This window comes from Passer domesticus, chromosome 1 (assembly GCF_036417665.1).
Source record: "Passer domesticus isolate bPasDom1 chromosome 1, bPasDom1.hap1, whole genome shotgun sequence".
Lineage (NCBI taxonomy): Eukaryota > Metazoa > Chordata > Aves > Passeriformes > Passeridae > Passer > Passer domesticus.
Genome location: NC_087474.1, coordinates 113165403 through 113237491, shown reverse-complemented (window position 1 = coordinate 113237491; position 72089 = coordinate 113165403). Strand labels below are relative to the sequence as shown.

The following is a 72089-nucleotide window of genomic DNA, read 5'->3' as shown; positions in this document are numbered from 1 at the left end:
TAGTAACTCCAGCAGAAAAAATCCTTTAGTCCAGTAGTAATTTGCTTTGTGAGAATTAACATACCCCACAAGACTGATCCTGAAGACAGTAATCCTGTTCATCTTGCCTTCCCCAGTGAATGCTATATTTAATATCTAAATACACATTTCTCCTTATGTTCTTACTGTTTCAACATTTAAATGGAGCTCTGCATATAAAATTGTCTCCCTGAAAATACTGAAAAAGTATATTAAAGTGAAATTTGATCTATCTTTATAATGTTGATTTGGCAAATGCCAAGTCCATGATTAAGAATAGCTTTCCAAAATAACAAACATTTGTTCAGATGTCAGGAGTTTGCTATAGTGAAGCTAGCTGGTTTTTGCCTTCTTTCAGGCCTGACAACTTTCTCTGTGGTGACTCATCTGATTTTTAATAGCTGTTGCATAACACTGGTTTTCATTGTGCTTGTTTTGTTTTCCACCATATGGAGTTTCAGGAAGAATATACTTTAGAAGAAGGCACTGATATAAATGCACTATTCCTTTATAATTCTTTGTTTTTTGGAAAGGTGGACAAGGACAGGTTATTATTCTTATGCAGAATGATTTAGAGGCTAAGAGCAATTGAACTGTCAGCCCTTAATTTTGTATGCTTTACTGTTGGAAATTTTGGTATATGTGAGTATTTCAAAGAACAGAAAATGCAGTTAATTTCAACTATCATTAGGCTAAAAATAGTGGGCAAGAAGTAAACTAAACAAATCTCTCTCTTATATCATGTATATAAATAAACGGAGCTCTGAGTATTGAGCATTGCTGAAAACAGAAACTGGGTGTCAGACTGGAAGAACAGACAACTGTATTTAGATGTACAATGGATGAGTTTTCTTTAATAGCAATTTGAAATGACACAATTTCTGTCTTGAGCATGTGTTTAAAACCAAAATCAACCAAAAGTCTGATGGAGAGGGAGGTGGTGCAGAGAGAAACAAGGATGAGTGCCAAATTTGCTCAAGTGAGGTGAGCTGTCTTTTAGTTTCTTCCAGGCCTGAAACAAGCTTGTGTGCCAAGCCACTCCTGCATTAGGAGGTCAGAGTACCTGCAGGGTACTGGGGATTTACTGAGCTGGGTCAGCATGCTTTCTTCCACCTCTACCTCTGCACAGCTCAGTGGCAGCTTGCCCCTCTCTCTCTTCTCATCCACTCCTAGTCCTTGCTCAGTGCTGTGATGTGCTTTAGCTTCAGCCTTCCTCAGATTCCTCTTTTGGTATTTGGCTTATGGGTAATCTCACTTGAAATCTTGAATTTTATCTCTAACTGGGTGACAGATGACCTTCTTTTGAAAGCTTTACATGTTTTCAAAATAAAGAAAACTTACTGCAAAAATTGGAAAAAAGCTGCCTGCTGTTGTATAGCTGTATTCTAGAGCTGAACCAATGAACTGACAAAAGCACAGAAATTTCAAACACTTTTTCTTACCTCATTCTCTCTCTAATTCAAACACCCCCTGAAATCTTTGAATTCTAAAGTCCTCTTGAAAAATGTGGATTCACAGCTCATGGAAATGATTATTAGAAAATGTGAATTTGTTTCCCAAGGTGTTTTGTAAATAAAGTCATTTTTATTAACATTTTAAAAATATTACTGTTAAATATTTGATTTACAGAAATCTTTAGCAAAATTGCAACTATGAAACCAGGATTTTTAAGATGAAACAAATGCAATTATACTTATGGACTAATTCATTAGATGATTCAGCTCTTTCAGCTTTGAAAGTACAGGACAATTAATTGAGATAATGAAAGAAAAACAAGACAATCATTCCGTTAAATAAAGGATTTTGCTTTACCTCAGGTGAAAAGAAAAAAAGTTATTTTAAAAGGTAATTAACAATATACTCAAAAGTTCTTATTCCATTCTAAGTATCTTGTGCAGAGTAGGTATAACCTGCTCATCAGCTCTATTAGAGTGCCATACTGTAAGGATGTTTACAAATTTATAATGTCATGATTAATTAACTAAATATTTTGCATTGGCTTTGCCTTTGGCATCTTAATATGAGTTTTCATAGCCCTTTATTCTCCTCAGTGTCATCTAACCTGAGCTTTCACTACCCATGAGAAAGACTGGGGAGCTGTGCTTAGCCCTTGCTACAGCAAAGCCCATTTAAAGACAAAGCTTGAGCTTGTTTTGTTATGAATTTTCTCTTGCTTTCCCCTGTGCTAAATGTAATAAACCTGAAAACAGGTGCACTGGCTCAGTTGGCATATTTTTTGCTTGCTCTCAGACAGTCCTTAGCAAAGATGCATGATATAATGGTGTACTACCTCTTATCCAACAGTGTGGTTTGAGTTTTCCAATATCCTGATAAAATTGCCAGCAGGTAGAATTCTAGCTCTTCAGAGCAAGCAACAATTGACTTCCCCATGCAAAGACAATTTCCTAGCTTTGCCCATGAGTAAGACTAAAGTGAGGGATGCAATATGAAGTTGGCATAAATCCACCAGAACCTCTGTACTTATTCTACTGTGCCATGAAAATCTCACCCTCCACTAACACAGACAGCAAAATTGCTGGTCAATGATGTCCTGTGTTTGCAACAACCATTCTTTGAAATGTTCAGCTAAAGCAGTATGCATGTGCAGCAATTCTGTCACACATCCAGGTTTATATTCTCAGCTTAGGAAAAAAGGGTTTAAAGAATCACAAAATTTCTGTTAATTCACATCATTACTTACATTCCACTGGTAAAGCCTCAGCAGTCCACAGGACAGGTTAAAATATATTTCCACTGAAAATGACAGGTTTAAACTTTTTTACTAGTAAAAATAAAAGTGGCTTTGTTCTTGTAATTAAATAATTTGATCTATTGAGACATTACCTATAAATAGTGTCCAACAATAAGTATGTCATTAGAGTAATATGACTTGGTGTGGTACAGTTTATGCATTTCTATTATGGGCAGCTGATATTTTCCATTTAAATTAACATAAAAACCAAAAAAATGGAAAATGGAAAAATAGAATAAAATAATAGCCACAACAAGAAGGAATTCTGACTACTCTTTCTAATTTTAATGAAGATGAATATTAACTCTTTGGAATAAAGACAGAATGTAATTTTTTATGATATTGTGGTCTTTCACTGACAAAGAAGTGGTTTTAAAAATTAGTTTTTCTGTGAGGTAGAGACCGTGTTCTGGTGGAATGTCAAAGTGGAATTCCAGAAGTTGATTGTAATATTCGAACACAGAAGTACAAACAACTCAATTAGAATAGAAAAGATTATTTAACTCTGTAGAAAATGCTCAACTGCCTCTGGAGCACTGGCTTGTTAAAACCTCTGTATTTTTTTAGAAGTGTGATGGGCTTTGGGACAGTATTTAGGAATCATGTGATGTCTGGAAAAGACATGCTAGTTAGAAAACCTGAGGAAACTCAAAGGGATTAGTACATTGAAAAGCAGGTTGGAGGCTTACATGATTATCCTTCTAATATTTACCTTGTAGAATGAACTTTTAATAACAGGCTTTTATTATGTCTAACAGAGAATCACATAATGAGAGCCAAATGGTAGAAAATATCTTCAGACAGAAATGTGAACAACTCCTAGTAAAGAGGGTAAGCAACACTGGATAGCAGTGTTTAAAGGCAATTAAGATTTTTGATGTGTTTCCCACTCAGTTTGGAAAGAAGCAACAGGCTTTCTCAGTGCTGTGTATGCTTTACCTTACAGTAATTCTTTATTTTGCCTTTGGATTTCAAAATGTCAGTATCAATGACAGAAAATACTCCCCTTCTTCCCCTTTTAAAGGTGTATGGAGCAGTCATTTTACCTTGAAAAAAATCTTGATTCTAAAAGAATCTATGAAAACTTATGAATTTTTCCATTAAAAACAAAGTAAACATCACAATGCACTTCTATACTGCATGTGCTGGTTACATAAGAGCAAAAAAACCCCTCCAACTCTGTAATACCCTGAAACTGTGATGACTGGGAAAATGCTTACATTTAAACCAAATGGATTGATTTGGTAGGAAGTGAATCACACAGACTTGGATGTCCCTCTGCTACCCTTCAACATTGTTTGATTATTTTGCTAATTCTAGAATACTGCATTCATTCGCAGCAGATGACTACTGAGCATCAATACAGATTTGTTTTCCTACCTGCTGGGTATGTGTTTTCCCAGTCTACTCCTTTTCAGAACTGTTAACACCTTTTGATCTTTATCTGTTTTCAGCTACTCTGACCCAAGAAGCTATAAATGAGTTTTCCAGCAGTGTCCAATACAGAGGATTAAATTTATAGGGGAAGATCCACTGTAACTTGTCATCACCACCCCTTTTGCAGCCTTTGTCAGCATCCAGCTGCAGCCAAGAAAGCTTAGCTCTTCCTGCCATGCAGAAGTTTGCTGAGGCAGACCCTGGTGAAGGTGCAGACTTCTTGCTCCAAATCCATACTCAGAACCTTTTCCCCCCACCTTTTCCAGAGCCCTCTTGTGAAAGGAGAGTCCTGGCTTCCCCCAAGATGGGGCTAAATGTCCTCAGACACAAGGCTCACTCACAGAGAGAAGTGCAGCAAGGTCTCGTCTCTTCATCACCTGGGTTAATTTCCTTGGACTTTACCAGAACAGACTGTGCCCTACACCCCTGCCAGAAACAACTGAAAGAACTACTGTTCACAGAAGGACAGCCTTCTCTTCCCCTAATCATATTTTTTCCCTTTTTATTACTTCCCATTGCCTTTGCTTTTGCTGTTTTCATTCTCCCTCAGCCAGAAGAATAATGTAACAATAAGAAATAACAATGTGGGAAAGGATAATTTTTTTTTTTTTTTTTAAGTATAAGAATACCTGTTTCCTTTTTATGCATATTACATATCACTTTGGGTCAGGATTTTCAATGTTCCATTTATTTCAGATGGAGAAAAGTTTAACGCTTCTCATCTCATGTCTTTTTTCCTGTCCTTCCTTCTACCCTGACAACCTGAGGGAGAGGAATCTATATGCCAAGTTGAGCCCAGAAGGGAAATTTCATGTTGGACAAATTAGACCATTTATCTTCCAACTAGGTACCCTTTTCTAGAAGGAAAAGACTGCACTGTGGTCTTTCAGAATTGTAGATTATTAGAATCTAAAGAGACCCTAATCTACATTTTTGATCTTTCCTAAAGGGGCTGAAAGTCAGCTTTAATACTTCAGAACCCAAATCTACTTAAAATAGATATTACTATTTCATATATATATATATATAACACATGTATAGTAATAGTAATATTCATATTACTATTTCAGTATAGTACATATTTCCTTATATGTCTATGTTACTATGTGCTATGCAGTGCAAATAGTATACTTGACTTATATCAAGATAAAACTTTTTAAAATTCAAATTCTAAATAGGAGATCCAGTCTGAATCCCTGACTTCAATCCATTTGGGTTAATACACTTTCTTCCTGTTCCAAACTGTAATTCACATCACAGCATCTAGAATTTTATGCTTTGTGAAAATTTTTCTATCAGTGGAACACAAGCAGGCTGAGCAACCACACAATTTTCCTGGGGAGGGCTACACTCTTTTTCAACCCAGGAAATTTCTACTATTGAAAGGTTTCATGCCAGAGCAAGCTGCACACATCGTTACCCTCATACAGTTAGAAAGCTGCTTGCTGAAATCCATTGCAAACCAAACCAGAGCCGACCTGGCATGTAATGAGCTCACCCAGGGGCAATGCAACACAGATCTGTATCTTGAAAGCAAAATCTATCCCGGTGCTAACATTTATGTTTCAATATAAAACTGTGACATTACATAGGTTTTAGACTCCCTTGATTTGTGTTTATAACACAACAGGGGATTATTCTCCTTTGATGGATTATGCCCTTTGGTATTCATAGGTATGCACACTGAACTTATTTTATGATAGCACAAGTAGTTTTTAGGGTGTTTTAATTTAAATGCCGTGCATTATATTTGAATTTTTTTTTTTCAGTTTCTGAATATTGACAAAATATCTACAAATTATATTTATTTTTAGGATCCCATCTGATACAAAACCATTTTGATCTGTATTTTAATTAAAGGAATTTTGTTATAAAGGACATTATAATTTAAAAAAAAGTGGCAGTACACTCACATCTGATTTTGCAAAGGTATAAATAATTGAGGGTTTTTTGCATATTCTTCTTTCCCTTCTGTCTAAAGGATATATATTCTTAAACAACAGTCTTCTCTGAACTGTCTTTTCCTATATCTTGTCTTGTGGAGATCTAAAGGGGAGAAGGAGGGAGAGTTTAAAAATATAAGAGGAAAAACACAATGCAGAATAATGTCAGTAGTTCTTCTAAGAGTCTGCTTTACCACTGACTGCGGCAGCCACTGCTGAGCTTCTTTTCTCTTTTCATTCTCTCATTCTACGCTATTTCACCTTCTCTTAAGATAGGCTTAAGTTTACAGAAGTTCCTTCACGTCCTAACAAGATATTGGGATCTGCTGAGGACTCGCTGAAAGCCATTTTGGAGCAATGGAAGAATCAACCCAAATTTCCTCTGATCTCTTTCAGTTTTATTGAGGCATAATCAGGCTAATAGGAATTTCACATGAAAAACTTTAGTTTAGGAAGTGAGAAATGCAATCTTACTGCAGCCCTTGTGGCTAAACTGCGTGCAAGACTTAGCAAAGAAAATGTTGGTTAAGTAAATCCCCATATCCGTGGCTTCAACTATGTCATCAAGCTACCTTGTTTCTGCATTCATCTAAGGTTCTATTTCAGTGATTGGTTTTTTTCCACGCTAACTTGCTTGTTAGCCTCAGTTTGTTGTGATTCAAGTGGTTCTTTAGTGAGAAGCCTGTGAACAAACCAGAGAAGAGTCTCGTATCAACAATGATACTTTCCAGGGAGGGTAACTAAAGAGACCGGGGTTTTGGGAACAAGGTAATTCCATACTGGAATATATATATAAGGAAATGTGATGGATGAGAAGGCAAGAATAGCCAGGGTGCAGGAGGAGGAGCTGAAGTCGAAGAATAGCTGTTAGTCTCACTGACTAGCATTCCAGGTTTCCAGGAAAAGCACGTCTTCCAGACTTCCATCTAACATGCAAGACATTGTCTCTTGCATGTTAGGTAAAGTTCTGACTGCCCATTGGATGAGAAGTGAGTTTTTTGTGTTTGTCTCTTGATTGGGAGACTAGTCCCCCACCTCATGGTAATCTGCAGTTGTGTGTTTTGGGTGCAAACACAAAAAAAGCCTTCCTGGGTAAATTCCTGTCAGCCTCTTTCCATTTATATATAGGGCACCTATGGAGACATTTCCAATATATTAGTGAATGAAGCTTTGATCTACAACTTAAGGCACATCCCTCTGCCTTTTCTGCTGTCTCTTCCATGCACATCTAGTCCCACATAACCTTTGGGGCTTACTGAGAAAGCAGCCAGCCATAACATTTTATCATGGATAATGATGATGTGAGTAATGGCCTTTTGTTTTCCAAGGATTTCAACCACAAATTTTTATCAAAGTAAATGTAATAAATAAATAAATGGAATTGGAATAAACATTTCACTTCTAGGTAATGGTGAAATAATCCTTTTTCTTCTTTCTGTTGGCAACTGGGAGTGGTTCATACACTGTGAGAGGAGGAATCACAAAAAGGTTTTATTCTTCTCCAAAACTACCCAGTGACATTTTAGCCTGAAGGTTTGCAAGATGCTTGGTAATGGTAATCAAAGCAGACTATCGAAGGTTAATATGATATTGACATTTCCATGGATAGTCTTGTCTACAGCCAACAAAACCCATGATGGATGTGCTAGGGAGGCACAGGCTTTTGTTACATGCTTGAATTTGCCTATATTTCAAAATTGATTATAGTTAGACATCTTATTGAATTAGAAATATAGTCAGTATATCAGGATGCAAGCCAGAATTTACACTGCAGTGTCTAACATAATAATTAGTTATGTGTACCTGTATTACATATATACAGCATATTTGGAAGATTTTCTTGCTGTGTCACAAAATTCTTTGTGCTATTTCTATGTATTGACTGATTCATTTGTGACAGGACTTATAAATATGCTTCCTGACAAGAAATCAAGCTTGTCCATTCTGGGTTGGAGAAACATCTGTTTGGTCCAACATCGTGATGGAGGCCAGGAATGAATATTTCAAAAGAAAATATAAGTACCAGACATTACCTAGACATGGGGTAATTTGTGCTGCAGTGTTAAGCTTTACCCTGAGTTTGACTAGAAATAGATATATGTAAATCACAAGGCAGGTGGTTTCATACCATTTTTGTAGTTAATAGAGTATAATAACCAGAAATTTTAAGGTAATTTGAAAGTCACATTCCCTCTTGAATCTGCGTAGGCTTGCCATGGCAGGTCCTGTCTGATTAGGCAATTGAAAACTATGAGAGAGCATTTGCATTCCCCAGTTTTGAACCTATTGCCTTTCAATGCCACTAAACAGCTCTTTGCTACCTTTCAATATCATGAAATAACCCTCTTATTTTATTTTTTCTCTTTCTTTTTCTTGTATTACGAAGTGGAGAACAGTAACGTTACATGGAAAGCAGCTTTCAATCTGTAGGTTGTTCCCCTGAGGAATACACCTTTCACAGCCTCAGCTTTTCAAGATGCTCTCTCATGTTGTGGATAATTGCTCTGGCTTATTGCAATAGATCCTCAGATGAGTCCTGGCTCCACCAGCTGCTGTGTGCAGTATTCCTAAACACCATGGTATATTTATCCAGCTTGTGAGGACAGACATTTCCTTCATGAGCCTGGGTATTGAAATGCATTTCTCCCACAGCTATTGTTTATACTTTCAGTGGGTGTCTATGTTGATGTGTCTTTCTAAAAATAGCTATTAAGATGCTGAATAATGTTCTTTAAAGCTGGTATGTATGGATGGCCAAAACATTCCAATCTGAAGGCAAATTTAGGAAGTTTGCTTATGGGTGTCTGTTCATAATCTCTTCATGAGAGTAATATTTCCTTAGAGTGGAATTTATGGGATTTAAAAAATAAAAACCAGTTAAGATTTTACTTTGAACTACAGTAGGAGAAATGATGAGACATATTACTTGGAGATTATTGTACTTGACCTTGTAGTGAAACTGAACATGTGACTATTTTTTGCATTGTATATTTTGGTTTTTTCATTGTTGATTTTTTTTTAATATTTGCACTTACAGGCATCAGCTGCAACCCAAGTCTATGACTATGCTTAGACAGAGGTGACATTTATACAAGGACTAATAACAGGCCAGTTTATTTTACTTTACACTGAGATCTGCTGGCAGATCTGGTTTATGTCTAAAAAAACACCTCAAATTGCAATCCAGAGGGCTGCATAAAGCCCATTGGGAATGGACCCTGGACCACACTGACTAGTAAATAATCTCTGAAATTTGTTTATGGAAACTACTACCTTAAAACAGAATGCATTTTTTGATTATTAAAAAAAATGTATCTATTGAAAGGGTTTGAGTAATTTCAATTAAGGACATTATATTGACAGTCAGATAAATAAACCATTGCCATTATGCTGGATTGTGGAAGATAAAGTTTCTCCAGATTGTATAATATCAGTCTTGACTTTGAATTCCTGATAAGAATATGAAATTAAAACATGGCCATTTAAATTAAAAACTGCTGCTCCTAAAACTGCTGCTGTACTACTTTATGAAATAGAGATGCATTTTGCAAATAGCAGCAATCTGTGCTTACTGCTAATGCAGTGACCTTGTTATGGTGGACATTAGGGCTGGAAGGGGTAATGATGGCTAAATACTTCCAGTGATGGAGAGATTCTAGTCTTCCCAAATACATATTGCAGCACCTAAATACAGTTCCATTGGGAAATATTTTCTTAAGTTTTTTTTGCATTACCTTAAGTCCTTAGTGATATTAAAAAAAAATTAAACCAAAATAGCCCTTCACTTAATCTGCTCATTTTAATTGCTTCTTTACTCCTGTATAATACATTACAATATTCATGCAATCAACCTACTAAGGCCACTGAGCTGCTATTTATTTTATAAAATTATTCCATCATTTTAATTCTTTGAAGAGCTTATATCCACTCCTCATTTGGGCAGGATTGCTTGAAAATGTAGTAAAAAAACCCCATGCTATTCTCTCTTTCAAGGCAGACATGATTGTGACATGGGATTATGCTCAGAAAAGACCCTCTAGAGATCCTTTCAACACAGCCTTCTAGTTATGTAATAATCCAGATTTGTTAACTGCTCTTTGAACACAATTTTGAAGCAACTAAGTGTGTAGTTAGGGCTAGAGTCCTCTAGAGCATATTTTCTTAATTTGACACTCAATCCTCAGCTTGTGTATCCAGAGCCCCTTGTAGCTGAGTCTAGGATCAGGATGTGCAGGACAGTAGCTATTGCTGGGAAAATTTCACAGTACCTGGAATGAGATGCAGCTGCAACATTGAGTAATTGTGCCAAATAATCTCACTTTTGATGATGGCAAATTTTATCCTGGTCTGAATGTTGTGGCTGGATATATGATACAGGAAATAGATTTCTCAGTGGAGAGAAGCTTTCCTCAAGAGGCATAGGTGGTAGCAGAAGTAAAGATACTGAGGAAAGAATATTTGAGAGAATAAGATGGCTAGGGAACCTTCAAGGAAAACTAGACTGGGAATGTGGCATCTCTGCAGTGCCAGGAAAGAGAAATTTCTACAGGTGATACTGAAGGTCTGAGGGGATGTGGAGAGGAAGATATCTCCACTAAAAGAAACTTAGAGAAGAAAGCTTTTCCACTCTCTCTCACAAAATCACCCCAAAAGCCTGAAAATGCCCTTCGAATTCCTTAATCCTGACCATTGCTTACAAACCTAGCCTTCCTTCTCCCATCAAAAAATTCATCCATCCAAAAGCAATTTTGACAATCCCTTTCCAATAGCTCTTCCCATTCTCGGTACCATCAAAATATTGAGTTGTACTGCCTTCTAGTTGAGCTGCTTTAGTCTCATGCCCCATAAAATATTTCAGTTTGTCTATACTTCTAACCTCCTTTTGAATAACCTGAATAGCTGGGGCTGCTTGGAAAATGAAGAATGTCTCTAGGTGTTCATGGGGAAAAAGAAGCAACCTGGCAGCAGGTGAACTGCAGAATGAGAGCTCTTCCTGAGAATGGTTTGAGCAGCAGGATAAAAGCAGCTATGTAGAGAAAACAGCAATGATACCCTGACTGCTCTTAAATTAATAATGTGAACAAATAGAGAAACAAGCTTTTCCCCTTTGCTTCAATTTAAACTTTTCCTTGTACCATTCTCAGTGGTACTGAGATAATCACATATCTATGCTGTAGAGACTTTGTGCATAATTGTAACATTTTCTTCCTTTAATCTTTTAATTCCAACCCGAAAAACTCTCCCTAAACTCTTTCAGTGTCTCCTCATAAATGTTTCTTTTAATACTAATAACTAGTCATATTTCAGACCAAATTAAGAATCCTCTTTTAAACTCCATGGGACCCTTTTCATTGCAAACATTCAAACTAGAAGGACATTATAATAGCAAAAAGAACACTTACATAAATTTTGCTCTATGGAAGAAATATGAAGGGAATAAACAATAAATGATGAAGTGTCTGTAAAGAGATCATAGAAAGCCTGCTGAGTTGGTGCCTTCTTTCCTTATTCCAGAATAAATGTAAAAAGTATTGCTGGTTTTAGAACACATACCACAGTTCTGGCATGAGAAGTGTTTTTTTTTCCTCCAGTGAAGGTTTATTATTTGTATCTTCATGTATTTATTGTTTACTTCATTCTGCCTGTGACTGACTCACAAACAGATGGACACAGTGAATTCCTGGAGAAATCCTGCAGTTTGATTCGATTGTTTATTTGCAGATTTTGGCTAAGCCTAGGGAAATAAAACAAGGAGAAAAGTCTGAGGTCAAAATTTAGATGCAGGTGTTTTCATAAGCTTTCAGCTCTAGTGCTGCATTTCCATATGGGTGTGCATTTGTTCCCATATTTGCGCACATGGCCCCAGTAATTTTATTTTTATTAGCAATAACCTTTCTTTCAACAGCTACAGTACACATGATTTTTTTTTTGTTTTTATTTGCGAAACAGTGTCCAACTCTTTTAAAAGGAAGGGATTCACCACAGTCATGCAGAATTATTATAAGACATAATCTCCATTGTCCCATGATAATAAGGCATATATCCTCAAAACTTGAAGTCTCTGCTTTATCAAATCACCCTAGGTTTGGGCTAGAACATGGCTGAAACATGACAGCATGTCAACCAACCAAACCATTCTGTATCTCTCATCAGTTTCCTTTTAGCCTGTGTACAAATTACTAAACCAGCTCATGATACACAGCCCTTCCTCCCCGACTTGTTGGGAGCTTAAGGAAGACTAAACAAAGTGTCTTTGTGCATAGTTAAGCAGTGGTTTTTGGCTGGTTCCTTTTCCATTGTGCAAATGTTTTTTACCTGAGGACAGTTGCTGTTACTCACACTGCACTGCTAATGGGTGAGCTTTATTGTTTTGGTTTCTCCCTTCCAAAGGGAGGGTTTTGGCATGTGGATTCATGCTGTGTATGAACTCGTTTTCTGAATCCCTCTTGTATCACTAGCCCAAACAAATGTTACTCCCATAGAGCTCTGCATGCAGCTGCCAACAAAATTATAGTGAGGAATCAGGTGGTTTTCCAGCTACTGGTTTCCCTAAGTAGAGGAAACACTGCATCTCACTACATTACATCACACTGAAAGATAGATTTTATATTTTTAATATTCTCTTGGGAGCAGGGGATATGAGTCCCTGGATTAAAGATATATCATGATTTACCTTGGCAATTTCCAAATCATGTCTTTGTTCTCTAGAATTTTCAACAGTCACTGAATAACACATTCAGTTGTACTGAAAGAATCCAGATTACAGTCTCTGTATATTAAAAGTTACTGCTGAGACGTATAATTTTTTCATGTATGTCCTTCTAAACATTGAGTTTTTATATTAAAAATTATCTAATTTTAGGTCCTAGATATTGCTGTGATAAGGAAGCAGTGGAATGGAATGGCATAAGAGATAATATGCAAGTGATCCTGCATGAAGACCAGGATTTGATTTATTTTCCTAAATTTAATCAGTCGTATAAAACTTACAAGTCAATATCATATTTCATCATAAAGAATTATTTTTCCATTAGTATCTATTATTTGTACTGTGATTTGGCCTTGAATTAAAAGTCTCCTGCATTCAAGCATACGGTCAAAAGACGGTTTCAATTCCAGTCAAGTAGGGTGAAAGTTTGAAGGAAGCCTTAGAAGGAAGCTTTAGTGCTGCTCTGTAGAGGAGACTGATGAGCTTGTCAGGAAGATAAAAGCATCAGGACAAATGGTAATTCTTTCTGCTATGGTTATCACTTCTACAGGACAGTTTTCTTTCCTGGGATTTTAAGAGGTTTTCTGGGTGCCAGTCCCCTAGGTCACTGTAAAAAGAGGAATAACAATTCTGTCAAATCTAAGTCCTGCAAAATTTTTCATGTGTGGCCTGTCAAGATCTCTTGATCTCAGGTTGTCTTAAAAATAGTGAATCTTTGCAATATAAAACAATATCTGTTCTAATCCAAGATTTTGAGCCTTCAAAGCAAATTTTCCCTTCCATCTGTAGGACTTGATTTTTATTTTTCATTTTTATCCCATGACACTGTGAGCTCAGAAAAAAATTAAATATTGTGACACAAAAGTGTGAGATAAAAACCCCCATAACAACATCATTCAGAAGATGTATGTTGCCTCTGTCCTATACCTTTCCAAGAATGTAAATTGGTATGTCATACCATCCAGAATAGGAGAAAAGTACATGGAATGCTACTGGACTAGGACTGCCATGTTGAGTTCATAAACACTCATTTAAAACTTCATCTATCACACCCAGCACTCTATAGCCGTGGAGGGAAAAATGGTCATCCTCCTGCTCCCAGCTCTTGTAGTTTCTGCCTAGGAGGGGGCAATGAGCCTGAACTGACTAGAGTCTGACTGATTGTCTTTGCTGGACCTCAATTCTGCCACCAAAGGTAGCTCAGGCTCCTGTCTGTCTGGTACAAATAAAAGAGTAGCATTATCTCAGTCTTGTGAGTTATATAATGGAAGACAAAATAGTTTAAGAGTTTTTACTAACAATTTACAGCAGTAAGTAATGTAACAAACATACAAAAATTTTTTATCTTGTCAAGATCTTGATACTAATATTATATTACTTTACATTTCCATGTCAAGATCTATAACAGACACTTGAGTCCTGGAAGGAAGGGTGCTTGCCAGAGATCATATAAATCACATTTAGAGCTTGTATGAAAGCTTGTATGGTATGTTTCTCATGAGTGATATACACTCTTCAGAGTAGATGCTGCGTGGTGTTTAAAGTGCCCAATGTGTGGTGATGCTAATTTTCCCTATTCAGCACACATGTAATACTGGTCTGAGGAGATATCTTTCAGGCTGCTAAAAGTTTAGCAGCACTCTGTGTATCTTGCTTGCATTCTGCTTTACACTTTTCAAAGGAAGTTTCAAGCCAGCAGTCAGGTAGACCAAGCAAAAGACGCATATGTATCCAACAACTTGTTCCTGGAAGATTCTAGCCTGGGATTTTTCAAGCATGGAGCCTCCTGCCCTGCTGGACTGGCATGTGCATCAGCAGCAGACCACTGTGAACACTTTAGAGGGCGAGCTAAGCAAACACAAGCCTGTGTCGGTGCAGATGTTCTTAACTTTTATGCCCTGTGGCTGTGTTCGCAAGATTAATGTCCCCAGAAGAGATTCACACAGTAGATAAAGATATCTAGCTGAATTTAGAGGTTGAAAGCTGATCTAAAGCATGCCAAGTTGTTATGTGTTTATCTGGATTTCTTGGTGTCAGGTTAAGGCCAGAGTAAGTCCATGTGAGAAACATTTCACTAGAGGGGAGTGCAGGAAGGAAAACCAGATGTGTTACAAAAGTGAATTAATTAACATGAAGCTTGTAATGATGATACCCTTCCGAGATAAGGGTGGGTGGAAGGTGGAGGAGGATTTCACCTAGCAGGAAAGAAACAAATAGTAGACTTGGCCAGTGGTCAAGGGCTCTATACAATCTAATGCTGACTCTTAACAAGGCTTCTTCTATAGACTGAGAAATACTAGAAACACTAACACCAGCACACACTGGGGGTGTGGGTTACACAGACCACTCTGTCCTATTGGTATCTACCTAAGGACAGCATACACGCTGGAGGACTGAGCATGCTGATACCAGACTTCATCAGGCATGGCTGTATCTTTGCAGATTTCCATCAGAAATTAATTGCTAGAGCTGAGGTCAGTGCCAGCTGTCCTTTTACTCCAGCTCTCCCTTTCAGATTGAAAAATATCACTATTTTTTTTTCTTTTTCAAACAGGAATAGAGTCTCTTTAGAAGAAACTGTTGCAGCCTTACCAATATGACCACTCATTTTCTGCGGTTTAGGGCAGTTCCTGGAGGAAAAATTTCTTCTTGTAGTGGACTTGGGATAGCAAAAGTTGAAAGAATAAAACAACTCATATGCTGATTCCCTCTCAGCCATACATTTGATGCTGTTTGTTGTATTTTCCACTATGTTTAATCCATCTGTGTTTTCAAGAGAGAATAGGAAGAAGGTGATTCTATTGATTTTTTATTTTTACACCTGACTGATAAACAGTTTAGCTATTTACCTCAGCTCAGTGAAATTTTTCATTATTTGATTATTGTAATAAAAAGGCTAAACAAAGAAGCAAATTCATTGAAATTGACACAATTTTTGTGTTTAAAAATACAGTTCTAATTTAGCTCTGTTTCAAACCACTGAACAACTGTATGTTATTTGAAGATTTTATGGATCTGACTTTATAAAAATCACAGAAAGATCAAAGCCAAATAGTTACAAAATTTCCTAAGGAAAGCAATGAAGGATGTTGTATTGGTACAGTTTGTAATATTAAAAAATAAGTACTAAGTTTTCAGGTCACAATAAAGAGATCTCAGGGAGAAAATGTTATATGCTGTCAATACAAAGAAGCCTTTCAAAAAATAGGCTTTATAAAAACAAATGAGAACAAGAGGTGAATGGTTTATAGGGCTGCATTCAGCAAAGAGGTATTACACAATGACAAAGAACAATGATAACTGCACTGCAGAAGCCCGAGACATTTCATTCCAGTTCTGGGAAAACACAATAGTTCAGGTTACAGCTCAGCCTCTATATGAACTTGAAACATTGGGTGAGAATTCTCATGGCAGGGGATTCAGTCATGATGGGGACAGTGCTTCCTGCCTGTGACCCTGCATAAGACATTGCTGTGGTGGGCTGGCCCTGGTTGGACACCAGGTGCCCACCAAAGCCACTTCATCACTCCCCTTGTCAGCTGGACAGGGGAACAAAAATACAGCAAAAAGATTGTGGGTGGAGATAAAGACATGGAGAGAGATTACTTACCAGTTACCAACATGGGTGAAACAGACTTGGCTTGGGGAAATTATTTTGGTTTGTTACCAATCAAATTCTTCCCCAGAATTGGAGAAGCTTCCAACAGCTTCTCACAGAAGCTATCCCTGCAGCCCCCCATTATCAAACCCTTTCCACACAAATGCAATGCAATTGTGGACCCTCTTACATTAGACAGGGACTGAGGCCATGAGATACATGTCAGAAAATGGGAAGATAAGAGAATTATTGATTATTTCTGCTGCATTTACAAGTGTGTTTTTTTAGTTAAACCATACCAACCAAGATATGTGTGGCAACATAGCAGCATAGGAATATTCTGGGGAGAAATCAGCTGTAATATTTAATAGTATGCATCTCTGTGAGGATATATATCTCTCTGCCACTTCAAATTTGACTGTGTATCTCATTTAAAAGTGAAATCATGAGCCAGAGTCTCACATTAAAGGTACACACTGTAGTGCTGGGAGCTGAGAGTGGGTATCCTATTAAGGCTGCTCCCACAGCAGCAGGCTCAGGCTGAGCGGTGCCAGCAAGGCTTGGCCTGTCAGCCACCAGGCTTTACTTCAGACATAAGAAAAGGGCAGCTCAGACCACAGAGCAAAGGTAGTCTCTTTTCCTTCAGATCACCCATCAATCACTGGGGGATGAGTCCATAGAGAAGACAGGGATGCCATATGCACATTTCTCAGTGTCCTTTTCTGAAAGCCATAAGACCAAAGACCACCATACCTCCTGGACTCGAGAGTCACTGAAATTTCTATCTTATTGGAATTCTCTGTGCCTAGTTTCAATGCACAGCAAGGACCAGCTGATTTACTGTTTTCCTGAGGAACCCATGCACTTTGCTACCCTGCCAAAAAGGATTTAAGCTCCTTTACTGAGCAGACAACCCAAGCACTGGGAACTATGAGTCAAAATGCACAGCAGCTGCAGGGATCTGAACAAGGTGGGAGTAGGTCTCTGCTGGAGGGAGATTGGACATTGTGGGACAAACTACCATGGAAGGAGGCAGGCTGAAGACAGCAGAAACACTAAAGAAGCTGATGGCCAAGGCAGCAGAAAAATCAGAGAAAAAGTTTTAGCATGACTTAAGTCTGAGTTGACTCAAAGTCTGAGCATGACTCAAACTGGTTGAGTTTGTGCAGTGAGAGTTGTCAGGGAAAAAGCACGGAGATGTTAGAATTCAGCAGCATGAGGGGCAAAGGGTTGGTCTCCAGTCTCCATTAAGAAACAGTCCTTGGCCAGAGGTAGCTGAGGTTCGAGATCCCTGGCAGTGCTGGTGACTGCTTAGGTGATTGATCACCTCAGGACTCAGTGAGTTGCAACGTGTCAGCCTAGAGAAGACCTTATATTTATGACATATCAGATCATCTGACTTGCTTTTATTGAAGCAGAGAGCGCTGAATAGTTATGCCAGCAGGACCACAAGTCAGTACCCCCAGCAAACAGTGCAGATAAACAGCTGGGAACAAGGCAGGGCTGGCAGTGTCTACACTTGGCTCTGCTGCAGTAAGATCAGGATGTGTGACCACAGCCTCAATATGGTGATCAGCCACTCAGGTCAGAAAGGGTAATTACCTTCGGAGATGCGTTGTTATTTTGGTGCCCATGTGCTAAATTGTGAGAAAGCAGCACAGCAGGTTTTTCTCCTTTACTTGATTCTTGAGAAAGAAGGGGACTCTTTATCATTTTTCTGTGATTACGATAAAAAATAAACTTAACTTCTTTTTATTAAGAAGATCCATCAGAAATTATTGAAACACTTCCTGCAGTTTTTCTAAATGAGCCTGCAGTTTGCTGAATGTCCATCATTATCATCACCTGCTAGAAGCTTTCACCTCCTTTTCAATGAAAGATTGTGCTCTCTGGTTACTCTTCTCCATGGTGGGGAAAGTGATGACCTCTCCATGTGAATGTTGTGCTCTCTCTGTCACACTCAGGGCTCTACACAGGGCTACTCTAGAGGCACCCAGGACAATTTTTTCTTTCCTCAACTTTCTGGGGGTGTCATGTTTTCATTTGGTGACCACACTTACTGTGTCCTTACCATTTTGGCTTCCCTTTTCTTTTGGCATTTGTGCATTTCCCCCAGCAGCCTCAGCTTATTCTGTTCACATCCTTTTCAGGATTATGTGGTGCTGAAACTGTGATGACTCAGAGAGTCACTCTGGGCAGCTGGAATTGCAGCAGAGCTGAGAACTACGGGGGGAGGACAGAGGGCTTAGGCAAGGTGTGATGCTGAGATCTGAAGTTGGGAGACTGCCTGGAAGCCTTACAGGCCACCAGGGCAGATCTGGGACTTCTGTCTATGTTTCTTTTGATTCTGGCTGAGCACTTTCTCCCAGTCAAGTTTTTTAACTTTCTTCTGCAGTCATCTGAGAAAAAAACTGAGATTTTTTTTTTTCCATTTGGGAAAAAAAAAACAAAAAACCAAAAGGAGGTAGATTCAGGCATATTTTCACCAAATTACATAATTCTTCAAAGAAGGTTCTAGGAAATTGGTATCTGTAATGATGAAATAATAGGAACAGAAAGACTTGTGGTGAGCTGATTTTGAACTCTTTGTTGGTTAGAGTGGTACCCTATAGATTTCAGATTGAGAGGAACTTTTCCCTCCCAGAGAGAAACAAGGGGAGTTCCAAAGAAGTTTTTTATTTTTTGGTACTTACTCCAAGTTACACTTGACGATACTCAGAAGGAACTGTATTGGCTGGTGGCCAAAAAAGGGTTCAGATACATAAAGCTAAAGTAATATACTTCAGATAGATAAAGATTCTGAAAAAGAAACTATCATTCTCATGGTTTTGTCAATGTAAAAAACCTTAGCTATATCAAAAAGTTTGATTTTCAAGCTTGTCTGACTTGTAATTTTAATCATAGCACTGCAATACTTTTTAATTTGGGTTTGTTTTAATAATAATAATAATGAGGCAGATATACTGAAAATGTGGCTCTTCTGTAGGAATGAGGCTGTTCGTCCCTTTTATTACAAAACTTCTGTTGGTCCCAGATTTATAGATCAGTTTTCCTTTCTTGTTTGGATTTACTTGCAGTCAAGCTACTTGTCTGAACTTCTTTTCCTATCAATGGAAGGTAATACAATTTGCTCAAGTATGAGTCATCTCGTCCTTCAGCAGATTTCTAAGGCAGGTCAGATGAATCATTTTTCTTGGTACCTACTTCTCCCTGCTGACAATAAAGGGAATCTAACAGAGCAGCTCTGATATATATCCCATGCATGTTGTAAGTGTCTAAAGCTACTTGAGATGAAACCCACTTCCAGTGTTTGTGGAGAATGTACACAATCTATCAACATGAATTGGCTTCTGGGTGAAATGGAAGCTATGGGTACCTGACCTTCCAGCAGAGGTCTGTCCTTCAGTGAGGGAGTCCATGTAATCAGGTTGCCTACAGTCGTGACTTCTGTCTCTTCAATAGGTTTGTTGTGTATCAACCAATGCCCCATGTAGAAAGGCTCCCTGCTATGTTTCAGGGCAAACAAAAAAGAGTATTTAGCCTGATGAATTTCATCAAGTGTATGGCACTTTTCCAGGAAAACCTCTCATGCCTATTTTATTTAATTGGAAAAATCCTGGTCTGTTTTATTTGGGGCATTTGCTAATATGTAGGAGCGGCAGCAGTAACATCTGACTTAGATGTCTGCCATAACTTTGAATAGCTGAACTTGGGGTACCTGCATGGTACCTAATCAATGCAAAGAATTATGTTGTGGGCTTAATTAAGCAGTAACAGACCATTCAGTAATGTTAGTGCACACACAGAGTCAAAAAGATTAATTAATCTGACCTGCAGCTTCCTCCATCATTTATTATTAAACATTTGAGAATACAGAAAAATGCATAATGGGCTAACCAGATACAGCCCTTTAAATGAAAATATTAACTATATGAACTGAACACCAAAACTGTAAGACTTGGAACATTCCGATTTGATTCTTAATCAACACTGGCTCCTAAATAAAATGTGATCTAACTGTCAAAAGAGTTAGAGATTTTCTGAAAGTTACGGTCTTAAGTATTCCTGCTAGCAATCAAGACATCCTGTTACTAATTCCATCCACAATTATCATTTTGCAGTCAGAATTGTTGCATTTTTCCCCCACATTATAACTTATAATACTTTTCATGGATTTGTTCTGCACTTAGACCTTCCTTAAGAAAATGGGGATATATTCAGTGGCTTGCATAACCCAAAGGTAATCATGAGAGGATTTGGAAGATGATCTTCCATGGGGTCTCTTAGGTTGGAATTGATCTCAGATAGGCATCTGCTCTAGCATCCTCCTCAGAGTTCATAGTGATTTCAGCATTTAGACCAGGTTGCTCAGGACTTTGTTGGGTCAGGTGTTTAAAACCTCCATGGCAAAAACCCCACAACACCTGGGCAGCCTGTCCCAGTGCTTTGCTGTCCTCACAGTGATCCTTGGACAATTTGTTCCAGAAGTTGGAACTTTTCCTCTTTTAGTGTGGGACTGTTGTTTCTCATTCATCTACAATGCTCCAACATAAGAGGAATTTGCATTCTTGCTAACGTCCCTGTGGGTATGGGCAGACTGCTGTAAGGTGTTCCCAAAGCCGTCTTGTCTTGGGTTGAACAACCTCTCTCTTGCAGCTTCTGCTCACAGGGCAGGTGTGCCAGCCCTGACCGTTCTGTTGGCCTTCACTCAACTCGCTCCAGCTGACCGACGTCTTGTACTGGGAACCAAAACTGGGAGTGTTCAAAATGTGACCTAATGAATATCAGATAAAGGTGAGTAATCACTTTCCTTTGCCAATTGGCTGCAGTTTTGTTAACACAGGCAGGTATGCCAGGACAGTGCTGATACATGCTTAGACACAAACATACACAGATGTAGTACCAGACTATTCTGCTGCACCTCAAGGATCTGCAGGCAAACACTGGTTGTGAGCCAAAAATTGTCTTTGTCTAGATAATCTTGGATTTTTTGTGACAAAATATGTCAAACCTACATGGCTGTCTGATTTCAACCCCAATAAATCACATGGTCTCACAGTAAGCAAATCTACTGTATAGCACATATGTCAAGTTTATGTTTAATATACAAGTATAAAATGACTTGGCCTTAATGGGTTGCAGCTGTGGGTAATTATGCTAAAGGATATAAAAGGGGTGGGTTGGTTGGTCAGGAAAAGCCTGGAGGAGGAGGACCTTGAAGAGGTGGGGGAGTGTCCTTTTTTTGAGAGTTCATAAAGCTTTTCTAAAGCATAGACTGTAAAATAAAAATGAAATATTAGTTTAATAACACTAGACCAACAGTTTAATGTGCTTATAATTTTCAAAGACCCTAAGCAGTAAGCATCAAGAGCTTATATTAAATTCTGTTCTCTTATTTTAAAATTACTTTACATCTCCCAATGGGGACTTTAGGGTTTGTTGTAGCATTCCATCTGAAGAGAATCATGGTTGATGGCACATATGAAAACATAAAAGTTTGTACAATCAGGAATATTACAAGCCCCAACACTTTGTTTTTCTTCAATTGGGTGCTAGACTTTCTAAGAATTATTTAGTTAATGCTTCCAGTAAGGTATAAGTCCTCAACCCCTCAAAAATCTCTCCATCACAGAATTCTTGAGATTTACGTTGTGGTGTTATGTTGAGGACTTTTAATCTTTCATGATGTCTTTGATGTGTCAATTGTAGTAAGAAGATGCAGATGTCTACTCCTTCAGCACCTGACTTGACCTGTGAGTACAGACTCAAAGCATCCCTACCACAACAATATTGCTTCAATGCAGCATCATTTTTTTACATAAATATAATTTAGATTCAGGGATTCAGGTCTGCCTTCAAGGATGTGCTTCCCAGGAACAAAGCAGGTCTTTCCAATTTATTTTAAGTCCAGACAAAGACCCCTAATAGAAAACAAAGGGGTCCTTTTGTGAATGAAGTAAACCTACAAGATAATAGATAGCTTCCAGGTATAGTTTCTGTTATATACATTGCTTTATTTTTGCCAAATATGTTTCTTATTAATTCAATTTTTTTTAGTGTAAACTTATGCCATTTTCATTGGCTGCACAAATAACTCCATATATTATCTGTAAAGTCACTAAATATGTACATGGAGAGGGACCAGCTTTCAAGGCTATGAGTATTTTCATAAAGTAAAAAAAGTATATTTTAATGGTACATCTTTTCTCTCATTTAGTTTTTTTTTTGCAGTAAGTAATATCTCTTTCTGCATCAATCTTTATTGATTCAGAGAGCACGGGTAGTATTTACAAGTTTTATATTGAAGGGCAGGACCTCATGGGTGTAACTCTGGAGATAGTTATTCTAAAATTTGGGATGCTCAGATTCCTACTGCTTTTCAGCCTCATTGATTTCCAAGGTTTCCTTTGCTTTTCCTCAACTTGCCAGTGAGATCTTACAGCTACCTGCCTTATAAAAGGCATTGTCAATTCTATTCCCAGGCTCATTGCCCTTTGCTTGATGTGAATGGCTTTCTGTTTTTAAGAATGTGCACTCTTTTCTAAGAAATAAAAACCAGAGAACAAGACAAAAACAGAGAGGAGGGTGAATTTGTCCTTTACTTTTGCTCTCTGGTGCTGTTTTCAGGAGAAGGAGTAAGACTTGAAGGGTTGTGTGAGGTCTAAAAGAGACTTCTTTCTAGGTATTATAATTCTGGTTAAGTGGTGGCTAGGACTGTCATGTTATCACACACAGAATATGTTTCATATTGGCATTTTAGACTTTTTAAAATTTTTGTTGGTTGTAAAGGTTTCTAAATTATATAATGTTATTATGTTATGCAAAATATAATGTGTGATACCTTATAGTGTGTTTAATATCCTCACTTGAATTTTTACTGCAGAATACTGCAATGAAAACTCTATCATGTACATTCAGGAAAAATTTTGCTTTCTGATCACTAAGAAAGTTAATGACAGTGTTTGGAATAAGCCTTTACACTATGAATAAGTACTGTAATTATTGTTCTCTATGTCAACCAAACAGTAAAGAGTACTGGGTATCCGTCTGGCTTTTATTTATTATGGATTATTTTGTTAGGCAGAAACTTCCCACGGGTGAGCTGGGTTAGAGGCCAAGCCTAGGTGAGAAACAGGATCTAGTTCTGATTCTTGCTGTCCACTCTCCATTTCCTTCTTTCCTAAACACACCTTGGATGAGTGCAGGGAGCAGACCGTGCATGCAATGAATTCTCCTGTTGCTGGCAACCACCCAGTTAATGGGTACTAGTAGCTTTTATTTTTCCAGGATTGTTTTGACATGTGTCGTGTTGATTGATACATTCCATCACCCAGCTGGACAGGTTTTCTCAGGAAACACAAGAGCCAAGTGAATGCTAACACTGACAATATAGAATCAATGCAGCTCACAGCTTACTTATAAAGAATTCCCAAGAAAGGTGGTTCTATAAAGTCTCACAATTCAGGCCGGGGCAGATTGCGAGTGGCTGAGAGAGCAATGGTAGATCCTCTGCTGTATGTAACAATATGTATATGTCATATGAAAATGTTGGGGGAAAATTTTGCTCAGGGCAAAATAGCCATATATATGGATCTGTTTGTTTGTGTGTGTTAGTTAAAGGGAAATTAATTTACATTCTTCTTTATTCCATTATGTGGAACTAGGAAAGCCCTTTTTTCTCCACAAAATACTTTCATGCTATGCTGAGGACATTCCTCATTTGCTGCATTTTCATTCACAAAAGATCATTTTACTAATTATTGGTGTGACTCACACTGCTCTCATCTGATTCTCAGCTTCTTAAATTCTGGTGGCATCACTCCAGTGCCCCTGGGCCACTGAGAAGCTGTGCAAAATGTGGTGTCTCAGGTTCTCAGAACCTCCATTAGCTACTCAGTAGGATTTCAATGTTTCTTGTAAGGACTCTTCACAAGATAAGGCAGTTGTAATGAAAAAAAATCCATCAAATCTTTACTTGTTGTAAGGACTGTCACTGCATTTATCATTAAGGGATGTTTGAAGTAGACAGGAAATGCAGGCTATCATTTTGCAAGAGCTTTATTCCCACACTACTTGTTTCTGTCATTTGCCTATTTAAGGGACTACATTTTTACATCTCCAACAGTAGTTGAGGGTATAAATGTCTTTTTGATCTAATGGAACATTTGATATTCTACCCTATCCTTTTTGTGGCAGTACTCTCATTTCCAGTCACAAAGCATTCCACTTCTGAGTAAGTAGCCTTCTAAAATATACTTCACCTTCAACATCCTATCTAATGACAAAATGGGTGGCAAACCAGAAAGACCAAAGTGATTCCACTTTTCCCTACTTCATGTTTTTACTTATCTCTCCTTTCTCTTTAGCCCGATAAAATAACTTATACTGTAATATACCTGTTTTCCTGGCAGGCTCTTGAGAGTCCTGTTTCTTTGAAACAGGTTTCCATTTCTTGATTTGCTCTCTAAAATGTTTATATGCTCCTAGGCATTGAAACTTTTCCCATCAATTAAAATATATATAAATGCTTCCAAGGTAGTTCTCAAATATTATGGAGAAGTATCTTTTGAAAATGCAAAAACCCTCTTCTTTTTATTTATTTTTTTTTTGGTACAGGTTCTGCCTCCCAAGAGATATAGACATAATCAGTGCTAGACAAAAAATATGCTACTTAGCTGTAGGATGAATCACTTGCCATGTCTCTTTCTCCTAGATCTTTCATTGTAAGTTTAATAGCCTTTCATACTTTTATATTTTCTTCCTGAGAATCTATATTTATCCCTTCATAAATCTTATGCCTTGTTAAAATCAATCCACTTATCCCAAACCTGGTGATTAAAGTGTACTGCTAAACTTTCCGAAAAGTTGGGCTATGCTCACAAAGTCTACTCTAAATTATAGTTGTTCTCAGCACAGATGGAAAGGGTAAGATCTGAGGTAAAACATTAGTTGCAAAGGCTCACTGGAATGGTTAGGAAGAGATAGATGTCTCAGACTTGGACTAACCATTAAGTTGGATCAGAAATGGATTTTTAGCTTGGTAGGATGAACTGGGAAATAAATTAGGCCAGAGCAGAAACTTTGGAGAGTTTCAATAAAAGTCTCTGTTGTACTGAAACTTCAATTTCTCCCTTTGAGACTAAACAAAAGAAATCTGTCAGTATTTACCTAAATACGTAATTGTGCCTTTTTAGCCCCTTAAAGATGTAATTTTAAAGCGAAAATGGAAATTTCATGAAGAAAATAATAATGAAGTGAAAATTTTAAATTAAAGCAGTAAATTAAAAATCAGTTAAAATGAAAAAAAACCCACTTCTACATTGCCCTGTGTTTTTTTCTTTTTTGTTTGTCTTTAATTGTCCATGACCACTTGATATTTTCTCAAGGTGTTGCTTTTATTGAATTTCTATTTTAATTTCATGTGCATGCTAATTTCATAGTTGCTGAAAAAAATCGTCCAGGTACCATTGGCCAGCATTCTGGATTAGATCTCTTGAAGCTAAACACTAGGATGCACTGAAGTCAGGATTGCACCTTAATTACTGTTTTGCTGCAGGACAGAGATGTCTTTGTGTGGATCTCAAGAAAAATAGGTCCTTCTTCTCAAGGTCCATTGTCTTGAAAGGTCTTCTGGATTGTGCTGCCTTTGCTCTTGCTTTTCAAACAAAATTGGAAGTCAGTAAGTCTTTCAAAGTGCTATCACACAAAGAGGAAATGATGGTATTCCTTCTGCTTTTAGTCCAGTGCCTGCTTAGTGGTTCACCTCTAAACGGAAGTGAGAGGAAAAGGAATGATCTCTTTGGTGTGATGGATAAAGACAGAAAGACAGATATATCAGAGTAGAAAGAAAGGCTAGTCAGCAAGGAGACCAGCCACCAAATCTCTGTGTGCTCTGGCATTTCTGAGAGCCAGGTTTTCAGACAATTACAAGGAAAATTATTATTATTATTTCAGAGAATTATGAGGTTTGATTTCTGGTGTCACTGGGCTGCTTAGAAATGCAAGGTCTTGGCCAAATGCATGATGATGCCTTTCAGAAACCTAGTGGACCAACACCATTAAGGTGGTGACTGAGCAGATGCAGGAGACATGTTCTTGCTAACAGACAAGAGATCCTACTTAAGATCCTACTGGGCAGGATCCTAAATAATAAGTCTAATGTCCTTGAAGGTAAAAATGTCCTTGAAAGTAAAATCCTCACTGTCCTTGAAGGTAAAATCCACTAGCTTATATTTTATATGGTAGACACCTGTAAGGTTTCCAGAGCATCTCATGAAACAAGCACAAAGTCCCTGTTTGCTTGCAAGAATGAAGGGAAGAATCTAGAAATTCATATTTGCAAAAAAAGCCGTGTTGAAATCTAGGAAGTCAGGCAAAAGCCAGTGAACTATCACAGCTGTTTCCATTTATCTCATGCTTTAGAGTGGCATGGCACTTATGAAAATCTTTTGTAGTGGGAAGGAAATTCCAGAGCTCACACTACTCAGACACTCAGTTTCAGGATGGACAATCAGGCCAGGAAGGATTCTCCTGGCTCTAATAGACACCTTGTCAATTTAAAGGTGGAAAGGGAGATTTTAGACATGGTCAAGAAATCTGACAAAAAAAAAGATGCTTTTACTGGAAGAGTGTCGGGTTTGTGGCTGTGGTATTCAAAACACACAAAATGCCAAAAGAGTTGAGGTCTTCTAGGGCTACTCAGGCTGAATTCTTCAGAAAACATAATTCAGGTTCTTACTTCAGGCATGGATTCATAAAGACTCTTCAGCCCATGCTGAAGTCAAAAATTTTTAAACAAGAATTTGCAATTAGAGCATATGTTTTATGGCTCTTGTTACTTGAGAAGCTTAGCCTTTTTCCTGATGAGCAGGCTGGCAAGTTATCTATTCAGTGAATGTAAATCATTAGCTCAGTTGGTTAGAGCATGGTGCTAATATCACTGAGCCTGTGTGTTTGAAAATGAAATATTACCTACTAAAAGCAGAATGTCTCGATAGTGCTTCCTGTCTGTGTATTTATTTTTTGGCCCCTTCTACTTAAAATCTCCTTCAGCTCCTTGTCACCAAAATAAATATTCTTCTGCTGCCTACAGCAGCTGAAAGACCAGGTATTACTCAAATTTATGCAGTATTTGCCACTTAAATCTTCACTTCTATCACATAACGTAGGGAGCATCAATGCTATTTTGCCTTGGAATTGTAGGGTATATTTCATTAGTAGTCCATTATTAAATTATTTTAAAATTATTTAAAAATATTTCAAAAATGGTTTAAAATTGTTATTCCAAAATTGTCCATATAATTAATAATTATTAAATAATTTTAAAAGTATTTGTCTATATAATTACAATAATTTCAACTAATCAAGCTGTGACGATTAAAATAATATTATAGAAATATTGTAGAATAATGTAAGTTGGTTTGTGCACATTTAATTTCCTTAAAGGAGTAGTAGTGTGAAAGCCTGGCATTAGAGAACAAATGCATCTTTTATGGTGGACTCAACTGTTGTTTTAGCAGTTGAAGGAAAACAGACTAGATGATTGATGTGTCATTTCTGTAACTAGACAAATGAATCACTCCAATTTGTAAAGTTCAATAGCTTATTACAATACATTAGTATATTTTGTTGTGCCTAAATGATTTTTACTTTCATTTGATTGATTTATCTGTGAAAAATTGTGGTTTGAGATTTTTAATTTACATGAAAGCAGTATCTGCTTTGCCTCTAAATGTTTCTGATCAGCAGGTAAAAAGGAATAACAAAATTTAAAGAGGGTTATTACGTTTAGAATCCCTTAAGTATTGACATAGACTTTTTTATTGGTTTAAAGCTGGTGGTCCACTGTTTCCAAAGTGGCATGTGGAAGTGAAATGTCTTTTGAAACATCAGAATTGCATTTATACCTGCCATCATACAGGATACATAAATGGAAATAGAACAGAAAATAAAATTAATGCTGCAGATTTTCATCAGGATTTTTCAGTCCATAATGAAACTTTCATGAATAGCATCTAATGAGGCAAGAACCTCTAATGAAACATATCAGTGGGTCTAAACACGTCTATCTTTGAAGTGTGTTGGAATGTCATTCCTGAGAAATTACAGCTTCTCTGAAAAAACACCCAATTGAAACAGGAGTTTGGTTGAAGAGAATATAGAATAACATAATAATCCTCAAAGTCTTCTTCAGAAACAATCCATGAGACATTTATAGTAAATAAGTTTCTCTGTATTTATTTCCTAGTTTTTTTCAAATCTAAGTTCCTATTTGAACTTTTTGGCTTTATGTAACCTTCTTCTGCAAAGGACTTCCAAAGTTCTGTTCCAGCACAGTAACCTTATGAAGTGTTAGTCATTTCTGATATTTAAAGCTTCTGGTAGAATGATAGCTTTCCTATAATTAGATCAACACTAAAGACTGAAAGGGACAATCTAGGAGAACTTGTTCTCAGTTTAAAAGTCAACCTTCTCTCTTCTTGCTGAATGATTTCAGATACACACCCAATAAATTATTGTAAAGTGAAGTTTATCATTATCACTCTATCATTATATTGCAGCAGCCCTTCACTTCCCACTGTACCAGACACTCTGCTGATGATCACCTCCATACAGCTTGAACCCTGAGCCGTTTATATAGGGAGGAGACAGGGAAGCAGAGGCATAAGTGGGCACGGTGATTTTCCTTCTAGATTAGACCTTTTTGAAAATGCAAGAGATAAATTACGTTTAACAGTGACTCAACTCAATGCAGAAGGTGCAAGCCCTGTGCTGGGATGAAAGTTTACATCATGTCATCAGCCCTCTCTGCTGTGTGTGTGCCATAACTCTGGCAACAGGGAACTTTCCAGCATGGTGACTCTTGGAAAGCAAGCAGGGAAAAATATCTCTTAGATGAAAAATCTGAGACCAAGTGATGCCACAAGACTTCTTCATGCTGTGGCATTCCTTGTATTTAAGGACTATCTTTGCTGAAAAAGAATTCCTGATTTCTTGAGTCCTAGATGAGCATCCAACACACTGTATTCAACTATATACATGTTGCCATCATATATATATTATTAGATATATATGTAATCTATATATGTAATTATTACATATATATATGTGTTTGTAGATATGCATATATAGATATAATAGTTCTGAAGTCTTCTCCGCTGTAGAAATGCTCTACTATAGAAAACATCCCAGGCTGAGTTGTTGGGTTTTATGCATCTTCTTGATAGTTGTGCTTAATAGTGTTCCCATTGTGTTTAATAGTGTTCCCATTAAAGACTGCAATAAAAATTATAAACTTCATTGTGGAAAGACCAATATTATCTCAGGCAATTGGAAACAAGAAGTTATCTTGTGATAGCTCAGATAATGGCCATACTTTTGGTTTGAGCAGGCTTTAACCATTATGCTCTTGTTTGTTGCTCTGTCTCCCAAAACATTCACTATTGAAGAGAAAAACATACCAATCTGCTTTTTTCCCTTACGTGTTTTTAATCCAGAAAACATAAAATTAAATTGCACAGGATGGTACAATCAATAGCAAGGAATATCTTGAGGTAATGTGATAAATGATAAATAATTGCTATGTTAAGCAATTCCGTTAAGGCAATCAAATAGTTTATGATGCCACCATAACTTGGAGCCAGCATTGATTTCAGCTAAGTATAACTATACAGAACTACAAATTTACTGTGCCGTGAGTTTCTTAATTCTGCTGGTTTGGAGCTGTGGAGGAGGACAGTATAAATGGGAGGAAGAGCACAGGAATTGTGCTGGAATCTGAAAAACCTTGCTCTGTGTTGCAGTGTGTTATGCTATAACTGTTCATTTAATTATCAGGTTCATGTAGTGTAAGTGTGGTAAGAATAGATGGTCCCCATTCATTTTGCTGCTTCCCATCCCTTTTCAGCCAACTGTTACACATCTCCACAGCTTATTGCCTGGGCCCTCTCTCCCACGTTCCCTTCTAACTCCTCTGAGTCACAATTAGATTTTCTACCCTTTAGCTGCAGCCTGTTGGCAGATGGTTTTGGCTGAATTTAGACAGGCACAGATGCCTTCATGCTTGCTGTCTTTGCAAACAGAAAAAAAAAAAAAAGAAAAAATAACCACAATCATACTCCATTTTCTTTTTCTTCACTCTTTTTGTGTATGAATTTCTCTGTGTGCTGTGTCTCCATGAGCATCTTACCTGCCCCACCTCAGAAAGGGATAGTGGCAAAGAAACCCATTGTACTTACAGGTAACAATGACTATATTTGTGGATTTATCTTCAGAAGGACTAGAAGATTATAGATCTCTTGTAGATACAACCCTCATTTAGTATGGAACATATTTAGAAACTGAATTAAAACTGGTAAATCCTTCCCATGAGTCTATCACGTCTGATGGTCCTCTGTAGACAAACTATGGCGCTTGCTTGCTTTGTCTAGAATTCTATTCCTCTTAATTCTTAATATTTAATACAATGAAAGGAGGGAAAGGTCGTTAGCATTTAGATAACATGGAGAGAAAAGAATTATCAGTTTTTGCAGCCTAAATTTTTGCGGGGAAAATATGTTCCTCATAATAGTTATACATACTTCTGCCATGAGTGCAGCTCTTAACTGTTCCTAAATTAAAGCAAATCTAAACACAAAATCAGAAATATTTTAATAAAATGCCTAATTTTCTGTAGAAAGAGTAAAAAACAGTTTAAAAATATTCCCTTATTGAAGACATTCTTAGAAAGGAGTAGAGAATATATAAATCAAAACAAAATCCTAGGGTTTGAATTTTTCCCTTTCTAACCTCCTACTTGGTTTCTATATATGCAGATCTGAAGAAAATAAATCCTCCTATTGCCTAGCTAGGATCTACAAAATTCACCTTAAAACTGAACTTGGTTACTCTTTTATTTGTAAATTTTTTGCATTTCTGCATTGCCACTTTACCATCTTGTAGAGTTTAGTATGAAAACTATGCCTTAAGGCATGCGTCTAAAATAGGGATAAAGAAACTTCAAGGGACACAAACAGTGGCCATCTTGACAACTTTTCCCCAGGCAATTAATCATTTTTTGAGAAGCAATGAAAGAGGCAGTAGTACTCTTCAACAAGTCTTTATAAATGTGAGAATCTACAAATCTTCAGATCCTGGATCTGCTATACCTGTGATTTATTTAGTGTTTTATCTATTATCTATAACTTAACAAATTTCCTCATAGTGTTTTTGTTCTTGTGTTTCTGTACCTACATAAGTGATAAGAGCTAAAACTGAAAGAGGAAAATGGTGTAATATGGATCATTAGAGGCAAACAGAAACCTACAAGGCAATTTATTCTGCTGGTTCATGTTCAATTTGCATTTGAATAAGGTTCATTTCACCGTAGCATCTAAATCCAATTCTAATTTAAATTCACATCTAAATCTAATTTTAGCAAGAGCCAAATAGTTTGGAAACTTGTTATTTCTGCTGATAATTTTACCCAAAACATGAAAAATTATAGTTACAGAAAGATTATTTTTATTATAGGATTTGTTCCTAGTTTAATAAAAGTAAATGCAGATCACTAAATAGAGTTTTTTGAACTAGTGGGAAACAACCAAAATTAATTTCCTGTAGAAGTGGTGTCAATACACCCCTCTGTCATAGATCCCTCTCCCAGAGATTTAGCACAGAAAATGGGGCAGCTTTTTTGTGAGAAGTCATTAAATTGAAACATGTTAGTTATAAATGTTGCAAAATAGACATAAACCTGCAACAATTGTGAAAAATAACACATGTAGATGACACACATGGGAAAAGCAACACTAGTGCATTTTTGGAAGTATGGCTACTTCAAAATATTTGTCATCTGCAGATTTGCCACAATAATATCTGAGTGCTTTCCAAGAGAAGCAGACAATGATGAGGAGATGCAGGAGAGATTCAGTGAGCTTCTGGCCTTCCCTCCCTGTTCATGCAGAAAGTTTCTTTATTCCTTAGAGCTAGACTATGGCAATACTTGGAAGAAGAGATCTTTCATTGTGACTCTAAGTGAAGTAAGATTCTACTACCACCATGGGATCCAGCATCTCGCAGTTAAAAGGAGGAGAAAACTAAGGAAGGAAAAACCAGCATCAACAACAAACAAACCTGCAAGGTTTGAGCATTGCCTGAGTGCATTTTTTTTGCTATGTTAAACTATTAGGAGAGCTATCTTGTGCAGACAAGTAGAAAAAGAGGTTGGAGAACTGATGATTCAAGACAGCACTTCAGTATTTCATATTTTTTGATGTGTTTTCCATTAAACAACACTTGCCTAGCTGCAAGAACTGCATCAACTGCATTAACATCAACTGGAGCTGGATGCTTGACATAGCTGAGGCTACATAAAATTCTGAGTGCTCCTGTCTCTGTTGGAGCTTGTGTTTCCTTGCTCCCACGTGTATTCCCAAAGGATTCAAGTTCACTTTTCTTCAAAAAGATTTCACTGTGCTTAAGGCACCAGGGCTGCCTACAGACACAGCACCTGTATGATGCATGAGAACCCACCTGTGTGGCAATTGCATTATTTGCTCCTTCTCTATGGCAAGCAGGAAAACATAAGACTCATTCTTCAGGCATTTTAGTGGTTATATGCCTGCACTTGGGGTTTCAGCACAAAGTAAGAGACAACTCATCTTCATTTTAGCTTGACACTCTGAACAACACCTGTTTTTATAAAGCAGCACCACTCAAAGATGTTTCTGTACCTCTCTGTAAGCACAGAATGTTTCTGTACCTCCCTGTAAGCACAGAATTTCCCTGCTTGGGAATAATGGCTACTAAGCTATTCTCCTCTGCTCATCCAGTTGTACAGCTCTGTACATTTCCCTGAACTTGATGCACTCTGTTTTTTATTTCTCCTCTTTCATATTGTCCCAGAAAGCTTTTGCAGCTCTTCTTGGGAAGTGTTTTTTGGTGACCACTTGTTGGCAAAAAAATCAGCATTTTGTCTCTGGTGGGTGTTAAAAAATGCATATAGATTTTATGAAGTATTTTTAAAATACTTTGGTTTATGATTATTTATGAATAAGACATGCAGCTTGACAGAAGTATCCTCCTGAAAGGAGAGAGCACAGAGATGCTAAGGGAAGGGAGGGAAAAAGAGACCCTAGTTAAGTAGTCAGAAAATAAACAGTAACTTAAAAAAAAAAAAAAAAGAAAAGTTAATACATATTTTGATGTTATTTCTGCCTTTAAATTTCAAATTTAAAGTTCCCTCCTTATGGCTTCATTCAACTCTATATTATTTTAGAGCATCTGATGGCCATTAAATGCAGAAGCGATCCCAAAGTTTAGTTTAATTTAGTCCTAAAGTTTTAGTTTTTGCACAACTGGAATTGCCCAGTGCTCACTATTTGCTGCTGTAGTTACATGTGTGAAGCCTGATCCTGACTCACAGGGTTTTGGAGTCTGCATTTACAGACTTCCACGATGATTTGTCTGTCCAGTGTCCTACCAAATGTCTGTGTAAGAATTGAGCTATTGAGAATTTGAGACTTTTTTGCTGAATTTTAAGCAGTAGAATTACTTACTTCATTATTTTCTGTGCTTTTGAGGTTCCCAGCTGACTCAATTAACAAATTAAACTAAAACCTACATCAGATAGTGAAATATACATTTACAAGCTGGCATGTTTTTCAATATGTGGAGACTCCTGCATGTGGATATAAACACAGAAACTGTCTTTACAGCATAAGGCTTTTGTTCCTACCCCCGAAAAACATAAATTTTTTTCCTCCATTAAACACATTCCTTAGTACATCAAAGATTTTTTTTTTATGAGGGTCAGTAATTGAATAACATTTTGGCTTTTATGCAACAGTTTTTCAAGAAGAAACAGACATATAAGGTGCTCATGCACCAAAGTTCCTAGGAGGATATATCAAACATGAGGGGTTTTTTTTCCCTATGAAATGTTCTAAGCATAAGAAATACCTGGCCAGGTGAGTTCACTTGCTCAAGGTTAGTGTTTTGTTGATGCTCAGTCCCCTTTTCTCCATCAAACATATATTTCTGCAAAAAGACAAAAAACAAGTATAATACTGGAATTTCAGCTCACTTAATGCTTATGCTTTCTGTTCCTATCACTTTGTCTTGATTATAAGCAAAACTTGTGAGAGCTTATGTTGGGAAGGAAGAATCTGGTGCCAGTGTGCAGTATATAGGTTGCTGGGACTTCCCAGCAAGGAACATACTTTGTCCTCTAGATGATTTATCTTTTAGAGTCAGCCTGTGCTCCCCTGTAGGATGCATAACCCAACTACTCTTACTTCATTTATCTGCTTTTCCTCATCTTCCATTATATTTTTTAAAATTAAATATATTGTTGCAAATAAAAAAATAAATTTAAAAGCACAATAGATAAGTGTGGAAATTCATGGAAACTCTGTGACCAGCCTTCAACCAAATCACTGGGAGTCAAATACTTCCTGGTACTTTAAATTGAATTGAATTTCTGTCTCATTATTCAGTTGTCCTTATAATTGTTATTACTACAGCCAGAATTCAAGAAATATCATAGAAAGAGACTTTCTTGAGAGTGGATGTGTAGCTGGTGAAAATATTGTATTCCAGCTTACTCTGGACAATAATCAAATAGCCCTGCTTCTTTTGCCCCATTATTTTAAGAGAGTGAAATAGTTTTGAGAAAATACATTTTTAAAAATGTTTTAAAGGTTTAAAGGGCATGAATATTAGTACTTTTGCCTCTTTGTCAGTAAATAAAATCAGTTGGTAAGAATTTTACAAAGAAAAGGCTTTCATGTTTCCATTTGCCACTCTGCAACTCTTGAAAACCATCTGACTTCTGAAGTAAATCCAACAGTCCTGTAAATAAAGGAAGTAATGTAAATCTTTATCCTGCCACTCAGTGACATTTTTTAACTATTAAAAAAGTTTTGAAAACTGGCAAATTGATCAAAACAATAAAGGAAAAAAAAGAAAGCTTATGAACAACACTCTAGATACCATTCATTTTATTTTAGCTGGACACAAAAGGTAAGTAAGAGAATACTATCAGCATTTTTGAGAATTTTATTCCATTTTTTCAACCAGATGTAACTGTAAATCTCAGAAGATTTCAAGCAAGGTGCTTAAAATTAAATTATAATTGGAGTAGAATGCATAAGAGCAATTAGTGATTTTAAAAACTGTTTTGTATAGTCCTATTTGTAATTCTGAAGAGATGGAAATTTATGCAGATAAAATCAAGACTATTTCTGATTATTATCCTAGTATTCCTCTGAAATGAATCCATTGCATTTTGGTAATTTTTATCCAACTTCCTGATTAGGTTATCAGTAGTTTTAATTGCTCTTGAGCTCCTGAGTTGCCCATTTTGCATAGCAGTTCAGTGACATTGACTACTGAAAGTGTCTAGGAAGCACTGCAACTATTGGACTACCCCACATAGTGAAGTACTATGAGTTTGATACAGTGGAAAAATTTAAGAAGTATTTTATATCTCTTTACCTCAATACCCACAGTACTGCTGAGAGGAGGACATTTTTATCATTAACATGAAGTTTAACATTTTTGGGAGGGAAACATGAGCTAAGGATACTAATCAAATTTCAAAAAACAAGCACTAATAAGACAAGAAATGTTGAAATTAAACCAACCTACCTAATCTTAATTTAGCCCTACACTCTGAAGACCGAAGCACATTTAAATCTTTCCATAGTTGCCCTGCCTCATTTAGTAGCTGTCAACAGTGATGCTCAGATCAGAATGATTTATTCAAAAACCTTTATTTTCCACTAGTCTTCAATATTCTCTTCCTCCTCACATCTAATGTACCAAATGCTATTTGTGCATTGGTGTATAGACAGAATTGCTCCTTTCCTTACATGCTTCTCAATGGCATTTGTCACTGTATTGTCCCAGTAACTAATCCATGTATCTTGTAACATATTAATAATTTATGTCCTAATTTTCACAACTCCTGTGAGGTATTATCTCATCTTTTATTGCTTGGGAGCCAAGGAAATGAGTATAAAACCTACTCACTTCCCTTGGACATCTAATTTCAAACTTTCCAGAGGAAACCCTCACTTTAGACATTGAGTGCATTCCCAGCTAACACATCTGTCCGTGCTCTTCAGAACGTCAGGCACCAGGACCCCAAACTGGTTCCCTCAGATAATGAGCTTCTTAAAGTACCTTTCCTTAGTATCATATCTGAGGCAATGAAAAGAGCTGATTCTTAGGAGCAGGGTGCAGTTGATATGCAAGGAAACTGTCTGCTCTCCACAAGCTGTCTCCTGACGTGTTTCTCCCTTGCCTCCTTGATTTTGCATGCAAAAGGCAGGATCCTGCAGCTGGCATTTTCCCTCTCAGCCCCCAGTGATGCCCTGCCTGGTGCAATAAGTGAAGCAGGGGAGAAGCAGGGTGTGATCAGGCAGTACAATGTGACAATGCCAACCCAGAGACTTGGGCAGAAGGGGATGGATTCCATGTACCTACCCCAAGCTAGTGCAAACATGATCCAGAGTGGGGAAATGTCCTACTTAGCCCAGAACAAGTGGTTTTCATGGAGTGAATAGAAGAAACAACTTAGAATGTTTCTCTGCTACACGTGTGAGACAAGGTTTTTTTCCAAAAAATAAGTCATACTCAGCTAGGACTTTGCAGAAGTTAAAAGCAATATATTTAGCATGAAAGATACCGCTTTGTTATGTATTAAGTGCAAACTCCAAAGTGTAAAGGTGTATTCTTTTCAAGGTAAGATTTTCAGCATGCTTTATGCTGGGAAAAAAAAAAAAAAGGTAGTTTTCTGTCACAGTCCCACTTTTTTTCCCTGAAAGAAATAAAATATTCAGCTGTAATAGTAGCTGGGTGTGTCTGAAAGCTGTGTGTGAAGGTATGTGTGAAAAACTATTTTGAAATATATTCCTATGCTTCAAAATTTCAGTTCAGACTTTTCAAGAATTGTAGAGTTATCTGCAAATGAAAAGAAGCTCTGGCACAGAGAAAATGAAATGTACCTTTATGAATGCAAACTTGTCAGCCTGTTTATGGAAGTGCTACAAAGCTAATATCCTCTTTTAATTTTGAGGACAAATAAAATCCTGATAAGAATGAATACAATAATTTACAATGATTCAAGCACTTTATCCTGACATATTTCTTGCTAATTAAGCTGTGAAAATAATTGATTTTTCTGTGAAAAAATGTGGAGAGAAGCGGGTTAGTGACAGTGTAATTACTGCAACATAAATACTTGAAAAAATGTAATTTTGTTTGTCATAATGAATGGAAAAATGTAATTTTGTTTGTCATAATGAGCCTTTTGATGTCAAGAGTAACTTTGATTTCCTGGTACATGTACAACATCAAAATAGTAGTAGCAATATAACCTCAGATAGATAAATGCATAGGTGTCTTCAAGACCAAAATCAGTGCTGTGCAATAATGATTAATGAACTGAACATATGGAGCACACCAGTTTTGTCTCAAATGTACCAGGAGAAAGCATCCCACCCTGCCCTGGGTGTGTGTCCTGACCCCTCACTGCTCAAGAGAAGGTGGACAACACGCCACCAGCACAGTCAATCCGCACCACTGTCCCCTTTCAAATTATTTCCCAAATGCTAACTGCATCTGATCATAACTTCTGTGTAATTTAAGGGGAGATGAAACCTAATTTTCAACTTATTATTCTCAAATTAAATTATTCTCCTCTTGTTCCCATGTTCTCTTCAAGTAAAGCTACCTTGCACGTAGCCTTTAATGAAATAGTACCTCTCAATCAATGCTTGATGGTTGAGCTTTCTTTCCTGTCTTCTTTTGGGAGATCTTTCCTATTTCTGTTTCACACCTTTGGTCTTTCACACCTTTTATCACTTCACACCTTTGGAATTTTTTATGTTCTTTTGCCTCTATATTTCTTTACTTTATCAGTTCCTTGTACCCAGCAATGTGGAAAAAAAACTGACTAAAAAAGCAGAAAGCCTGTGGTATTCAGCATCTTCTATTGTTTGAGCTGTAAAGGCTTTTTGGGCTTCTTTCTGTAAAACCTGCTGTTGTCAGTTGGATTATTTTTTGGGTTTGTTGTAACTGTACTTCTGTATTTCTGCTTTTGTCATGTGGAATGAATGGATACATTTGTCTGGATGAGCCTTTACCAATATCAGTGTTAAGGAAGGGATGACAAGTACAATGCCTGTATGAAATTTTTATTAATTTTCTTGTAACTCGCCCCATCTGTCGAAGTTCCCCTCAGATAGAGCAATGCCTAATTGTTCATTATAGATTTCTTCATGGAAAGGCCCTCCTCTCATGTTTTTGACAGTAGTCCAAGATTAAAAGAGGAAAGTCAGGTCTTAGTGACTAAATTAATTGCTTCATATCACATTGCACATATTTAAGAAAGTGATTTCTTGACACAAAACAATGCAGACTTTGAAAGGTAAGAAGCCCATCATTAGATTATAAAAACAAACAGCACAATCTGAATTTATAATCTTATTTTGAAAAATATTCTTAAAATAATACCTTTTAGTGAATTATAAATGAAGCAGGCTCCCATTCAGAATGCAGAGCGTGGCATATCATAATTTGTATATCCCACAGCCCAACTCTGAGTGACAATTCCAGTTTCCTAAGGCCTGAGCAATTAATGGTACTGGGAAAACTAGGCAGATAGCAGATAGGAAGAGGTTTCTAGAAGCACCATGGCAACAAGATGTACCCAGAAGTTACAAGCCAGCTTTTTAATTTCTTGTTTTATTTGCACATCACATGCATTTGGCCCTCGTTACTGCACTTCTTTTCAAAAGTGTTATTTCTCCTGCAGTTGCACTGTTTACTCCCTGAAAAATAAAATACAACTGTAAAACTTCAAAGTAATGTTCTGTCATGAGTCAGCTACACCTCAAGGCACCCTGCAGGGACTATTTCCACAACCATTACCATGATTTATGATAAGGTGGAGTGTAAGGCGGATAAATATTCCACCCTGAGCAACTCATGAAGGGACTAAGATTCTTCATGCACTTAGAAAAAGTAGAGCAACCTTAGAGCCAATATGTCTGGATGCCCTGAAAGAGTGGGTAATTAATGCAAAGTGTAAAACCACACAGTTAGGACTATTACAGCATCTTCTTAGATTTTTTAAAATTTCCCCACAATGTCCATACCTCATTTTGAAAGCAAACCCTGGGTTGTTGGTAGCACAAGCCAAAGCTGGGACTGTGGCTCTCTAAATTTGTGTACAAGTGTTTCCAATAACCCAGCAGTGAATCTGTGGCAGGCTAAGGCTTCACACCTGGCTTAGACTGCAAGACACAGGAAAAAAGCAAAATGTTATTATTCTGCTTCCTAGTTTGGCACAGCTGAAGTGCTAGAAATCTGGAGTTTCTGTCTGACATCTGCTCACAGGGGAGTTTCTGGTTTGGCAAAAGGATGTGAGGCCACAGTTATAATTGAAAGGATCTTGTGGGAACTGATTGCCATCACCATCTTCTTACACATTGAGTAAGATATAGATACAGAACAGCAGAGTTGTCTTAGGTCTGTACTGCACATCTTCTGCCCTGTACTTGTCCCTGGGTCTTGATCTCACATGAGTCATTTCATATGGAATCTGTGCCAGCATGGGGCATTTGAAGGACAATTTGTATGTTGCAACGTTCCACCAAATTGCTAAGTGACACTGGAACTGACTGAATGGCCCTTAATAAAAATGAGTTCTAGTTTTTACAATTTTTCAGGAAGTTCTCTGACAGCTATCTTTGTTATGAAAATTTTTAAAGATGAACAAGGCAAACTATCTAAATGCTGTGAAAGTCTCTGTCTGGACACTTGATTTCTATAGGTTTATGTGCATATATGTTTGTATAAGTCAGTAGACTAAAATTTTAGACTAGAATAGGTTTGCAAAACTCAGTAGTCTAAAATTTATAATAAAAAACATCTATTTAAAATTTTGTAGTATAAGGTCATAGACAATTACTGCAAAGTTTTGTTAAAATTATTTTGCATACTGAATGAATTTTAAGTGAAAGAGTGAACTTAACATTTTCTATTTATGAACTGCTGTTTTCTTCTTTGTTTAAAAAAATGATGGCATGCCTAAATTCTCTTGTGGACCCATCATAGCTGCAGGATAAAAGTCCATTTGAAAGTGAGAGGATGAATTGTCGGGCACTTTTTGGTAAGCCTGTAAGATCAGAAGTGCAATTTCAGAACCACATGAGCCTCATGCACTGCTGCTTGTGTGTGCTTGTCTGTTCTAGCACAGCTTAAGGGATTTACTGGGGTCTGTCTGCTTTGACACTGCAGTCCTATTCTAGAATTTCTAATATGTTGTGTTAAAGCTCTGTCTCCTGACAATAGTCATTACAGCCTTTTGCCTCACCTAGGGATCATGAGAACTGATGATCCAAGTAGAAAAGAAAAATGAAAAGGAACATGGGTTTTCCTCAGTGTATTTTCTAGTTTGGTTATTAAGAATGGGAATATTTTCAGTTTTCTACATTGCCTGCCAGCTGGTTTGTCTCTCAAGCTGCTAGAGTATTTTTTAATCTTTGGTTTGGCTTTTCTGAAACTTTGTCAGAAAGACTCAGTTCTTTAAGTGCCACTCTCACTTGTTCCTGTTACCTCTCTAGAGACCAACCCTGTAAATCTGGGGTAAGAAAAAAACAGAAACTAATATTTTTCCCTTTTGAAGCCACTCAGACAAGGAAAATACATTGTCTAGATAGCCTTCATAGATCATACAGATTTAAAGGAGACAAACAAAAGAATATACTGATTTACAGTAATTGTCTGAAGATGCCAAACACAGTGCAATAGCACAAGTGCAAGATAAACAGTTCAAATTAAGACAGTAATAACCCTGCTACTAAGCAACAGGTATTATGGTTGACACCAGTAGCAGGCACTTTTATCCTCTGTTTTATGTCCTTATCATTATACTAAATCAGCTTTAGGAGGTTAATTTGAAATTTTCAGAGACTCAAAGGATCACAGAAAGGCTAAGGCTGAAGGGGTTCTCTGGATGTCATGTGGTCCAAACACCTGCACAGGCAGGGCCACTTGAAGCAAGGTGCTCAGCACTGCATACCAATGGATTTTGAATATATCCAAGGAGGGAGAATTTACAGCCTCCCTGGACAACTTGGGCCAATGCTTGCTCACCCTCACGGTAAAAAAAAAAAAAAAAAAAAATGCTTCCTGATATTAAGAGGGTACATGCTTTGTTTTAGTCAGTGCCTTTTGTTCTGTCACTGGGTACCGCTGGAAAGAGCCTGGCTCTATCTCCTCTGCACCCTCCCTTCAGCTGCTCCTATGCATTATTTATTTCTCCCTGAGCCTTCTCTCCTCCAGGCTGTTAAGCCCCAGCTCTCAGCCTTTCCTCATGGGACAAATGGTCCAGTCTCTTCATCATCCTTGTGGCCTTTGCTGGACACTCTTCAGTATGTCCTTGTCTTTCATGTACTGGGAAGACCAGAACTGGACCAAGTACTCCAAACGTGGCCTCTCCAGTGCTGAACAGAGGGGAAGACAGCTCACTTGACCTGCTGTTAATGCTCTTCAATAATGAAGGGTCTGACTGGGACTAGATCCCAGGGATACACTGCTAGCCACTGGCCTCTGACATACCACAGATTTCATGCCACTGACCACCACTCTCTGGGGTCACATGTTCTGCCATTTGTCACCTCACTGTCTGCTCCTCCAGCATAAACTGTAAGGATCTTATGGGGGACAGTGTCACAAACCTTACCGAAGTCTGCTCATTCTGTCTGCTGATCCCAATTTTTTGACCAGTTCCTAGTATTTATTGCTCCCTTCCCTTTTGATACTAGCAACAGGCCTATGAAGACATTTTATTTGACAGACAAAAATAGTTATGTGCTCTGCAGCAAGCTGAGTTTTGAATCTGTATTTTCTCTTGCATTTTCAGCTCAGTTGCAAATCAATGAGAATGGAAATTTCTACTATTTAAAATTTACAAATAATAGCATAGCACAATGTTTCCTATGTTTGGAATTTTCATATTACATTCAATTTACCCTTCATTGTATTTTAAAAGTCTGTAATAATAAAGTTAACTTCTCATGAGCTGCTGGAGGAAGTAGAAAGGAGAAAGTTTTGGCAACAGAGATAGGGGCACTTTATCAGTTATCAAGTGTGGGAAGCTTTTAATGGAATCAGCACATGAATTGCATATGTCTTGCTAAACCTGCCATTACTGACATTAGAGAAGTCTGACATTAATTAATCATCAGTGGGTGCAAAAACTGGAATTTACAATTGTTTATGTTATGGTTTGAGGCATATTGCTAACTTTATTTTTTAATTTTAATTTTTTTAGAAGATGATAACCTTCTACAAGGAGAAAACTTGTTAAATTCCACAGTTTTGCAAGAGTGAACAGAACCCTGCCTATAACAAAATATAAAAGTATGTAGCATTTTCCTTGGGAAGATTTCATAACCTGTAGGAAATTCAGGAAAGAAGGCACTTTTTAGGCAATTTTTCTTCTGGCAGGGAAATACATACATTTTAACTTACTAATTCTCATACCTAAGAATCATGAGGAGAATTAAGATAAATATCAAATCAGTGGATTACAAAGAATTAAGAGAGAAGGTAAGATCTACATTAAAACCAGAAAATAAAATTATCTTAATCACAAACACTTTTCAGAAAGTCTTCTTTTCAAGTTGTAAATAAGAACTATCCAAACTATCCAAAATGAAGAAGTCTGGATCCAACCATTACATGTCTTTCATTTCCACAAACAGTATTTTCTGTATGTGTCTACAAAAGATATATATAGATTTAATTTAGTAGTGCTGAAAATGCCTTATAATATGTAATTTATTCTGAAACTTCATCTAGTCTGTATGTCCTGCATTTCATCATCATCCATAGGTGTTAAAACTTAGCAAACTTACCTAAATGGTTATTTATACAAGCAAAGGAAAGTCAAAATGTTGCAGGTGAACTCTAAAGTCTCATTTTGGCTGTATTATATGTCAGGTAACAGTCTTGTTACAGAAGTAATTGAAATCAATATGACTGGAATAAAAGTGCTTTGCGCACTGTATCTCCTTCATGGAACTGAAGAGTTTTTATTCTTCTGATTTTATAACAACATTTATATGAATGGTGCTGAAAAAGTCATGAGTCTCAATCCAATAAAGACAGGAATGGTGCTGTAAAGTCAATGTTAGCAATGTAATATAAGCAACAATAGCTTTCAGAAAAGGGAGCAAAGAGAAGGTGTATTGACACCACTGCTCATTTTATTAACCATTATGTAGGTGGCAAAGTAATTTCAATATATCCAAGAAACATAAGTATAGTCCTTGTCCTCAAGAGCTCACAATCCGACATTCTCACTCTGCTGGACTGCTACAGTTCTGTGCAGGATACTCTGCTTTGGGAAAATCGTGGTTGCTTGTAGCCTTTGAGGAAAGGGAAGAAGGGGATACAAAACCTGGAGCCATAGAAACCTGCATTGGATGGTCACCTGTGTCATCAAAACCTGGCAGACGGTCACCTCTGTCATGAAATAACCTCTCTGAGAAAGAGGGAAAGAAAACAGCAAAGCAAAACTGATGCCGTGGAGGAGTAAGGACATAAAGGGAGATGGAAAGGCAGAACCTGGACATCAGAAGCAGTGTACAAAAAAATACCCATCACTGAGCAAACTGTTGCACAGGCATGCATAAATATCCTTACACATCTACATTTCTGGAGAAACTGATTGGATTGTTTCTTACTAAGTTGGCTTGTCTAATTAGAAATAATAGGCCAGATTGATTAGCCTTTCCAAAAACAAGGCAAAAACAAGGATCATTTTTCCTCATTAAAATCCTGTGTATTTGCTTTTGAGAAGCAGGAGACCTTCCGTGCTCTCTTTGCAAGATATTTGTTAGTCTTGTACACTTTGCCATTCTATTAAAAATCTGTTCATCTTTTAAAAAGTTTGAAAAAATCTGTAAGTCATTTTTCATTTTCATCCCCCAACTCATAATGATTAGAGCCAGGACTGGGAGGTTTTTTTGGACAGTCTAGGGCTTTTCCATTGGTACCCAGGATTTAGGCAGCAAAAAGATGTCCCCACAGCAGGACAAGGTAGAAAAGAAGAAAACTAACAATTCTAGGCTTGGGGGAGGCAGATGTTGGGGGAGGAGAAGTTTCTAATAACCTGTTGTAAAGGATTTGGAGGGGAAAGGTACACAAGACCTACCGATATAGGGATTTTGAGAAAGCCACAAAGAGCTAAAGATTGAAAGGTTTGCTAGGACACTGAGCACTGTGACTTTGGGGCAGGGAAGACTTATAGGCTGAGCAGATCAGCCAAAGAGAGGGACTCGGGGGCTGCCTTTCTACATGGTGGAAGTGGCTATGAAGCCATATTAATGGGCTAGAAAATTAGGATGAAGGGAGAAGACAGAGGCTGCCAGTTCTTGAGCAGACAGCCTAGGATGAACAGCTTAGATGGTTTCTTACAGTTTCTGAGTCCAAAATGGGCTTGGGATAAAAGAGAATAAAATTGTAGCTGTGGGGATTGGAGGAGACTGAGTGTGAAAGACACAGAAATAAATACCTGAGAGAAGCTGTGGTCAAAAAGGGAGTCACAAATAGATTTTAGCTTGCTTCGGTATTTGATTTAAGCCCTTAACTGCCAGTCTTGCTTTTGTCACTTTCATCCTTTATTAGAATTCATACTTATTTCAGTATCCATTCCATGTCTCTCCTTTCTTCCCCTCAAAATTGTGTCGTGCTCCTTGATTTTTCCCCTGATTTTGCAACATCTGTGAGGTTACTTTTGGCATATTTTGGTCCTTTGCACTGGGCCTCATTTCCTCCCAGACCATTTTTTTGTAGTCACTAAATGTCCCAATTTTCTGGGTATGGATGGATATCACTATATTGATACCGTTCTTGTAACAGAGGTGAACGCATTGTTTCCTGAAATAAATAGCTTGGCTTATTTCTTGTCTTTTGCACAAATGGAAATCTCCTTTCAGTGTAAGCAAACTTTGGGGGTTTTTCTTTGAATTGGAATGATGCTGTAAGCAACATCATCTCCCTAACTGCTGTGTGAAGAAAATAGTCACTTAACATATGTATTAAGAGATTTACATATTTTTATTTGTTTTTGTGTTTTTGTTTTTTTTTTTTTTTTTTTTTGTTGTTGCTTTTTTAAATCCATTTAATAATGGTCACTTCTATTTTGAGTGTGAAGGTACTTCAGGAGAAGAAACCTTGTGGTTGTAAGACAGTGGGACTGAAGCCCTTGCTTAGATGGTTAACATGTGAGACAGGTACAACCACAGTTACACCTGTTTGGCAATATTAGCACCAAATTTAACTGAGGAGGGTGAACCACTCCTTGTGGTTCTGTGCACATGCAGTAGGAGAATTAGTTTCTGCTTATGGTTTGCCTTTATTTTTATATCATATTTTTTTTCTTTCTCCAGGAGTGAGCCAACTTAAGCAAGACTTCTTAATCTTATAAAGTATAGCAGGAATGATAAACACACAAAATCTCCCAAATCCCAATGATAATCACGGATGTAAGACCTCTATGGGTGTTGGTCTGACAGGTCTCTTTGAAGTCACAGAGATCTGTCCCCAGAATTTGGGTCTACGTCTCTTATAAGGGATTGATATGCCGACTGTACAGAAAGAAATATCCAGGCAAACTTATAACGAAGAGAAGAAAACCTAGCAGTGCCTCTTAAGTCTCGCTTTGTGTTGGTACGCGTGTAGGTGAAAGCCAGGGGCGGAATTCCGCAGCTTTTCCCGCTTTCCGGGCGCCAGCCCCAGCCCTCTAGCGGTGCGAGCGGGCGGAGCCGGCCCGGGAGCGCTCCCAAGTCACCGGAGCAGCTGATGGAGCGCGGCAGGAGCCTGCCAGGAGCAGGCACACAAGGCAAACAGCTCCGGACTCGATCGCAGGCTGCTGGCGGCTACAGATGGAGGGAGATACCTTTTCCAGAGCAGCCTTCTCCTCTTCTCCTTCAGCGCTCGGCGCGTCCTGGTCTGGCGGCCGCGGCGCATCCTCTGCCCCCGGCTCAGCCTTTCCTTCCAAACCCAGCCGTGCCGCAGCCGCCCGGCTCTTCCCCTCCGGAGGGCACTCAGCTGGAGAGGGTGGGATGGGAGCTGCTGCTCCAGAGGTCCCTGGTCCTCGCTGAGCCATGGCTTGCACAAGACCTACAGCCTCTAAGAGACACACACGGGATGCTGAGGGGCCTCCTTGGCAAGCAGAGAAAGGAAAAGGGAAAAATATGGGGTTCGTAACCTGAAGTGGGCCATTTGGCTTCTCCCAAACCTCTATGACTTCTGGAGGAATTCTGTCAATTTTTGGAATTCTGTAAATTCTGTAAATTTTGTAAATTCCAACCTTTTCCCACTGGATATCTTTTTCCCCTTAATTAGCAACACCTGTGACCTTCTCCTAGTATCTTATTGTAACCATTTAAAGGCATGACTTTTTTTCTAAATATGTTCATTGAAGGAGTGGTGCAAAAAATGTGAGAACATCTATTTACATAAACATGGGTGGCAACACTGTTCTGTGATGATCTGAAAACACTGCTGCAAGTCAGGGAGTCTCGAGCAGAAGGACAGCCATGTGATTTTGAGGATCAGACCCATCACACAGATAGTAAATTGTGAATAAAAATAATAAGAAGAATAATAAAACATAGAACAAGTCTTGCCTGTGCAAATTACGGGCTGGTGTGTTTACAGAAACCACATATGGAGGAATTTTAAAAAGCAGTGAATTTGGGAAAATTTGGGCTCAGGGAAAGATGTTCATGGATATAAAATTGTCTTGTTTTTCTTTGTCCTGGCTGTAGTTAATTTGTTCAGCTTTATTAAATAAAGCTTCTATGTGGAAGGCTGGTGGGAAGCCTAGCTGCATCCTATTTTAAAGGCACCCTGGAAAATTCTGAGAAACATTTCTGAGAGCGTTGAAATGTCCATCATAATAAATTGTCCTTGCCACAGCAGGCATAGGGACTGATGGCTCTCTTACACCAGGGGAAATCAGAAATAACTCCTCCTAGAGAGGGGAATGACAGTGGTGTCTAATCTGTGAGGGAGGAAAATAAGGACAAGAGAGTTCAGGTCCCAGCAGGGGGCTGAGGTTGCCAGCATCCCTTTGATGCCCCCACGGCCTCACTCTCCAGGTGACATTGCTGCAAGCCTGGCTCTGCTCCGTGGTTCTGGCTGAGCCAGGGCGTCACAGAGTGCACAGTGAGGGGATTAAACCCCAGCAGGTATCCCAGGTGGGATCTCCAAATGACAGGTCAAACAGTCTCCCTAGCTGCAAAAAACATGGGGTGTTTCTAGATTTTTCTGTGGACATGATTGAGTTTAAATAGGCTCACCTGCACCTGATTCAAAAAGCAAACAAAACAAAAGCCTTGGTTATGGCAGCATAGAAAGAAGGCTGTAGTTTAAAAAAAAGTGTGCTGTGATAATCTATATGAAAATGAACAGGCCTGTTCTTGTAACTGGGCTGAACACATTGTTTCCTGAAATAATAAACTTGGCTTATTTCTTCTGTCTTGCAAAAGTGTAAATCTCCTTTCAGTGTAAACAAACTTCAGGGTTTTTTTGGTTTTTATTGAGTTTAGAGTTATCTTTAATTTTAACTGCTAAGATTATGGATTTGCCATGCTTATTATTTTGAATATATTTAGCCTGGTTTCCCCCCATTTATTTAATGAAAACTAATTAATATCCAATATCTGTCTACAAAGTCTCTGTCATTAAACCAGGAAAAAGTACTGTATAAGATCCACATAAAGACAATTGTTATCACATGAAAATCAATGGAATGCAAAGAGGCAATTTGTACAGGAGGAGGAAATCTCTATGTAAGTATATCATATTAGCAGGAAAATGCTGTGTTAGAAAGCTGTTAGAAATTAAGGGATGTAATAAATAACATCAGAAAATTTTAATGTTTCCCTTTCAAAATTTCAATGTTTTTTGTTTAACCAGCATCAACAAGATACATTTAGAATATGTTTTGTTGAAGAATATCCTTCTTGGAGGTATGTATGTGTGAGTGTGTGTGTTACAGTTTCATTTCAATTTCTCGCGTGAGGACATAAGGCTAGTCTGGATACATTCCAAGTTTGCAAACTATAGCTTTATAATGAACTCCAGTGTAGCTGTGCTGTATTCAACTTCATGATCTGGTTAAACACTGCCTCGTTACAGTGGTCATGAGTGGTTCATGTCATTGAATTTCCTCCCTTTTCCTCCTATAAGACTAAGCAAACAGAAACTGAATATATGAAGCAGGTGGTTTGAAAAGAGACAAACACTTCAATTTAGAAGTGATTTTGAGCCTTCAAGGTCCCATTTTTTAGTTGTTTTCATGGCAAGGAATTCATCTAACAGCAACATTGCATTATTTGCCAAATAAAGAAGTTAAATAACATGGTAGCGTAACTACTATCTGCTGTGTTGGGTTGTCTCATCCTAAAAGGTCCCCAGGCAAACAGCAGCAACGTCCCATGCATCAGAAGCATGAACTGCTACTGGGCAGTGGAGAGTGACTGAGGGAAAAATGGAAATACCTGAGTATCCTGATCTGTCACTGCTTTTCACTGTGGCTTTGAAAATTCCAGCTGACAGCAAGAGGTCAGATTCCCAGGAATGGCTTTTTTTGGCTCTTGGCCTTTTTGGAGTTGTAAAGCCAAACACTAGACGTGAAGTGCCTTTGCTTGTGTTGAAGGTCCCCCCCAGGGTCGTTCACCCAAGAGGCACAGCCTTGGCTGCAGTGCCCAAGCTCATCTGTCACACGCTCCCTCCACCTGTGCCCCACATAGCAAATTCTCTAGTGGAAAGCATTTTTTTTGTTAAACAGAGCTGGAAGTCATGGTTCCCTTTGGATGGGAGACTACCCTACTGTGCTCTGGTAGGATCCCTGTCTGCTGTGTAAAGTTCCCTCATGGATCAGGATGCTGTGCCCACACTGGCTATGCAATTATTCTGCTTGTTTATCCCACTGGACAATATAGATGCCAAAATGGCCTTGCCTCATACATTAGTGATGGCAACCAGCTTTCTTCAACAGTAGAAAAACAAAACACACATTTCATAGCAGAGTGATTAGGGCAGTGTTTTGGGGTGGAAAGAGATTTGGACTTCAGTTATCTTATGTAAAGGGAAATGTTGTATTGTTTTTACCTTTTCCTCAGCTACAGCAGTCAGCCAGCACGCTGCTCCTTGGGTGTTCAGCTGCATTTGGCTGTCTAGGTTTGCAGCCAAGTTCCAGGTCAGTTCAGTTTGTAGAACCTACTCCAAGAGGGCACCTTCCTGCATATGAGGAACACACAAGTGTGCTCTGTGGATATCCTTCAGCCTGCTCTCATCTAAGACATAATTTACTACATAGAAGTGAAAGGTAAAATAAGTGCACAAACCACTCTGTTTTGCCAGCCATGTCAGAGCAAACAACTTTGCTTTGAGTAAAGAGATATAATTAGGCAAATCAATACAGAGGTGCTATGTAATTGTTTTCTTGGCATGTGCTGTTATTCACTGTCAAGCTGTATAAGCACACCAAGAACAAAAGGAGTTAAATTTTGAAAAAAACCCTATGTTATTTCATTTTTTTTATTGCATGGAGAGAAAATGAAATCTTAAGGAAGTGGGTGTCTTGAAAAAGGAGGAGGAATATAAAAATCTGTGTGTCTGCCTCTGAATCATAGAAATAATTTTTGAATTAGATTTATTTTCTGCCATTCAGGAGTAGAGATGGAGGAAAAGATTAGATTATTTAATTGTGCTTTAGTGCAGATATTTCAGAAGTCATGTGATGGGGTTTCAATAGATAGGAAGAAAACATCCAGGAAAAAGATCCCAATATTGACTCACTTGCAGCCTTCACCAGCATATACCAGTGATATTCAAAGTGTGGTGACCCTCATTATAGCAGGGAGAGTTTTTCTGGAAATTAACAAGACCTGAAGAACCCTAGTACATAAATTAGGCTGTGTTGCTAATTGTTGTAAGTGTGGGAGATGCAGTAAGGAAAGGGAGTTGTGAAATACCCAAAGACTTTGTGGAAGACCTAAAGTTGAGGTATCCCAAAAACTACTTTCAAGAGTACTATTATAGTTTGAAACCTGAAAAATAGAATTAACCTCATGAAAGCACAACCTAAGAAAAAGTTTCAGTACATTTAAAATTTATGTTGTTTTTTTGTTTTGTTTTTTTTTTCTGGTGTTGTCTCTTCCTCAGTGAAATAGTGTTTAGAAAACATTTCTCAAGAGTGAAACATTCTTCCACAAATTTCTGTAATTCTTGCAGCAAAGTGTAGCAAAAGGGCTTCTGTTTTCTTCTCTGAATCTTTTCATGTTGGATATTGCTTCACTTATACTGGAAATTCCAGTGTGATTCCATGACCATGGAATTGAAATATTTATCTCAGTGGCCAATCTAAGTAGCTTGGTCTGAGACTATAATTTCATGGCTAAAAGGAAAGAAAATTGTCTCCTCATCTCTGCCTCCCTCCCTTTCTCCTTATTCCTTTCTTTCCCCTTCCTCCTCTCACTTGCCCCTCCCTTTCTCTCCCTTCACCTTTTTTGGTTTCTTATGTCTTAAGACAAACCCAAATTGTTCAAAGCAAAGGGAAGAAGCAAAGGTCAGACCTGTCAGCCTCCCCATCCCTTTCAGCTCACTTTGGAGTGTGGTTGCCACAGCTCACACTAAATGCACCCAGTCCATCCCATCTTCCCTGTAGCTCCAAGCAGTTTTTATTCCTCTTCTGATGCTCTGCCAAACATAACACAGGCTGATATGTGCCAGGCTTGGGCACATTTTCCAAAGCTTGGAAAAATACCTCTCTGGGGAAGAAAAGAACTATAAATAAGTGTTCCTGGGGATCTAATATCAAATGGCAAGGTTCCATTTGTTATTTTCAAATCTGACAATTGGAGGACTTTGCGGAGGGATGGGGAATGGCAGGAGAAAATGAATAGCCTGTCAAGTAGTCTGAGCTGTAAAGCAATGTGCTGCTTCACCATTGATTTCATCACTTGCTTTGGGTCCACACACTTCATTCAAACAGGAGAGGCATACTGGGAGCCAGCCACCAGGAGAACATGGCATTTATTAATTTATTCTTTGATACTTTAATTTTAGCAGGCATGATGTAGTTTCATTGACTTGGATCAGGCTGCTCTGTGCCAAAATTTAAGCACATCTGTGGGACTAAGATTTCATCAGAATATTAATCCAGAAACACCCTTGAAACCTCAAATCACTCTCCAGAGCATATGATTTGTGGAAACCAGCCTTCTATGATTTTGAAAGCAAAAAATTTCAGAAAAAGAAAAAAGTGAAATTAGCCTTTCTCATTTACAACTTGATTTTTTGTGTACAATCCTTAACAGCAGATTCCAGCCTTTCAAAGAACTATATAATTAGCTTTTTTTCCTCAATTAGGAGATTGTAAGTTTGCCAAAGAAAACATATTTTGAATGTATCTTTTATCACTTGATCAAAGATCACATATATCTTTGTCTATAATGAGAAGCTCATGTGCTAATGTTCTGTAGTGGTCCAAAACTTACAACTGCAAAAACCTTTGATGTATCACTAATTGGTTTTAGCACCATAGATTAGGTGCTGAAATCAGTAGGCAAGAAATTGTGTGTAGTAGGTGGAGAAGGGATAATTCCGATTCTCACCATATGCTTTGAGAAATTTAAATCATTACAGCATAAGTAGAAAAATAAGGCATAACTTGTTGCTTTTTTTATTTTTAAAAGAGTCTCATAGATTAGCTGTATGATCCAAAAATATGCTTTGTTCTAAATCATTAGAAAATCTCCATTTCACAGTTTTTATTCTTGTAGAAACAACATCCATCTCGCCTGCAATGTGCTGTGCATTCTAACACCTAATGTGTGGTGAAGAATGTAGTAACAGGGGAAATATATCTGCATAACACATGAAAAGTGCCAAACCTTTAATTAATTTCAGACACTATGTCGCAAAATAGCAAACTCTATCTATAGACTTCATCTATACCACACAGAAACAGGAAAAGGAGGCAAGTGATGTTGTACGTGCTCTCATGATGGTGGTGCATGTTACATCTTTGATGGCTTCTTGATTATAAGCACTTGCTGTTTCATCAGTAATGAAAATAATAAGTGGCATGGCCTAAGGATCATTGGCAAGCTGGGAAGAGAGAGCTCTCTTCTGGATTGAAAGCTACATGGCTGCTCTACACAAAGGAAGCTGCAGAAGCACACTGCAGCAGACATCATCTTTAGATTTAGAATATCCTCAGGTGTTCAGTGGCTGGGATTTTTTTAATGAAAATTGAGTGATTTGTATACTTCTACACAAGCATGTACACACTCTTTTCCCGTGGGCCTTGTTACCCATTTATCACCAAAACTCAAGGTTTCATGCTCACGGCAAAGGTAAGGTAAATATTTTATCTCCATACTTCTTATTTTGAAAAACAACCAGACAAACAAACAAAACAAAACTTCCAAAACTTCCAAACCCCACCAAAATGTAACCCTGAAAAAATAGTAACAATTCAGGAGCATTTCTGCTCCACACTGCCAAAGTGTCTTTATTTAAATGATCAATATTACTTGAACTTTTAGTATTTAGCTTAACTTTGAAGTTAATCTCCCATATTTCCAAGGCTGGCTTTGGGGTCTTTTTTTGTGTGCACATGTGGAAGTTGAGACTCAGAGGTTTTTAATGTTGTTTATTATAACTGGGATTTTTTCAATGGCATGTTCAATTCAAGAACTACTCATTGTTGGAAGCTTATTTTAAGTAGATTAGGACCCCTACCATTCATTCCAAGGAGTTTTTCCCTACGGAAAGCAGAGGATGAAAGTGATTGCAAACGTACATTAAACCAAGGTGTCAATCCCTTTGTGTTGCTAGAGCGTTAGGAAATGCTCAAGAGTAAATAAGAATTTGGTCCACTATTTACAATTAACAATCCTATTCAAAGTGTCACTCAGGACTTCCAGCTTCATTCTTTATAATAAGTATTATTTTTAATGTTACTGTAAAGGAACAAAAAAGTAACAAAATGCACAACATTGTTGTGTGTTTCCCTTGAAAGTGAACCACAGGGTGTCCTCTTTTGATGGCAGGGTGAAAGCTGAAGGCGACAGGGATATGGATCCTTTTGGTCTTGATTTAAATCCTCCCTACTGACTTTGATAGTGTCCTGAAAGTGCTGTTTCTGTACTTTGGTGTAGTTCACTAATTTAATGTAAGACCTTCATACATTTTTCACATACATTTTTACCCAGATGATCATCTTACTTTTATCTCAGTGGCAGAGCACCACACTCTCACATCAAACAAATCTTGGAAGTAACTTCTCATCATCATTAGTCTCCTTACATGTATTCATTTAAAAAGGTTTGCCTTCTCGCTGCCCCCACTTTCTTAAATACACACTTTACAGATAAAATTATTTGTGATCTTTTGTGAGACAATGTCAGTATTGCTAGAACACAGGCAATTTTTTTTTTACACAGTGATGGTTGCAGCATCTTACTTGTAAAGTGTTAAGTTTCTCATGATATTTTGCTACATTAATAGAACTACCCACCCATGTGTGTTGTCCTACCACAAAGAGAAGGGGAGGAGGTGGTGGAACACACTACTGTTTCCCACAAAGATTTTATGTATTCCTATAGAAAAGCTGGGAGGTGGGGGGTAGGTTTTTTCAATTGTTTTTTTTGAGTCTTTGTTGCTGTTTTTCTTTTAGTTTGTTGGGTTTTTAAAAAATAAATGCCGTATAAAGAGTGACGGTTTAAACCTAGAATAACAATGTCATTGTGATTGGTGAGTGAAGGCAACACGGCAGAGAAAAATTGTTTTGAAAAATGGATTTGATTTCCCCCACAGTTTTACATCTACTTCAGGCTGATTCATTCAGTTTTGCTCTGTTCCTGTTACAGCGATGGTGCCTGAGTGGAGCTTGGCACTGACTGCTTTCCTCTGGCTGACTTTCACCTGGTTGTGCTGATGTGCTGGATACTGACGACGTGCCAGTGTTGATGCTCATTAGCAGGGCAGCATCTGGCTGAACAGGGACACTACAAACAAACATCTGCCAGGACACTTTCCTTATAGCTGGGGAGGCTGGTGCACAGGTCAGCAAGCTTTCTTGGCAACTCCTCCCCTTGCTTATCATAAAAAGGTCTGCTCAAAAGTAGTGAATCCTTACTTGCAGCAGATTTCCTTGGTTTCCACATTCCTTTAAAATTAGCTTTAAATGTGGCTGTTGACTGTTGTTCTCTTTCCCCAATCACCAAGGATCAAGTATCCATGGTAATGGCCTCCGTCTATTAGTCTGGATCATAGAGGGACGACCTCAGAGGTCAGAATCTTTTTTCATCTCAAGGTTGTAAGAGAGAAATGTGTCTATTATATTAGGCTTTACAGTGAAATTGTAAAGAATAGAGGAAATAAAATTATCACTGAAGGCACAACTCCTGTTGAATCTTTGCATGCACCTTGTTGTTTTTGAGATCTGCTTTAAAATAAAGCCCTTAAGATGCTCTCGAAACATAGTGTTTGCAGTTGAAAATTAATGCTTCTAAGATTTCTGTAATTTATGGATCCAGTCTGGTTGTAAATTAAATGACTATGCATAGGTTGTACTGCAACAGAAATTGCATTAATTCTTAAATACACCAGTTAATATAGGTAGGGAAGTTATTAAATATGAGCTTGCTAATTGAGCAAGTTCCTTGTAAAGGAGACTTGCGTTTGCTTCTGACAAAATACCAGTGTGATGAAAATTGCCATTCCACAGCCACTGACTATCACAGTGATGAAAATTGCACTACTGTGCCTGCAGATTTAAAAATAAACCTAGTGTGAGCATGGAGGGAGGGAAAGGACAGATTTCCTAAAATAGGTTGTGCAAAATGTTTCCATTTTCTCTTTTTGAGGTGTTGTCAATTATGTTGGTATCAAAAAGATTTCAGCCTTCTCAAGTTACTCATGTTGCTTTCCTCCAGAATTGCTGTGCTTACAGATTGACTTACCCTCAGCTGCCTATGGACATATTCTTGTGCTATAAATCAAAGCAGGGCTTGTATAAAAAAAGCGCCTGGTAGCCTCTATTATTGAAAATCATCATAATACAATGGAACAGTGAAAACAAAAGAAAGAGTGGCTTTTTACCTTATATATAGCAGGACAAAGCCCCTGTTAGAGTGAGACACAGAAAATAACCGTTTTTCTTGAAAACTGAGGTGAAAAAAAAGAGCACCTTCAGCCTTCAATGGTAAACAGAGCATTTTCAGTGACAGATCACCTAAATGGGTGGTCTTCCCTCACCTGTGATTTGCAGCTCATTATTAAATGTCAGTCTCAGACTGTTGCCTTCAGCATCTCCCCAGACATGAGCTCAGCAAGTGTCACCACTCACTGGGAAACCTTCATTCAAGCACGAGCTGCATGAGCCAACAACCACTTATGACTCAGAAAATGATGGATCAGCTAGCTGGGCTGTACCTGCAGTAGATCAAACACAAGAGGGATGCTGGATGCTAAATCTCATTCATCAGCCATGTGTGACACCTTGTAAAGCTAGAAAGATTTTACTTTGTCCTTCCACCTTGGATCCAATAAGGCTTAGAGGGTAGCAGTGTGCATCTTAAAATAGAAACAGAATTGGTTTGCTCCAGGAAATGCTTTTACTATGGGAAATGCTGCAACACCCAACAGCAAGAAGTGGGTCATCAACATTTAGGCAATGCCCATTCTTGGACCCTACCCAATTTAAATCTTCTGGGGGATGTGCAGGGGCATGATCTGATCATTCCATTTCTATGGGGCTATGGAAAAAAGCACTTGCTGACAGTTTTATGGAGGGTTTTTCTCCTATTGACAAAGCACGTTTCTTGCTGGGGTTTTCCAGCAGATATTGCAACGAGTGCAAGGTTCACCACTGATAAACAACCTACCCTCTGAATGGCACATTCCACTGCACAGGGCATGGTAAACTCATCAGGAGAGCCTGTAATTGAAAATATAAGATTGCAGTGCTCTCTAGTCAGATCTGTCTTAAAATTCCTGCTAGAGGTGTTTTGGGTTTTTCCTCCAGTAGTTCACAGAATCACAGACTCAGTTAGGTGGGAAAAGGCCTCTGCCATTGTTGAGTCCAACCTTTGACTGAACACCACCATGTCAACCAGACCAGGGCACAGCGTGCTATGTCCAGTCTTTCCTTAAATACCTCCAGGGATGGTGGCTCAGCCACCTCCCCGGGCAGCCCATTCCAATGATTAACAACCCTTTCTGTGAAGAAATTCCACCTAAGGTCCAACCTAAACCTCCCCTGGCGCAGCTTGAGACTGTGTCCTCTCACCCTGTCTCTAGTTATTATTTTCTGGATTGAATAAGCAATTGTTGTCTCATAATTGATCTCATTGCTTTTTTATTTATTGACCTTGAAAGAACAACTAAAATTCTGAAATCAAGAAAAAAGAGCTTTACATCAAAATTAAGATGTAAATTACAATAATATGTGATGAGTAGCATGAAAAAAAATATTTTAGAAAGCAACAGAATAAAAGTAGAAATTATATTTTTAGGTTTTGAAAAGCAGGATGTCTATTCTGTGAGTGTTTTAGAACTTCATCTACAGTTTCACTATTTCCTTTCCCTCATTTTTCCTGTGATAAGTAGGAGAAAACAAGGGAAAATAAAATCCTCTCATTTTTATGAGTTCTTGACTGAAGAAAAGTTGAAAAAAAGAATGCTTCTGAACAGAACACATAAAATATATAGATTATTGCCATAATTATTGGAAAGTTATTGTTATTGAAAAATAGAGTTTCGGGTTTTATTACTAAGAAAGTGTTAGGCATTGCCACAATATATTTTTTATGCATAGTGCTGCTGAACATGCTTTTGAAATTATTTTCATAACACTACATTACTGTAGAGAGAGCTATCAGAGAGGACTACATGTCTGTCTAATGGTGTCTTGAAACCACTCAGCATTGTAAAAATATGCAATATATGAGATAGGTGCATACAATTTAAATGTCAGAAATGTTACACTCATTCTGAAAGTGAGTACCCTTCTGTCTACTTTAAGGAAAAAAAGACAGCATTGAGACTAACATTCTGTGATTTTCACAAAACCTCCAGGTGTCTTTGCTGGACTAGCCTAAGTGCTCTTAACTTCAACTGCAGCCAAGAAGAGCTTAAGACCCCTGGTTTTGCAATCCCAATAATCTTTTATAAACCCAATAAAGACTGATGGCATCATTATTCTGAGTGTCCATTGGTAAATGTGAAAGTCGAATTACATAAATGTAGTATGTTTCTTCTTAAAACACAGAGTTCAAATTCTGTGTTCAAATATTTGGCCCATATTAGTGGGAGGATAGGGTGTAAGAACTGTTTCTCCTCATAGACTTAAAAATGTTGAAGAAATTTTTAAAAAAACCCTTTAATCTACAAAAAATATTGCAGGTGGTTTAGCAAGAAATTCTGGAAACCACAATGCTAATGTGCTAGTCTGGCACAGTATTTTCAAGAGGTTTTAAAAACTGATGATGGCTAATCTAAAGATGTTCTCAATATCTCACCAAAAATACAACAGTGCTCCTGTGGGCAATGGTATGATAAATTAGAAATCAAAAAGTCGCTATATCCTAACACAGTTTGATTCACTGATTTATTTTGTGGCCTTGGGCAGGCAGTTATAACACTGTATTCCTCTCCCAGCTTACCTAAGGAATGTACTAAACATCATAACTATGCTGAAGAAAACCTCAGGTACTAAACTGGCCTCTTTTTTATTTTTTAAACAGAATTTGAAGTAGCAAAAGAAGATCCCTCATCCTAAATGTATTTTCAGCCTAAATTCAGAGTCCATTATTTTCCTCATTTTCAGCTGATGCCATAGAAGAACAAAACTGCTACTTTTTATCAATATAGAACATGACTTGTGGGGGCACTTTAAGAAAAAAATATCAGCTACCACAGAAATTACAGATTTCAGTGTACTTTCCACAGTATTTCCATTGATACTTTTCACTTCTCTTCATATTAGTTTTTAAGAACTAAATTTGGATATGTCTTAATACTTGCCTGTGTCCACAGGCAAGATAATTCTTTGCTGACCTGTCCAAATAGCTGTAAATCTGCCCTCCTGAGTGCCCTCTCTGGAAGGAGGCTGACAGGCATGCCATGACAGCATCCTGGCTCTCCGGGTGATGCTCACTGTCGTTCCAAACTTGTTACACCTGCAGCATGAATATCCATTCTCTTTTTCAGCAGTATGAGTGACATAGGGAAATAATTTTTATGTCATCAACATATTTTACAAGTAAACAGGATTCACTGCCTACTTGAATGGCACCCATGAAACACACTTCGCTGGGAAGGGCATTAATCTAGGGATCTATATCCCACTCTGTGACATTCCTTGTTATCTGAGAAAAAGCATGTAGTCTCTCCATGTCTCAATCCTGCATCTACCAGGAGAATAGGAGGTATTTCCTGACCTCACATGGGTTTTGTCAAGATAAATATATTACAGTACTGAGATTGTGCCAAGGATGTCTCTAATCTACTCCCCTAGGAAACTAAAGCTCAGAAAAGGATGTGAGTGGAAGGATGGGGTTGCAGTCAAATGAGAAGGGAAAGCTACACACCTTGTACTTTGGGGTTTCTGGGTTTTTCCCCCATTTAGTCTGACTTCAGTTTTTAATTGAAAAGTTTACAGAAAGGCAATCTCTACTTTATTCAAATTCATTACAGTCAGTTAAGACAGCACAGAGAGAGAACTCATGTTTCCCAGGGTCTTTTGGACAATTTGTCATTGCTGAATTGAAGCTGATGTAACAGTGACAGTCCACAATGAATTCATGTCAAGTGACATGATAACTTTTTGGTATTCACTACACCAGGGACAGGAAGAAATGCATGTGGAGCAACAGTGGTAATGGGATTTGATGCTAATATTTCACCCTCCATGAGATCAAGAAGTCTCTTTAAGTTTTCCAGAAACATTTCCCATTTTGTGGCTTGGAATAAGATAATGCTAACAGGATGTTATGTTCTGAGAGACTGCTTAGGAACAGGAGTTATCTGGTACTTCATTGTACTCATATGTCACTGAGTATACAAAGATATACAGGACAGTACTCCTGGAAAGACCAGGTCCTGAAATTGTTCTGAAACTGAAGTTTTTTCTCTGAAACACTGAAGGAATAAAGAAAGAAGATCAGTCAGTCTTCAAAGAAAAAAAAAAAAAAAAAAAGATGACAAAAAAACCCCAAAAAACAAAAAACAAAAAAACCACAACAAACCCAAACCAAAACAAAAAGGTGCTGTACATGGTAAGAAAATCATTAAGTGTCTCATGCTACGTGGGTTTTTTTTCTTAGAAGTAAGGAAGAAATAGGAATACTGTAAGAAAAGAAGAGCAAGATACAACTAGATTCCTTTTGCCTGAAACTGTAATGTGTTATTGAATTGTGGAATCCATTGTTTTCCTTGTTTCAGATCTTATGAAGAAGGAAAACAATGTATTTTTCTTTCTTGTGCACAAATAAGTTTCAGACTATTCTGAGAAGCCTTCTTTCAGCTCGGCGTACAAGAAATATTGCCTATGTATCATGTACATAAAAAATTGGCCAGAAGGCCCAAAACTGTGATAAAAAAATGTTATAAATCTTTGTAGCAGTAGGATTGCTGTAGTTTAAAAAGCTAGTTTTTATTCAGAGGGTTCCATTGTGGGTCCCATTCTGTCATGGTGTATTTGGTTTGTAGGTTTTGGTATTGGGGGAGCCACATGGGTGACTTCTGTGAGAAACTGCTGGAGGCTTCTCCCATGCCAGCCAGTTCCAAGGCTGTCCAAAGCTGAGCCCATCAGTGATGGTGGTAGTGCCCTGGGGATAACATAACTAAGAAGAGGTGGGGGAAAATGGCTGCAGAACAGCAGGTAGAAGAGAAGAGTGAGATATGTAAGAGAAAGAACTCTTCAGTTCTTTCTCAGCTGTTGAGTTGAGACACGCACGTGGGTGAAGAAGAAGGTGAAGGAGGTTCTCCAGGCTCAGGAAGAGACAGTCTCCTGCAGGCTGGGGCAGACCGTGGTGAGGCAGCTGTGCCTCTCCAGCCCATGGAGGATCCTGGGGGAGCAGAGATCCACCTGTAGCCCATGGTGGACCCCATGCTGAAACAGCTGGTTGCTTGAAGGGGGCTGTGAACCACAGGAAATCCATGCTGGATCAGCCTCCTGCCAGGGCTTGTGGATCCACTGAGGGAGGAACCCAGGCTGGAGCTGTTTGTCTCTGAAGAGCTACATCCTATGGAAGGGTCCCAAACTGCCCCAGGTGAAGAGTGTGAGGAGTCCTCTCCCAGCAGAAACAAACTTATAAACAAACCACAGCCCTCATTCCCCATCCCTCTGCCCCGCTGCAGAGAAACAAGTAAGAGAAAATCAGGACTGAAATTATTCCTGGGAAGAAGGGAGGGCTGGCAGCGAGGCATTTGAAGATTTGCTTTTATTTCTCACCACCCTACCTTGATTTAATTGGTAAAAAATTAATTTTTTCCAAGTCAAGGCAATTTTGCCCATGATGGTAATTGCTGAGGGATGTCTCCTTTTCCTTACCTCGAACAATGAGCCCCCACACCTGGCAGACAAATATCCATACCAAGGTGGTGGCTGGTGCTATAATCCACCAGTAAAGCAGAAAGAAGCGCTGTGAGAATCATTGCAAGTCTGTGTTCTCCAAAAACCAGTCCTGTGCAAAGAGCAAATTTAGCAAATCTCCTGCCCAGTCTACACATCACAAGTGACTTGAACAAAATGTAGGAGACAGCACAGACTGACACCTTGGTTGTGAAATTCCATTCTGTCCATCATACGGGCCCCTCATCACCATTGTGTGATCCACAAAGTTTGGCAGCACTGTGAAATCCTGCATTTATTACAGAGAGCTAGACACTCTTACAATATTGGATGTCTACACAAGCCAGGAATAAATTAAATCACAGACAGACTAAGGATAGTAAAATATATAACCTCAGTAGACCATTCTACAGAGCCCTGGCAAACAGCCTTAGTTCTACCCAATTGAATTGGCTTTCACCATGCTCCAGGGATCTAAGTGTTTAAGGTTATAGACACTTTTCAGAGGATTGTAAATAAATTAAGAGACATGCAAAACTTTGGCAAAGCAAATATTGATGAAGTAATTGTTTATAGACGTAATGGGGACCTCACTTATATGAGAGATTCGATCCCTCACAACTCAAAATCTCAATTAAAAATTAAAACATGCTCAATGTGATATTCTTGAAATAGTATCTGGACTCAGGTGGGACACAATGGTAAATTTCCTTGCACTCTAAACATGATACAAGGTTGGCTTTTTCCGTACTATTCCAGTCTCTGAGCTAAACATAAAATCTCCTCCAAATCATCCTAAAAGAGGACCAGACGAGATGGGCATCTGTATTTCTTTGATAAATTTGGATACTGAGAATTCTGTATTTTTCAGTCTAAAAGATGGTAAGTTAGCTGCCTACTAGCTGTGCTCTTTAGAAGTTACAAAGCTATCCCAAAGTTTAAAATACAACTATGCTGATAAAACTCCATAGCACTGAGACCTGATCTGATGAAGAAAAGAAGCATACTAGATGTGTTGCCTGAATTGAGACATTAAGCAAAAAAAAAAAAAAAAAAAAAAAAAAAAAAATTCACTGGCTATAAAATCATACAGTAAGTTTCTGTAAAGGTTGAATTACTGGAAAATCCCTCCCTCCCTTCCTTATCCTGCTGGTTTGTCCAGTATAGACTTGATTTTCTTCAAAGTAATTAGTATGGCGCTCTGTTTTTGGATTTTTGCTGAAAACAGTGAACAACACGGCGACGTTTTAGTCACTTACAAGCAGTGACTGAAGGTCTTTTCTCCCTCCCACCCCACTAGTGAAGGGGCTGGAGGAGCATAAGAAGCTGGGAGAGGACACATCCAGGACAGCTGATCCCATCTTGGTAAAGGGACATTGCACAACATACCACAATGTGCTCGGCATATAGAGATGGAGGAAGAAGGATGTGGGGGATGTTCAGACTGATGGCATTTGTTATCCTGTGTAACCACTACACATAATGGAGCCTGGCTTTCCTGGAGATGGCTGAGCATCTGTCTGCCTGTGGGAAGTAGTGAGTGGATTCTTTGTTTTTCTTCACTTGTGTGAGTGGCTTTCAGTTTACCTTTGAACCTGTTGTTATCTCAGCCCATGAGTTTTCTCACATTTTCTCTTCTAATTCTCTTCCCCATCCCAATGCAGCATTATTGCAGTTCAAAATATTGTACAGCAGCATGGACTTCTGAATGAAACTCAAAGGAATGTATGTTTTGATTGCCAAGGGAACAGCGATCCCACACAAAGCTTGCTCTCAGTGAAGAGGTTTGAGGATTGGGAAAAACAGTCAATTGCTCAGGAGAGAGAAGCATGAAAACTAACAGACAAAAATGATCAGGGAGGGAAACCACAGCATGTTCCAAGTCAAATTTAGTTTTGCTTTGGTTAAAGAGAGACTAGCTATTAACTGGCAAGTAAGTGTTTCTATTAGATGGGTTTTTTTGAGAGTTTGCATAAAGAATAGGCAGGTTAACTGTCTTGAAGCATTAAAAAAATTATTGACAGTATTCCAAATACTATTTGTTATCTCGAATATATATGCAGAAATCTTCTAGGTTTCATATATATCCACCTTATATGAACCTCTGTCTAAATTTTCAATCAAAAACCAACTGAAAACTTTTCATCCAAAATCCTGGTCTTTTGCAAGCAATACCTTAGAGCTTTACCTCTGCAATACTTCCCTGCAAGTCCTTATTACATAGAGCTATTACTCACACTTGAGTAATTAAGATGAGAATGAAGCTGGCATCAGGAATAAAGGGATGAAAGCAGAGTTGTATATAAAATTGCTTCAGAATCTCCTTACCCACCACAACATCCTTAGTGCTGAGCTCTTTATCACTCTCAGGCAGTGGTCCTTGTGTGTCCTGTTCCAAGGAAACATGCATTTTGAGGATGAAGTGCTAAAAATATTTTTACTGCTTGCATCTTTAAAATTTTTACTATAGAAAAATATTGTAATGATTAAGGTGAAGACACATTAATGTCATTAAAAAAAGCTTAAAAAGAAAACCAGCCTTCACATTAAGAATACACCAGAGGTTTCTGATATTTTATGTGATTGAAGGAACCTATGTCTTCGGCAGACAAGAAACATTGTTGACAATTGGAAAGGATTTAATCATAGGTGCTACTACAAAGCGAAAATACAGATAGTATTACATAGGAATTTATTCCATCACTACAAACTCTGCATGTGGGATAGCAGCTTTCTTTACTGCTACAGGATTTGCAGAAGCACTCTAATTCATAAATGTCATTAATAAAAATAACTTCACAATTCCATTTCATTAAAATTGTGCATTAGTCCGTGCATTCTACAAATGTTAATGGATTTGTCTCTTTGGACTGCTCACTTGCAGTGCCTTTCAAACACTCAGTACTTAAGATGCAATAGCTGTTTTCAATTGGCCAGATAAGTCACCAGGCAGTATTTTTGCACATGGCTTAATAAATGTGTTGGTCTACATACTGGTGCTTGTAAATGTAGAATTTTACCACTATGTGAATATTCATGCCTGTTATATTGATATTCTCTTCCTGTAAATAGCTGTACCAGAAAAACTGTTTTATGAATATTTGCAGAAGGGGAACAGATAAAAGAGACAGTATGTTGGAGGTAAATAATTTGAATATTTGTCGTAATATTCAGACAAAATATTTTGCAAGATTTGCCTTGCCTTGCTGAAAAGCAGCTTCTCTGTAAGTGAATTGAGAGTTTCTCCTGTTCCCACCTCCTTGCTTCTAGGGGGAGGTGCAGAAAATCCCATATTTCCCAACATGTTTTCAGGCCTGACCTATTGTATCTAGCAAACCCAACCAGCTCTCCAGGGGATGCCAGACTGTAGGAAAAATGTCAAGAAAGGCAGCATATGTGGATCATAAGAGGTGAAACAGAAAGCCTTTGAGTTACTTCTAATATAGTCCCAAAATAGAAATTTCCATCCCAAGCTGGCACATTTCATATCCACATGATTTTGAATATTTGATGTCTATTCCCTTGGTGCTGACCTTGCTCCCTACAGCTATATACAACCCACTCTTTCTGCAATTTATAACAGAAATGGAAATGAAAAACAAAATCACATATTTGTGAGTAAGCTTGGCTTTGTACTTGATGTGCTTGCTGCTATAGCTGTGCCAGATTTGACATTCTTGAGGCCCAATATATGTCAATCCAGTGACAAAAAGCTATTAAATTTTCTGAAATTTCTAATGGGGTCCTTTGGAGAGCAGGTGGACTCTTGTACAGGGCAGCCTCTGTGTCTTCTCCACCAGTTCATCTGTGATTTTCAGAGTTGCAGAGGGAAGTTAACCAGATGCTTGTGGCTCTCTGCCACAGTTTCACCATGGAGGGGCTCCTGCTGGGAATTTGGCTGCTGCTCTTGGATGGGAGAAAGTTGTGCCCAGCTATTGGCGGGGAGAGAACAAGGGGCATGAGTAGCTTCTGCTGCACCTCCGTAGTTGTAATGCCCCAAAGTGAGATCACAGTGTCTCTCCATTAGCTGAGAGCTGGATGGTGCCTCATTGTCCAGGACATGGACAAATCACCTGACCATTACCTGCAGCCACAGGTAGTGTCCTGGTACCTTGCTGCTTTTCATTTTCCTCCCTCATCTCCAAGTAACTATGAGCATTTAATAAAATGTAATTTTATTGCTGGGCAGTGTCTCCAGGGGGTGATATGGCTATGTGAAATCCCCATGGGAATCATTGCGTCCCTTTTCAGGCAAGCTGAGTATAAATGTGATGACTTTCTCATTTTTCTATTTTTCCAAAAATCAATGAGTTTCCAAACTTCACTGCCTGTCAGCCCTTCAAAGATCATACTTTGTATGTACTCAAATGTACCAATTTCTTTGCCGAACTCTGCCAGCAAACTGGGGGGGTCCTTCTTCAGCAGCAAGCAGGAAGGAGCACGTGTGTGCCAGGGACAGGGGAAAAGCAGACAAAACCAGGTGCTCTCTAGCCAGCAATCTAGTCAAATGCTGGAACAGAATTAATTTCCTTCTGAGACCCTATCCCCTCCAAGGAGAATCCTTGCCAAGCATAACCTGTTGTGCAAGACCATGTTGCCTGCCTGCCTACTGGGGTCCCCTGCTCAGGCGGAAGAATCTGGGGGAGAATGAGAATTAGGAAATGAAAAGTCTCAAAATTGCAGTGTGTGAAGCATGCCTGTTTGTATGGCCTTTGACTAAAAGTCAAGAGCTTGTGGATTTGGCTATGGGGGAGCAGCCATGACACCACTTTTCAGCTGCTGCCTCTCAGCTTTCCCTTCACTGGAGAGATCACTGCTAGGAGCCACTAACCAAAGCAAATACTTTTGCCTTTTAAGCTGTCTAATTTGAGCACATGCCTCACTGGTTTTGGTTAATTACACAATAAGTTATTGATGAGGAAGCACAAGAAATATGCAAATATGGTGTGACACACACCAGAGCAACAGACTTTTCTAGAGAGGGATCCCTTGTATTGTATTCCTACAATCTCACTTGCTACAACCCCTCAAAGAAATAAATCACTCCATGGGCTATGCATAATGCAGTTGAAAATAGAATGGTTCTCACTGTTTGTAATCCGAATTGGATATGCCCTTATTGCCCTCTTTGTCAGAGCTATCAAGGACTTAATAGCTTTCTTGTGCTTGCATGATTATTTCAAATCACCTTTTTAGTAATTTAGATTTTAACCAAAGATGTGTTTGATCATGCTTGAACTTGCAAACATACAATTTAAAAGCTTTACCTCATTTCTTGATAACAGATTTTATGTATAATTTGCAAAATGAAATGCAACATCTATCTCTTTGACCCTGAGGCTAACACCTTTTCCTCTGTGTTGGTTATCTCCACCTCAAGAATTGTCTCTGCCTTCTGCATGACTTTCATCTTGCCCTCTCTTTCTGTTATTTCAGAGATCTGTGAACATTGGTCACATCATTCTTTGAACAATTCTGCAGGCTTCCACACTGCTTCTGCTCTGCATTCACAGCAAATGCTGTACCAGCCCCTTGGTGATCTCTGCTACAAATCTTCACCCTTCTGGTTAATACTGCTCTGCTGCTGACAGAGATACGTTGCTGTGCTATCTGTCTGCTCTATCCCTCATGTACTTCTGTCTTGCTGGTGAGATTATGCAAAAAATGCACCAGATCTGCCTGATAAACCGTTGTGATTCTTTTCCTTGGTGAAGTTCAATATGCTGCTCCTAAGGGTGATGAGCAAACATCACGAGCTTTAGTGCAGAAATATGATAGTCTACTTTCCCTTCCCTCACCCCTCTCTTAAATGATCTTTCTAATCTCCTTGTGTTTAATTATTAGCTAGAAATTCCCTCTTTTCATGTGGATTTCCCAGTGCAGTCCTTATTTCCCTTTAACCTCTTCAAGGCCTGTTCTGGAAGACAGGCAATTAAAGTGGTTATTGAAATAGTACTACGTTTATACCCCCTTACCATAACCTGTCCCTTGTCCATTGGTGTTTCTCCAGGCTGCCACTGCTTCTCTGATGAAGGCCATGGCAGAGGCATGGCTCAGCAGGCAAGTGCATCTCTATCTATCCCTTCTTTAACTTTTGCTCAGCCTTGGGTTTGAGTGCCATCCAAGAAAGGTGCAGAGAATTGCCTAATTCACTCCAGGCTATCTCTTCTCAGAAATAATTGACATTCTAGGACAACACGGCCCTAACCAAATGTAACATACTCTCGTTTCTGCCAGCCTGATCTTTTTTTCCTGGAACCCTCAAGTGTTGACCCCCAGGGCTGGTCATAGTGGGCATGTCTGGTTGTGATGGCTGCATCTGACTCATAGTGGACTCAGGGGAGGCAAATAACAAAACAGCCCAGGACTTATTTGGGCAATGTTCTTGCTTAAAGATAGTGCTGCTCAAGGCAATTTTGGAAGAAACCACCATCTGGATAGGATATGCATATATACCTATGAGTCAATTATCTACCTCCTTGAATAGTCAACAGTACAGGGTCCATTGCATGGCAGTGGGCTGCATGCCAGAATCCCCCTTTGAGGAGGGATGCCTCTCAAGGTTATTCCTTGAGGCTGAAAGATTCCTTGCGACAAAAGATTCTTGGTAAGTAATTATCAGTGTGCTAAGCTTTAAAACCTTAACTAAGTGCTATAAAGCATTGCTTATGCATAAAGAGTCCTTTAGACATAAACCATGTCTGGGACTAAGTCTGGATCCAGAGGCACTTCAATTCATCTTTGAGATGTTTAGAATGCAAGAGATTTCAGAATCTCATGGTTCAACAGGAGGGTCTCCCTAAAAGGTTTGGCTGACCTTGTCTGCTGTGCAGTACCATGCCATGGAATGCTGTAAAACCGCTGTAAGATTTATTATCAAACTTTGCTAAATCACTGGTGTGTATCAATAAACATATTGATACTTGGATGAAATGCATCACTCCATCCATGCCACTACAACATTCTGCAAGAAGACATGAAGAAAATGCATTTCCATGGGAAGACAATGGAATATATCTGCCCTTACTGGTGAAAATCAGCTCTGCTTCCATCTGAAATAAGTCAGTGAGGGCCAACACCCAACTTTTTGGGGTTCCCACAGTTGTTTCTACATCCTTACAAAATATCTTCTTGAATAACCAAGTCTTTGCAGGATGAAAACCACTTGTCTTGTGATTTTGAAAAACCTGGCTCTTATACTGGTAGCATAATTGGGAACCACATTACTTCTAAAAACAGGGCTGCAGATATCACCCTCTTCTGCCTTTTTCCTCATCAATATTTATATGCCATAATCCTGACTGGACTCTCAAACTTTTATGTTGACATTGGGTTTTGACCCTTGGGTCTCGGAGGTGCAGAGATGCAGCACAGTTGCTTGGCAACGCAAACACACCAATTCATTGGGGGTGATGAATATTTTTTAAGGAACATTTTCTTTTTTCTGTTCCTGAATGGATAAGAGCTCAGATGACTCAGACCTCGGGTTTCAGGGACATAATTCAGGATTTTATGGTTACAGAAGTCTGGTTTTCATGGAGGAGAATTTGCACCCAGGATTGACTTTCATTAACCTTGAGGACAGGGTAATTGTGTTTAGATGTCCAAATATTTAAGATTTGGGATTTTGCCTCAGACAAAAACACTCTTCCTCTCAATTCCTGTTTTTAAGCTCTCTGTGAGGGCAGAGTGTGCAATTCCAAGCTTTTGCAAAGGGAGAGAAAGGGAGGATATTGTCTGCTGTGCAAGTACAGAGTTTGTCTGCTCTGGGGAAGACCAAACCAGCATCTCCATGCACTGCATTTCACAAATCCATGCATACATGGTGCCTGGGCCTTGGAAAGTTTTAAGCCATATAATACCATGATGACCTGCCATTTACCAAGGTTTCAGACTTGTCAAAGTTTGCAAAAGACCAACAGCTTCATCACCAGTGTAGCCAAATCTCTGTACTTCTTTTTTTAGAGCATCTGTTCTGATACAGCTCCCTTTTTCAGATCAAGAGTTTCTGATCTGACTGTTCCTTCTTCTATAGTTCTTTGTAATTATAATTAGAAATTTCATTAAAATGCATTTATTAACAATAACAATTTTGTAATTATTACAATTCCCTGTGTAATTCTTCCCACTGTGTTTGGTTTATAAGCCTTCATAAATTTTCCTCCCCATTGGGACAAGAAATTAGGAAATTCAGTAAATTTAGAAAAAGGTAAGTGCACATAGCCTTTGCCCCTAGGGAAATTTCAGGTGGAGTTAAAGGAAACTAAGAACAGTCAGTCTTTGGAAGATCTAGATGTGTTTGACATATGCACAGTACCTCCAGTCTTTACTTAGAATTGATGCAAGCCACAGTAAATTAGACAGCCTCCGGGCTTACTTACATTCTGAATTTAGTCTTATAACGTTATTTCCTCCATAGCAGCAATCAAGTCATCCATCAGGTTGTCAGCAAATTCTCTGTGTGTCATATATTAATCTCACTTTTCATATCCTGTATTCTTCCATTTTAGTGGGAATTCAGTCACAAATGAAGTCCATTTAAACACAATACTCTACAAATAATGTCGCCCAAGAAAGAGTTAACTAATAGCAGAAAAACTGGTATCGAAGCTGGTGGTCTGTGGGTATGTGTTGCCAAATGAGGTTTGTACGAAGAACTGTAGCTGGAAATTCTCACTTAAAAAACCCAAGCAAGTAGAATTTTACTTTTTTCCTACTAGGTGATCAGCAGCAGACTTTAAGGTAACAGTGATATCAAATGGTTTATTGAGTTGTCAGTTACAAGAACAGAATTCTTAGTGGAAACAAACAGGCAGCCTACAGTGACATATTTAAGAAGAATTTACTTTCATATTACTTGGAAAGCACAGAGTTATCTCCACTAGGAAGCAACAGAGAAAAATACCATGCAATATTTTATTCAAGACCCTTGCTTTTGTTCTACATTTCCTGCAGGGAGCAGTGGCTTGTGTTGCCACCAGAGACTGTGGATTATAGACAAGGGCAAAGTAGATTTGAAAAAGGAACCAGAATTTGTGACATGCTGCCTTTCCTTATGTTTGTTTTCTCACAGCAGTCCAACAAAACAAACAATACAAAACAAACCATCAACGATACAGTGAATGAATCAGTACAGGCCCATGACATAGGAATCTTTCCAGCTTGTTTTCCTTTAAAAATGAAGGAAAATGTGTTTAGAAGAAACATCTTTTTATCTACTAGTAATGGTCAGTGAGAAAATAACAAAATTATGGCAAAAGAGAGACGTTGTTCACAGAGCTGACATAGGGACTGTTGAATCTTTTCATTCTTTGTCTTTTATGGTAGGTCACGTAGCATACTAGAAGTGGAAGCTGAAAGGTGATAAGGTTTTTCTATTTGCTTTCAGCAGCTAGTCCTTCTCTGTACAGGCAGAGATTCCTGATGGTTAAAGGGAATTTAATAAGAATATGCAAAAGTTTCCTGTGGTTGAATTTCTGTGCATGATGCCAGGTGGAGACACACTTACTTGACTTCCTAAATCAGTTGATTCTAGAAAATACAGTACTGATAGCATACTGAAAACTGTCTTCACCAGCAGAAAGCCATTGCTTGCCTTATTGTGGGAATTAAATCACCCAGTGATACTGAAATAAAGCAAGACGTGCTTTTATATTTCTTCTCATGAAGCAAGTCGTCTGGCAGGGAGTTCACCCAAGGCACATCATATCTCTGGACAGGGCTGAGTGCCTTTGATCCTGAAGCAGAACCTGGAGGCTGTACAAGCATGTAGGGCTGTACAAGCTGGCAGGGCACTGCAGCTCACAGTCTGCAACTGGAGCTGGTTAGAGCTCCTATCTGCCCTGGCCAAACTCCTTCTGACTAAGTGCAAAAAATAAGAAGGAAAGAGAGGCAACAAGTGTCCTGGTGCAGAGCCAGGTCTTGGTGCAAGGTTGGGATGAAGAGAGGGCTTGTCCCAAAGCTTGGAATCGTCCAGATTTGAGAGGCAGTGATATGAGATTACTGTATGTCTTTATGATTATTTGGGTATAGAATCTATTTTAATGAATCACCTCATTCTATCCTTTCATTTTAGGCAGTTTGTTAATGTTGAAATGCAGGAAAAAAGCCTTTAAAAAGCTCTGAGATGCTTTCCATTAACCTAAGCTCTTGACAGGCAGTAAAGAAAAAAGTAAAGGAAGAAGAATGTAATTTTCATTTCCCTCTTGGATTTTTTGATATCTACATCGTCTTGGCAAAGCCTATGTCTTTCTCAATGCTTGTACATTTTTTTGGTACAAGAAACTTTCAGGAGGATTGGATCAAGGAAGTTTCTGTGAAACTGCTTCATTGCTCTGGGGTCAGCCTGGCATTGAGATCTTCAGGTTTATCTCAGAGTACAATTATTTTCAAAAAAAACAAAACAAAACAAAAACTGAATAACCAGTCACCAGGAAAGGACAGAAAAATAACTCCAAACGTCCAAAATAAGGAGAAATAGCTTAATCTGAGGTTGGAGGAAATAAATCAATAAAAGTAATTTTGTGCTATATGTGGAGAATTCACAGACCAACTTTCAACTATCTGTCAGTTTCATAGTTTGAATTCGATTATGGAATTTTAGATTGAGCTTATTTTGGTCCAGTCATGCTTTTTCTTGTCATAGTTTATCAAATCTGATTTTGAGACACCTCATCCAAATAGCGATCAGCCACCAGCAGTGGCCATGTCATGTGGCATGAGAGAGCATTCAGAGGGATCCAGGGAAATATATATAAATGTGTTGCTGGATCTAGAGGCTTTGGGGATATGGGCTGAACTGCAGCTGGGCTTTACAGGTGAAGGATGTATGTGCAGTAGCCAGAACAACGTGAGTTTGAGCTCTGTATGCCATTTTCCCAGGTAAATATTGTGGAAATACAATCAAGTAGAGATGATGCATTTATTTTCTCATCAGCATTTCCCTCCCAAGATTTGGACACCTGACACAA

At 38.3% G+C, this 72089-nt stretch overlaps 1 long non-coding RNA gene across 1 annotated transcript; it reads left to right on the top strand.

Annotated features, from left to right (window-relative positions):
* The first annotated feature begins 21654 nt into the window (after nucleotides 1–21654).
* LOC135289210 (uncharacterized) lies at nucleotides 21655–46970 on the top strand. The gene is made up of 3 exons (XR_010351987.1): nucleotides 21655–21680; nucleotides 22167–22210; nucleotides 45908–46970. It is a non-coding gene; the product is annotated as an uncharacterized LOC135289210 (long non-coding RNA).
* Nucleotides 46971–72089: the final 25119 nt, after the last annotated feature.